The 60,948-nt window shown below is 43.6% G+C and overlaps 1 protein-coding gene across 2 annotated transcripts; it reads right to left on the bottom strand.

Moving 5' to 3' along the window:
- Positions 1 to 5,741: 5,741 nt before the first annotated feature.
- LOC129822823 (rab11 family-interacting protein 5-like) lies at positions 5,742 to 39,127 on the bottom strand. Of its 2 annotated transcripts, XM_055881259.1 has the most exons (6): positions 38,106 to 39,127; positions 21,101 to 21,642; positions 20,218 to 20,839; positions 16,619 to 19,282; positions 15,476 to 15,626; positions 5,742 to 7,421 (listed from the first exon to the last, which is right to left on the bottom strand). In XM_055881259.1, exons 1-6 carry the CDS (start codon positions 38,483 to 38,485, stop codon positions 7,161 to 7,163), a joined length of 4,620 nt encoding a protein of 1,539 aa, XP_055737234.1. In that variant the 5' UTR covers positions 38,486 to 39,127; the 3' UTR covers positions 5,742 to 7,160. The 2 variants fall into 2 exon arrangements, with proteins under 2 accessions (XP_055737234.1, XP_055737241.1); XM_055881266.1 differs by lacking the exon at positions 16,619 to 19,282 and having other exon boundaries at positions 38,106 to 39,118.
- Positions 39,128 to 60,948: the final 21,821 nt, after the last annotated feature.

Below are 60,948 nucleotides of genomic sequence, written 5' to 3'. Positions count from 1 at the left end.
ACATCACAGTATAGTTGAAAGATATGTGTTGCGTAGAAAAGTTGGTGGCCAGCAGAGATAGATGGGATGGGCTGAGGGTTGGTATGTGGAATTGGAGACGAGTGCGAGAGAATGATGGTCAAAGATAAAAGTTAAAAAAAATATATAATTTAAAGTAAAAATAAATCATAATCAAAAGTACATTTGAATGACACTAAGTGGCAGTGTTTTTACAACTAATGCAGGGTTGCCTGAGGCTGATGCCGTGCAGGTGTTTGTACACATGCATATACACACACACACTCATTCAAATAAACACATACAAGAACACATACAAGTGCCAGACATGCCAGACATGCACACAAACATTTACAGTTGGCATTGCTGTTATGGTTTTAGTTGTCCTTGATGTTCTTTGTTTTAAATGTATTATTATTATTTTTAAATTGCATTGTTGTTTGCTATTTTCTTCTGTCTTTTCCTTTTTTCTCTTTAGTTCACTCTCTTGGTGCGTTGGGGGGGGGGTTGGGTTGGGGAATGGAGCTCATTTTATTTTTTATTTTATTTTTTCTTCCTGAGGGACTGTGGGAGGGGTCTCGAATGGTTGAGGGACAGCTATTGGGGAACCGCGGGGGAATCTTGGAGGGTTCGGGTTGACGTTTGTTTGGCCTGGTGGTAGATTGGTCAACTGTGTGGACAACATCATCGATGCACTTACTGATGAAGCCAATGAATTATGGTCAGATTTGCCAAATGGAGGGAGAGCTTTGTATGCGTCTCTGTGTGTGGAGTAAAGGTGGCCAATAGGCGTGCCGCCTCTGGATGAGCGTTTTCATGTTTGCTTATGGCGGAATACAGCTCATTGAGTGCAGTCTTAGTGCCAGCATTGGTCTGTGTTGTGATGTAGACAGCTCCTAAAAATACAGATGAAAACTCTCTAGGTAGATCGTGTGGTCTACAGCTCATCATGAGATACTCTACCTCAGGCGAGCAAAACCTTGAGACTTCCTCAGATATCGTGCACCAACTCTTGTTTACATATATGCATAGTCCGCCACCCCTTGTCTTACCAGATGCCGCTGTTCTATCCTGCCGATACAGCGTATAACCAGCTGTATGTTGATAATTTATTTATATGTTTTTATTTAACCTTTCTTTAACTAGGCAATGTCATCGTTCAGCCACAACTCCATGAAGCATAAGATATTACAGTTTTTAATATTCCATTGGTAGTTTAATCTTCCTCGTAGGTCGTCCATTTTATTTTCCAATTATTGTACGATATCTAGCAGAATGGAAGGCATGGGGGTTTATTCGATTGCCTACAAATTCTCAGAAGGAAGCCCAACCTCCGTCCTCTTTTTCTCCATCGTCTCTTCGCGCATATGACAGGGGTTTGGGCCTGTTCCCGGGAAAGCAGTATGTCATTCACATCGGGATCGTCGGACTCGTTAAAGGGAAAAAAAAGCTTCTGCCAGTTCGTGGTGAGTAATCGCTGTTCTGATGTCCAGAAGTTATTTTTGGTCGTAAGAGATGGTAGCAGCAACATTATTTACAAAATAAGTAAAATAAATAAGTTAAGAACAACGCAAAAAAAAAACGAACATAAAAACACAATTGGTTAGGAGCACATAAAACGTCAGTCATCTTCTCCGGCGCCATCAGTCAAAGGATCTCCTGTCTCTTCTATAAATGTTATATCCTTGTATTGCTACTGCTGTATCATGAATTATCTAAGTGTGTCTCAGAAATGGCTAATATATGAATGTTATCTGATGTTAGCAAGTAATTGATTTCATGAACCTTATTTCTAAGGCTACATACACTGCTCAAAAAAATAAAGAAAACACTTAAACAACACAATATAACTCCAAGTCAATCACACTTCTGTGAAATCAAACTGTCCGCTTAGGAAGCAACACTGATTGACAATAAATTTCACATGCTGTTGTGCAAATGGAATAGACAAAAGGTGGAAATTATAGGCAATTAGTAAGACACCCCCAAAAAAGGAATGGTTCTGCAGGTGGTGACCACACACCACTTCTCAGTTCCTATGCTTCCTGGCTGATGTTTTGGTCACTTTTGAAAGCTGGCGGTGCTCTCACTCTAGTGGTAGCATGAGACGGAGTCTACAACCCACACAAGTGGCTCAGGTAGTGCAGTTCATCCAGGATGGCACATCAATGCGAGCCGTGGCAAAAAGGTTTGTTGTGTTTGTCAGCGTAGTGTCCAGAGCATGGAGGTGCTACCAGGAGACAGGCCAGTACATCAGGAGACGTGGAGGAGGCCGTAGGAGGGCAACAACCCAGCAGCAGGACCGCTACCTCCGCCTTTGTGCAAGGAGGTGCACTGCCAGAGCCCTGCAAAATGACCTCCAGCAGGCCACAAATGTGCATGTGTCAGCATATGGTCTCACAAGGGGTCTGAGGATCTCATCTCGGTACCTAATGGCAGTCAGGTTACCTCTGGCGAGCACATGGAGGGCTGTGCGGCCCCACAAAGAAATGCCACCCCACACCATGACTGACCCACCGCCAAACCGGTCATGCTGGAGGATGTTGCAGGCAGAAGAACGTTCTCCACGGCATCTCCAGACTCTGTCACATTTGCTCATGTGCTCAGTGTGAACCTGCTTTCATCTGTGAAGAGCACAGTGGCGAATTTGCCAATCTTGGTGTTCTCTGGCAAATGCCAAACGTCCTGCACGGTGTTGGGCTGTAAGCACAACCCCCACCTGTGGACGTCGGGCCCTCATACCACCCTCATGGAGTCTGTTTCTGACCGTTTGAGCAGACACATGCACATTTGTGGCCTGCTGGAGGTCATTTTGCAGGGCTCTGGCAGTGCACCTCCTTGCACAAAGGCGGAGGTAGCGGTCCTGCTGCTGGGTTGTTGCCCTCCTACGGCCTCCTCCACGTCTCCTGATGTACTGGCCTGTCTCCTGGTAGCGCCTCCATGCTCTGGACACTACGCTGACAGACACAGCAAACCTTTTTGCCACAGCTCGCATTGATGTGCCATCCTGGATGAGCTGCACTACCTGAGCCACTTGTGTGGGTTGTAGACTCCGTCTCATGCTACCACTAGAGTGAAAGCACCGCCAGCATTCAAAAGTGACCAAAACATCAGCCAGGAAGCATAGGAACTGAGAAGTGGTGTGTGGTCTCCACCTGCAGAACCATTCCTTTTTTGGGGGTGTCTTATTAATTGCCTATAATTTCCACCTTTTGTCTATTCCATTTGCACAACAGCATGTGAAATTTATTGTCAATCAGTGTTGCTTCCTAAGTGGACAGTTTGATTTCACAGAAGTGTGATTGACTTGGAGTTACATTGTGTTGTTTAAGTGTTCCCTTTATTTTTTTGAGCTGTGTATATTAATATGGGCTATTTTCAGCCCTTTCCTATGTACCTTATCAGAGTTGATCATAATATGGAAAAGAGCAAACAAAGCAAGAGAAAACATATACATTCAGCAGTGCATTAATCAGTTGGTGTGTGTGTGCGCTGGGCTGCGCGGTTGACACTCATTCACCCCTTCCAGGCTATATGGAGGGAGGGTGAACAATGAGCCTGTCATAGCAGATGTAAGCAATGTCCTCACACGCTCTGGCAGCTTTCATGGCTGGGATAAGTTCTTTCTTCTGGCTACAGCTTCAGGATAGATGTCCAGGATAGATGATTTACGTTCCTCTGAAGTTATTGGCTCTTACCAGAACAGCTGCCTGGTCCTTGAACCTCAGGAACTTGACCATTATCGGCCTGTGCCTGTCACCTGGGCCGGTGGTAGGTTTTCCAGTCTTGTGGGCGTGCTCCACCTCAATCTTCCTGTGGTCCATCTTTAGTTTCTCCGAGATCATTTTCCTCACTTTGTCCTCAGACTCTGTCCAGGCCTCGTGGAGACTCTGCAATTCTGTCCACAACCATGTTCCACCTTGATTGTCCCTCGAGATAATCTGATTTCTCTGTCATTGTTATCATGGATTCACATACAGAACTGAAGTCCTCTCTCAATGATTGCTACGCCAAGCAGCTCCTCAGACCCGGCCTTGGTCGGCAGGATCACTGGACAGATAGTAGAGGTCCCAGCAACTGATGCCAAGTTGCTAATTAGCGAACATGAGATTTGAATTCACAACCTTTGGGTTGATAGACGTTCATATTATACAAAACACCCATGCATCCACCCCCCTAAATAACCATCTGTCTTATGTAACCATACCAAACGTAACATTATACAAATTTTGTTGTTACGGATTTACTTTTACTATGTTATGTTGTCTATGAGACCATGCTGCAACTATAGGTAGCCTACACTGCGCTCATAAGGCCGTGCTGAGTGCGTTCCCTCCCAGTCCTCAGCTCAAAAAGCTTGTGATATTGTTTCAGTTTTTTAGGGACAAAAAATGTATCATGTTGTTTAGAATTATTGTTTTCATGTTAGTTCAAATCTATATTCTAGGCTGTACATTGCAGTGAATAGCCTATGCCATTTGAATAACCTCCCAAAAGCCTGCCTGATTGGGCAACCATTTGGGTCATTTATGGGGGTTTTCTCGACCGTTTAGCCCACAAGGTCCAGTCACATTATCAGGCCAGTAATATGGTGTATTTTGTCAGGATGTATAGGTATGGAAGTTGTATCCATAGTTTCCGCATTGGCTTCCGTGTTCTAAAAGTGTTAAATGTTGGTGGATATCACCGCCCACCGGGCAAAATGGCGTGAAAAGAGTGTCTCTGAAAATAAACCCATGAAGTAAGGAGATTTTGTATGGAGTTCAATGAGAATTTGCTCCACAAAAAAATATAATTGCTAATTTGTTACAGTATGTGAGGCTTATTTGATCGAATATAAGTTTCGTAATTGTTAGGTTGTTACAAATGATATAAGCTGATGCACATTGCATTTGGGGAATTTTGAAAATATCGGAGTTGTGCCTCTTGTCATAGAGAGAGAGGAGTCATCATGAATATAGCCCATTTTGACATGGAACTTGCCACTGAGGGCTTCAAACATTTTAAAGTAGTCAACTGGGTGGGGATTCCTATGAGTTGGGAGCAAACAGCCAATGAAGTAAAATAACATTTACTATGCGTACACTGATACTAAACTGATATTAGATAATGTGAACCTGTTTTATTCTTCAGAAATTCACATCTAAGTGGCTTCTTTTATACTCTGAGATGTACGGGTAACTGACAAAATAAAGGAAACGCAAACATAATGTGTCTTTAATAGGGTGTTGGGCCACCAAGAGCCAGAACAGCTTCAATGCACATTGGCATAGATTCTACAAGTATTTCCATTATTTTGGCAGTTACCTGTACATGTAATTACTGGGGGAAATGAATGATATTGTATCTCATGGAGCTTTTCCTGCCGAGTTTGGATGGAAGTGATGAAAACAAAAATGGAAGTCACAGGGCATGGGGTAAAACAGCGTGCAGATTCCTACTGTACGTTCATTCTGATAATGTGCTCAAACCAAAATGGAACAAGGGGAGTGGAAATCAATACTAAGCAGGCATAGCAGTGCCCTGCAGTGGAGAGAAAGTAATGTTGCCATTAGAAAGAAGACGTCTGCAATACTTAATTGTCAGCATAATATTATACTGTCAGCAATCAGCATTCCTTTCATTATATATGGGCTGTGAAAACAAGGGCAGCTTGGACTTTCACAATATTTAGACTACTAATGCATAAGGACTAGTAGAAGTATAATGTAAACAAGTTTGAGGATAAAAAAATTATGAATCACTTGATAAGCAATTTTCTTTATTTTACATGTTACAGTGCTTAGGTCATGAATAGCATTTAAATTATAGTACTGTATTGACGTACTGTACTAAATAATACCATAATACAGGCAATGCCATATAAAAAATGATTTGCCCCAAAAATATCTGTAATTGTATACATTCTCTTTGCAAATTAAACCAAAACGTGAAAACATACCTAACTTAGCATAAATCAATGCCTTTGAATTCATTGTAGTACCTACCTTTTCACATGAACATTTGTCACTTTATTCTTTGCACACACTTCATCAATGAATAGTAAATTATATCAAAGCCGAGGATATTTCAACTTGCATACATTCTCAAATTCATGTTGAAAGGTGTCATGCGTTGCATATGTTGCAAAATTAATTATTATTATTTTTCTTAAATAGGAGAAAAAATCATTAGCGCTTGTTAGTTTTGGCTTTTCATATAGCAGCTTTGAAAAGAAACCGTTGTTCTCTTACCAAATGTTTATCTATTTTCACATGGTTTTCCTATATATTCTTCACATATATATATATATACAATAATTTACAAAATATGACACTAGCTCAAGTTATTCTTCTCCATTTTAACAAATTTGAATTCAGCTGAATTTCCTTCAAAGCAGTCTGTTTAAGACATCTGTCTTCATGCATTTTCATTTTTATATATTTTTTATAATAATTTACACAATATGACACTAGCTGAAGCTCACATTTCTCCATGGAAACAAATTTAAGTTCAGTGGAATTCTCCTCGGGTCAGTCTGTTTTTGAGTCTTATGCCAAATAATGACAGTATTTACCATGATGAAGACAATTTGGGTCATTGTTATACTAATTCAAACACTTCAATGTTTTCAGAATTGTATGCAAAGTCATATCACGTAAGAACAATTTATACCACTGAATATTACATTTACTGTACACTTTATGAATAGGAAGACATTTTCTATATTCTTCATCAATGCACATTTATAAGAATTCTTGCAGTACATTTGATAAAAGCTGTCACTTTCCTTATCCTAAGTAGCGAGTGTAAAGCAATAGCAAGCATGCACATGGGTAATATTGTGTCTATATCAACAGGGCAGGGTATCAGCAGTGAAACCTGGATGGTTGTGAGATTTAGTATTTGCTTAGGGATGTGTTGGACTACACCTGACCCTGGAACATTGGTAACCAACCCTGGTCCGCAAGAACTACTTGGATGTGCAGGCTTTTGTTTCATGCCCTGCACTATAACACCTGATTGGCTAAACAACTGACCACCAAATGTAGTTAAATGCACTATTGTAGGGACTGAGCTGGAACAATAGTCTGCTCATCCTAGGAGCTCTCCAGGACCAGGGTTTGATGGTGACCATGGCCCTATATTATACTGATTATAAGTGCACACACTAGCACTAGTGGTCACTTGTGCCGGGAGCGCACTTGGAGGAGTGTGGGTGTCTGCTCCATGATCTGCACCAGCAGCTTGTCGATGTAGTCCTCTAGGTCGCGCACCTGTGCCTTGATCTTCTTCAGCTCCGCCTCGTGTTTCTCCAGCATCGACGCCTGCTGGTCAGAGGCCACCTGCTGCTTCTCCATATCCATCTCCTGCTGCAGCAGAAGGGAAATCAGCTCCATGTTTGTCAGCTGCTCGTACTGGGCAGAGCTGTCTGCTAACGATTCCTGAGAAGACAAACACAGGCCCTGTATGAATACTTTGAGAATACGTCTTTCATTCATATCTTGAAGTAATCACTGATCTGGACCTGTGACATAGAATGGGGAAACACAGATTAACAAGAAGAGGGACCCAATTAATAAAATATATTGCTGTCAGGTAATAGAACATGACCAAAACCTTTTCCATAGAATTTTGAACTGCCCAGTTATCCCAAAGTAGACAATAATGTTTCATTATGTGAATTCATGGACTTTTTATCCTTTACTATATTCAATGATTCATTTGTAATGTGTGGACACTGTTTCTATACTGAACAAATATAAACACAGCATGTAAAGTGTTGGTTCCATATTTAATGAGCTGAAATAAAATGTTCTATATGCACAAAAAGCTTATTTCACTCAAATGTTGTGCACAAATTTGTTTACACGATGTAAACGTTGTGAACAAAATGGCGGTGTTTTTTAAAATATATTATTTATTTATTTCACCAGGTAGGCCAGTTGAGAACAAGTTCTCATTTACAACTGCGACCTGGCCAAGATAAAGCAAAGCAGTGCGACAAAAACAACAACAGAGTTACACATGGGAAGAACAAACGTACAGTCAATAATGGGTTATGGTATATGGGCAGGCATAAACTACGGACAACGAACACAATTGCATTTTATCAATGGCAATTTGAATGCACAGAGATCGTGCCATACATCTGCAGCCATCACCTCATGTTTCAGCATGATAATGCGTGGCCCCATACCACAAGGATCTGTAAACAATTCCTGGAAGTTGAAAATGTACTTTTCCATGGCCTGCATACTCACCAGGCATGTCACCCATTGGGATGCTCTGGATCGACGTGTACGACAGCGTGTTTCAGTTCCCGTCAATATCCAGAAACTTCGCACAGCCATTGAAAAGGAGTGGGACAACATTCCACAGGCTGCAATCAACAGCCTGATCAAATCTATGTAAAGGAGATGTGTCGCATTGCATGAGGCAAATGGTGGTCACATCAGATACTAACTGTTTTTCTGATCCACGCCCCTACCTTGTTTTTTAAAGGTATCTGTGACCAACAGATGCATACAGTGGTTGCTCCACTAAAAGTTTAGCGATTATGCTGTGCGATTTAGACGTAATTTGTGGTTTAGTACGGTACCCGGCGTCACGACTTCATTACTCCAGACCAGCGCAAGGGGGAGTTTGAGCACTGATTATGCTTTTGGGTCCTACTGTGTCTCTAACTGATAATAAAAACATAAATAAATCATTCTAAATAACAAACTGGCTTTATTTACAAATTAGCAACAATGTCTCACACCGTGTTCATGAATGGCTTTTTTTCCTCGCTCATTTTATGTTATTTGAAAATTAAATCACCTCCAAAATATTATTTTTAAACAAAGCAATTTTTATTATTAATTTTACATAAAAGCCCCTTGGATATTCTCACAGATATATTATTAACCCTGTTATTAGCAGGACAATTGGTCATGGTTCCCGAGTGGCGCACAATGGGATTGCCTTGCAGTTCTCCAGCTGTATCCACTGAAAGTGCGCAAGGTTCAAGGCACGGGTGCACGGAATGGGCCACAGAGCCGTGCACAGAAGACGGACCTAGCCCATTGGGAAGGGAGGAGGAGGAAGGGGGGATGGGGAGTGGAACCCCACCCCGCCACACTGGGTAGCACAGAGCAAGACTTTAAGGGACATTGCACTAATAATGGCGCTGACTAGGGAAACATTCCCGCTGTTCTTAGTGCCAGTCTGCACGTTCAAACTAAAACAATAACTAATAATGGCATCTTTATGCTTTCATTAATAAAATAATGATAAAAACACTCTTTCAAAATGCCAACGTTTATTTAGTTATGGATCCATTCCATAACGAATATCCTCCAATCCAATCCTATATGTAATTATTGGCGGAGAGTCACGTCATATTTTTCGATATACTGGTGGCCTACCGTAGGCGACATGAGTCTCACTAGTGTTGAGTAATGTGCTGCTAAAAGTGGTGTAGGTGTTATTTATTTAAAGAGCATATTGAAGTTAGAAACAATAGGATTTAAAGCATTAGCCTACAACTATTTTAGCACCGTTTCGCGCTGCTCTGAGATAAGCATGGGGACTGGTCTTGATAAATCAATGAGATTTTAATTTTCATTGAATCTCCATTTGGGTATTGGTTAGACTACAATTATGGTGTAGAAATGTTATGTTCTTAGTGTAACCTTTATTTAACTAGGCAAGTCAGTTAAGAACAAATTCTTATTTACAAGGACACCCTACTCCTTCCTCCCCGTCGGGGAATTGAACCCCTTGGAAAAGAAACACCATAATATTAATCAAATTCATTTAGCAAAATTTCCTAATATCAGTCCCATATACTATGTTCTTACAAAAAAAGTAGTTTTATAGCTAATCTTATGCTATTTTACACATTTTGCTATGAGGCTGAGAGAAAATGTTGTCGTTTTAGAGCTAATTTCCTGCTATTACACATTTTGCCATAAGGCTGAGAGAAATTCTTTAAAGCAAATATCCTGTGATAAAAAATAAATATCATGTTAATTATGTATTTGTTAAAAGTCCCAGGATTGAGACCAGGAAAACAGATCATATGTTTCCTGTAAAACAGGAGAAATTATGAGACAAGAGAAAGTTGTCTGGTTTCAGGAAAAGCTCTCTCATTAGTGTCAAGGGTCAATTATTTGGTGTATTACAATTGCTTTGAAGAATAATATAAATTCACAGTTGTCATTATCACAATATATTTATAATATTAAAAAAAAAAATGCATTCAGTTGAAGTCGGAAGTTTACATACAACAGCCAAATACATTGAAACTCAGTTTTTTACAATTCCTGACATTTAATCCGAGTACAAATTCTCTGTTTTAGGTCAGTTAGGATCACCACTTTATTTTAAGAATGTGAAATATCAGAATAATAGTAGAGAGAATTATTTATTTCAGCTTTCATTTCTTTCATCACATTCCCAGTGGGTCAGAAGTTTACATTCACTCAATTAGTATTTGGTAGCATTAACTTTAAATTGTTTAACTTGGGTCAAACGTTTCGGGTAGCCTTCCACAAGCTTCCCACAATAAATTGGGTGAATTTTGGCCCATTCCTCTTGACAGAAATTGTGTAACTGAATCAGGTTTGTAGGCCTCCTTGCTCGAACACGCTTTTTCAGTTCTGCCCACACATTTTCTACGGGATTGAGGTCAGGACTTTGTGATGGCCACTCCAATACCTTGACTTTGTTGTCCTTAAGCCATTTTGCCACAACTTTGGAAGTATGCTTGGGGTCATTGTCCATTTAGAAGACCCATTTGTGACCAAGCTTTAACTTCCTGACTGATGTCTTGAGATGTTGCTTCAATATATCCACATAATTGTCCTACCTCATGATGCCATCTATTTTGTGAAGTGCACCAATCCCTCCTGCAGCAAAGCACCCCCACAACATGATGCTGCCACCACCGTGCTTCACGGTTGGGATGGTGTTCTTCGGCTTGCAAGCGTTCCCCTTTTTCCTCCAAACATAATGATGGTCATTATGGCCAAACAGTTCCATTTTTGTTTCATCAGATCAGAGGACATTTTTCCAAAAAGTATGATCTTTGTCCCCATGTGCAATTGCAAACCGTAGTCTGTTTTTTTATTGGTGATTTTGGAGCAGTGACTTCATCCTTGCTGAGCGGCCTTTCAAGTTATGTCGATATAGGACTCATTTTACTGTGGATATAGATATTTTTGTACCGGTTTCCTCCAGCATCTTCACAAGATCCTTTGCTGTTGTTCTGGGATTGATTTGCACTTTTCGCACAAAAGTACGTTCATCTCTAGGAGACAGAACACGTCTCCTTCCTGAGCGGTATGATGGCTGCGCAGTACCATGGTGTTTATACTTGCGTACTATTGTTTGTACAGATGAACGTGGTACCTTCAGCCATTTAGAAAATGCTCTCAAAGATGAACCAGACTTGTGGAGGGCTACAATTTTTTCCTGAAGTCTTGACTGATTTCTTTTCATTTTCTCATGATGTCAAGCAAAGAGGCACTGAGTTTGAAGGTACACCTCCAATTGACTCAAATGATGTCAATTAACCTAGCAGAAGCTTCTAAAGCCATGACATCATTTTCTGGAATTTTCCAAGCTGTTTAAAGGCACAGTCAACTTAGTGTATGTAAACTTCTAACCCACTGGAATTGTGATACAACTAATTATAAGTGAAATCATCTGTCTGGTAACAATTGTTGGAAAAATTACTTGAGTCATGCACAAAGTAGATGTCCTAACCAACTTGCCAAAACTATAGTTTGTTAACAAAAAATTTGTGGAGTGGTTGAAAAACGAGTTTTAATGACTCCAACCTAAGTGTATGTAAACTTCCTACTTCAACTGTACTTCATATCCTATGTTCAATTACATGAACAGTACATAAACTCAGCAAAAAAAGAAAAACCCTCTCACTGTCAACTGCATTTATTTTCAGCAAACTTAACATGTGTAAATATTTGTATGAACATGAGATTCAACAACTGAGACATAAACTGAACAAGTTCCACAGACATGTGACTAACATAAATTTGATAATGTGTCCCTGAACAAAGGGGCGGTCAAAATCAAAATTAACAATCAGTATCTGGTGTGGCCACCAGCTGCATTAAGTACTGCAGTGCATCCCCTCCTCATGGACTGCACCATATTTTCCAGTTCTTGCTGGGAGATGTTACCCCACTCTTCCACCAAGGCACCTGCAAGTTCCCGGATGCTATTCAATTAATTAGTATCTGTACCAAAATATAGGCTATTCACTTACAAATAGTGCAAAAGGTATGCTATCTAGCATGTAAAACCATTGAATTGTATGTTTGTCCAACACATCACAACAGATTAACAACTATAATCATAAATGTAAACGAATGCTACACAATCGACCACAATGACCCCCACTAGCCTAGCCACAGCTAACAGTAAAATACATGAACCGCTAAGCATATTGACTGGCGTTTTGCCTTTCAAAATAAAAAGTGATTCAAACGGATACAAATATTGGATTCATGCCATATCTGGACTGCATAATGCTAAACAAGGTCGGAATGTTATACAGTACATTCGGAAAGTATTCAGACCTCTTAACTTTTTTCACATTTTGTTACGTTACAGCCTTATTCTCAAATGGATGAAATAGTTTCCCCCCCCCCCTCCCCTCATCAGTCTACACACAATACCCCATAATGACAAAGTAAAAACAGGTTTGTAAAAAAATGAAATAACACATTTACATAAGTATTCACACCCTTTACTCAGTACTTTGTTGAAGCATCTTTGGCAGCGATTACAGCCTGAGTCTTATTTTGGGTATGATGCTAAAAGCTTGGCACACCTGTATTTGGAGAGTTTCTCCCATTCTTCTCTGCAGATCCTCTCAAGTTCTATCAGGTTGGATGGGGAGCGTCGCTGCACAGCTATTTTCAGGTCTCTACAGATATATTCAATCATGTTCAAGTCCGGCCTCTGACTTGGCCACTCAAGGACATTCAGAGACTTGTCCCGATGCCACTCCTGTGTTGTCTTGACTGTGTGCTTAGGGCCGTTGTCCTGTTGGAAGGTGAATCTTCGCGCCAGTCTGAGGTCCTGTGCGCTCTGGAGCAGGTTTTCTTCAAGGATCTCTTTGTACTTTGCTCCATTCATCTTTCCCTCAATCCTGACTAGTCTCCCAGTCCCTACCGCAGAAAAACATGCCCACAGCATGATGCGGCTACCCGCATTTAGGCCAAAGAGTTCTTGGTTTCTCATGGTCTGAGAGTCCTTTAGGTTCCTTATGGCAAACCAAGTGGGCTGGCCTTTTACTGAGGAGTGGCTTCCGTCTAGCCACTCTACCATGAAGGCCTGATTGGTGGAGTGCTGCAGAGATGGGAGAACCTTCCAGAAGGACAACCATCTCCACAGTGGAACATTGGTGCTCTGTCAGAGTGACCATCGGGTTCTTGGTCACCTCCCTGACCAAGGTCCTTCTCCCCAGATTGCTCAGCTCTAGGAAAACTCATGGTGGTTTCAAACTTCTTCCATTTAAGAATTATGGAGGCCTCTGTGTTCTTGGGGACCTTCAATGCTGCAGAAATATTTTGGTACCCTTTCCAGATCTGTCCCTCGACACAATCCTGTCTCGCTCTACGGACAATTCCTTCGACCTCATGGCTTGGTTTTTGCTCTGACATGCACTGTCAACTGTGGGACCTTATATAGACAGGTGTGTGCCTTTCCAAATCATGTCCAATCAATTTAATTTACCACAGGGGAGCGCAATCAAGTTGTAGAAACATCTCTAGGATGATCAATGGAAACAGGATGCACCAATTTTGAGTCTCATAGCAAAGAGTCTGTATACTTATGTAAATAAGGTATTTCTGTTTTTTATTTTTAAATATACCAAAAAATCTAAAAACCTGTTTTCACTTCGTCATTATGGGGTATTGTATGTAGATTGAGGATTATTTGTATTTATTTAATTCATTTTAGAATAAGGATGTAACGTAACGAAATGTGGAAAAAGTCAAGGAAAGGGTCTGAACTCCTTCTGAATGCACTGTATAAATTCCACAAAATACAATAATTTGTTAATTTGAAACAAAAAAATTGAAAATCGCTCTGTGGCTGTTTTAGTGTTGCTAATACAAGCCTTGTGCGGGTGTGTGCTACGCCAGATACCAAGACGTTGTGAGTTCAAATTGCAAGTGAGGTTGACTCCAAAGTAGAGGTCGACCGATTAATCGGAATGGCCGATTAATTAGGGACGATTTTCAAGTTGTCATAACAAAAGGTAATCGTCATTTTTGGACGCAGATTAGGACTGATTATATTGCAATCCATGAGGAGACTGCTTGGCATCATTAGGATATTTCCCAGCATGCTCTATTGCAGTTAGATTTTTTTAATTGTTTCTGTCAATATCTGTGTTTTTGCATGTACATTGATTGACAGTGGCGTACCACAGTTTCACTGGCCCCGTGGTCTCAGCAAGGTATACTGTAGGTGTGAGCAAGGTATAGCTAATCTCATACTTTTCTTTTTGCCATGAGGCTGAGAGAAAATGTTGCGGTTTTGAAGCGAATTTCCTCCAATTCTACACATATTACCATGGGGCAGAGAGGGAAATGTGCAGTTTTAAAGCTAATCTCATGCTATTCTACACATTTTCCCATGACGCTGAGAGAAAAGACCCCCATGGGCCCCCTGGCCTGCGGGGTATGTGGTACGCCAGTGTTGATAAATAACATACATTTTATAAACTTATCCAATCTGTTAGTTGGATTTATTGCACCCGTTACTGAAATGGTTGTTCCAGTTTAGATGGTTTAGGTACTTTCATTCATTCATTTTTCTAATCCTGCAAGTCATTCTGAATGCAGATTGTGGGAATCCACTCTGGCTGAATTCCAATAGGATTTAAACATCAGTTTGGAAGCCAACATAATGGAACTTGATGCTGATTTTGCTTTAGCTTATGCTGGTCACCAGTGTCCAAAACATAGCAAAGGCTGGTCATCATGAAAAACACAGTGAAGGCTAGTCACCAGCAATATAGAAAATGCCAATCACCATAAAAACACAATTTAGGCTGGTCTGCCAGCATAACCAGCCCAGACCATTCTGGTCAGACCAACTTGACAAGCTAGAGCATGCTGGTCTGCCAGAAGAACCAGCTAGACCATGCTGGTCTGCCAGAAGAACCAGCTAGACCATGCTGGTCTGCCAGAAGAACCAGCTAGACCATGCTGGTCAGACCAGATTGACTAGCATCATACCAGCACTGACCACCATAAGCCAGCATAGACCAGCTTGAAATGTATGCTGGTCTATGCTGTTTTTTTTTCCTATGCTATTTTCCCCACTAATTGGTATTTTGACCAATCAGATCCGCTCTGAAAAAGAGCTGATGTGAAAAGATCTAGATGTGATTGGTCAAAAGACCAGTCAGTGGAAAAAATATCAGAATTGGGCTGCCCGTCAAACACAGAGTTTGTGGCCTTTTTAATACCTCAATCTTCTTCTCAGTCTCAGCCACGGCCAGTGTCTGCTGGGCAGAGCGGCCTGGATGGATGGAAGACTTGAGCTTCTCCAGAACTGACCGGCCCTCTTTCTTCTCCCCCTGACTGGCTGTTGTGGTCAAGGGCTTCACTGGGTGGGGGCTGCAGAGGAAACATCACATACATCACATACATATACTTTTTCACATGAAAATCAGTACAGTACAATATGAGGCCCTGGCATCGTATGTGGGAATATTCATAACAATGCTCTCTGGCTTGGGTATAGAATTTTCAGTATATAAGGCAGACCTCAAATCAGTTCTCTACATGATAACAACATGTGTTTAGCATCAGGTTTCAGCAAGAGAGCGTAAAAAGAGCTCATGTTGTCTGATTTGTGTATATCACAGAGCAGGTATGCCGTATCAGTAATGACAGGCTCCAGAGTGAAGTTTCCCCCTAGGTACAGATCTAGGAACAGCTTCCCCTCCCCCAATCCTAACCTTAACCATTAGTGTGGGAAATCAGCGTATAGAGGCAACTTCACCCTACACCTAATGAGAGAGTGAAGGAAGGCACTTCCATTTTGCTTTAATTTACAGATGGTCAGAATGGCAGCACAGAGAGCTAAAGCAGTTGTTTAATCAAGGTTAGGCTGAGATTCTCATTATGATGACTTTGATTGTGGTTGCGGACTCCTTGATGTGATGGGACAGTCAGCAACACAAATGTATGACACATAAATGAACAACACAGAAGTGAGATGAGCAACACAAAAGATTAAGCAATTCACAAAACAATGCACTGTCGCAACCAATGGGTTTGCATGGGCAGGTGGTACTGGCAGGGGAGATATACTGATTAATTTAGAGAACCCCTCTTAATTAAGGAAGCTACTTGAATAGATTAAATCAAAGGGACCAATTCAATGTCTTTTGTTTGGAAAAATGAGAATACAGTCTAACAATATGTCGATTTCCAAGTTATGCCAGCAGGTGAGCTATGTCTAACTATTTCATCCCATTGTTGACTACAACCTGGCAACCCAATTTGGTAACTCAAACTGGCAACCCAACCTGGTATTTGTATTTTCTCAAGAGGAGTTTGAGTGGGTACACTCTGCAGCGCTTAAGTGTGAGGAGAAGTCTCACCTGCTCTCCTGTCGGGGCAGGTTGCTAGCTGGCTGTGTCTCCTCAGGCAAAAGTGTGTGCCGTGCATCGACCAAGGGCTGGGCAGAGGTGTAGGAGGAAGAGGAGGAGAAGGAGGAAGAGGTGTAGGGGGCCACAGCCAAGGTGGCACTGGCTCCGGTACTGGGCCTCACGGTCGGGGGGTGATGTATGGAGGAGGGGACAGGGGTGGGGGGCAGCTTAGCCTGGCTATTAGTTTCAGTTGCCAGGGAGGGGGTAGCAGAGGAGGGGATGGAAGCACAGGGGTTGGAAGCATGCACTGTGATGCCAGGCCTTAACCTGGCACTCATGGGGCTTCTCACGTTCGGGGCTACTTTGGCGTGGAGGTCTTCAAAGCTGATCGTCCCAGCATATTTGGACGAGGAATGTTCCGATAAGCAGTTTCCTTTTGGAATTGACTGAGTGGAACTATTTGTGTTTATTTTTTGCAAGGACACAAATAATGTAGCTACATTGAGCGCTGTCTCTCTATTCGGTGACAAAGGTGAGGAAAAAGGAGATTTGGTGGGTTGATATGAGAACGGTCCTTCAATGCTCTCTGAGATTATTTGTCCAGGAGACGGTGATCGGTGAAGAGGGCTCTCACCTAATCCTTTGCCAGGGCTATTTGCACCACTGTTGCCGTGGAGCTCTCGTATCATTCCCTTGAGACTTCTGTGAGAACTAGTGCCCCTTGGTGAAGACTCATTGACAGGATTGGTTTGTTTGGCCAGAGGCTGACTCACTTCCTGTTTATTGCGTACAACTTCCTGTTGCATTTCCATCTGGTGCGAAACTGGAAAAGATCTAACATGACATGAAGGGTCTAGTTTTGAACGGTCTATCTTTGATTTTGTCATGTTGCCATTTCTATCCATTGGAGATTGAGTGTCTTTTAATTCTACAGTCTCTCTTTCTATGTTAAGACTGTCAGGCGTAAAAATGCTAATGCTCTTCATATCGCTTGCAGAATCTCTGCGTGATGTATTCAATTCACAACCTCCATCTTGACAATTGTCTTGACAAAGCGAGGAGACTTCTGGTAAATTCACTTTTACAGCAGAGTTGACGTCTATTGTACTAGTCTTCTGAAAAATTAACATATCTTCTGCATATAGCATCATCTGCTCATGAGATAATGCTATGGGAGTATCTTGTGGAGTTTGGCATTTTTCCTCACCTAAACTTTTGAGGGTATGCACTGTCATCATGTCAGATGGAGATGGGGAAGCATCAGAAGCAGAGTCAATAAAACAAAAATCTGAGTTACTTTTGTTTTTATTAAGATCTTCTAAGGTTAGCGGAGGTGATTCATAATTGTTGTTTCTGGACTTGGGCTTATCTGTGTGAATTGAAAACAAGCCCGTTGTTGGGTCTGGTGTAGTTGAAGCAATGTCCAGCGTCTTAAGACCTGATTTAGAGTGTTTTGGGGAAGACTTATTCAGTAGATCGGCTACAGTCATTTCACTATTAAGAAGCATTACTGGCAGAGGTAAGTCTTTGAGTTCAGAATGTGAAGTGTTCTTTACAATAGCATATTTTCTTACAGTGGGACTGGCGTCCGTTGTATCCTCTGAGGCCAACGATATTATTGAATCTGTTGCATCTGGCCATAAATTCTGCTCAGTAAATCTAATTTTATCATCTTCATCTCGTAATGGTTCATAGTCAAACTTCTTGAACTCATCTTCAGACTTGAATGGAGATGGAGACTCTGGAGATATGTTGGCATAATGTTGTGAGTGTACGGTATGAAAGTCCAACAGGTCACTGCTGACAAGGTCTTTGCCTGGGCTTGGGTACAGGTGGGGACTTGGTGTGTGTCTCTTGTGCCCCCATTCTCTTGTGTGCTGTAGGGAAGCTGCGCCTGTTTGTGACAGGAGACAGGCCTCTTTCTGCACAGCCAGTTCCTGACCCCTGTGCAACCAGCTGTCAGAGGGTCTCTCGTTCACCAGCGTCCGTATTATGGGCCTCCGTGGCGGCAATGGTGGAGGCTCTTCTTCTTCACTCATCCTCATCTCCTCAATGGGTGGAATAGTGTAACTCTCATATGGAGGAGTGCTTCTTACTTGGGCTTGCCTTGAGGTTGCTATTGAAGGGTGATTGGTAGCAGAGCCCTTTGGTGAATTCAGCCTGCTGGAGGCAAAGGCGTCAAAGGACTCATCCCATTCTCCTCCCCCACTCTCTGATATGGAGCGAGACGTAAACGGATTGGGGGGGCTAGCCGTCGCTGCTGTCGGAAGTAAGGCAGGGAGGGACGTCTGCCTGGCTACAGGCCTGGGCCGGTCTCGCCATATGGCGGCCATTTCAATTTGCACGACGGGATCGTGGGTGGGACTGGGGACGCAAGGCAAAGCTGTGGAATGACAGAGGGGTGTGACAGGGGAGCAGGTAGCAAGAGGGGGGGACCTCTGGCCCTCTTCCTCAAAAAAGGGGTTACACTGCATACGCGGGAGGAAGGGGTTGAAGGGAGAGATGGGGTCAGGGGTCAGAGAGGGAGTGAAGGGGTTAGTTGGATGGGCACTGTCGGGCGAGGCATGGCCAGTGAAAGAAGCAGAGGGAGACGAGCACTGGAGGGGAATGGGGGAGCGAGGGGGGAGAGGAGGAGGGGTGTCTGATTCGCTTTCTACCTTAGGAGAAACTTCCAGCCTGTGGAGGGAAGGCACAAGCAGTCCTCTTTGTTAATTCTGTGCCAGCTGGCCCATTAAAAATATGGGTTCCATTTGTCTAACACAAAGAGAAAAAGGCAAACCAGCCAACTACTGTCTATTCGAGGACTATCTTGTGAATATGCCAAAAGTTTAAACAATAATGGGTTATGGAAAACAGCAACAAGAGTTTACTACAAAAAGCAAAACTGCATTTAGCAAATTACTGAAGCAAGGTGAAGAGCAAGATGTACTGAGTTTGGTAATTCAGGAATTACTGTCAGATTAGAGACAGTAATACTGCAGAATGATCTAATAGCAAGAACAGGTGATTAGTGTACTGAGCCAGTATTCATAAAGAGAGTAGGAGTGCTGATCTAGGACCAGTTTTGCCTTTTAGATCATAATGAATGAGGTTACATGTGGTGGGGGTCAGCACTGCTTTTCCGAGACATTATGAATACTGAACCAGATGATTAGTGCACATCTTGATCAATGTTCCACAACATACCAAACCTAAGTTCAGGTAGATCCTCTGGCATTAGTACTTGAGAACCCCAAGCAATTTTAAGAGTGAAATATACATATGCCAAAATGTCCTTTCCAACTCCAGTCACATAGACTCTTTGAGTCTTTGCTTTTCTTTTGATTGGAAGTACAGTACATTTTTATACAAATGGCCTAGATGTCAACTATTATGCTGTGTTGTGAAGACAGTATGAACATCAAATGATGGCCTATATGAGATTGCTGTAAAATGGTGGATGAACTTGCCACATTTCCGTTTTAAAGGAACAGGGGGCAGCATAGACACTGAAAACAAGGAAATCAAAACCTTCCAAGATGTAGATGTCTATTGTGTGCTTTCGATGGAAGGCAAAACTGTATGAAGCTCTGGAGAGTGGAGACACAGAGCTGAAATGACCCTCCACTCACCTTGGCTTGTTCTGGGAGTCACTGGAGCCAAACCAGCCTCGCAGTCTCCCCTCAGGGGGAGGAGAACCCTGGCTCAGCTCGGACTTGGCAGGTAGAGAATCACTCCTCCCTCCGGAGAATAACGTTTTTCTGAGCTTCTTCCCTTTGTCTGCTGAGTCCACCGTGGTAGTAGAAGACAGCATCGGGGCTGCTGCCTGCACCGGCCGACCCCCCACCCGAGCACTTTGAAACTGGGAGACTGGAGGTTCGGCCTCCTTCTCCTCATCCTTCTCGTCCTTCTTTACCTTGTCGAAGGACCAGCGCCGGCCCTCGCCTGCGGAACCCTTGTCCTCGCTCCGCTTTGTGAGGTTCTGCAGCGAACGAGAGAGAGGGGAGCACTTCTCGAGCAGGACCAGCTTGGATGGAAGGGTGCTTGAGCCCTTGGGACCCACCGGTTCAGATCCATAGACGTGGCTTCCATTGATGCACAGAGAGGATTGGGAGAGAGCCATACCTTGACCCTTGAGGGACTCCACAGCAGGACAGGGCCGGGGAATGGCAGTCGTGGTGATCCTACTCGCCTCGTCGCTGAAGGCTCGCTTGTGAGTCAGTATCTTTGGGGAAGACTGTGTGGTGGTAAGCACTGTTTGGAGGGGGAAAAAGTATAATAATAACCTCTATTCCAAACAATTCCTTAAAATGCATAAGCATGCCATGTCCTTGAGATATAGTAAATGCTTTTTCCTTGTCTGTTAAACATTTTGTCAGCATATCATCTAAATACAGTTTGTGAATTACTGTGCATATTACAGACATTTAGGGCAATTTCAAAAGAAAATGAAACCCTTGGACAAAAATAGAGCAAATCTTTTATCTAAAACACAGAGGAAATCTGCAGGCTTACCTTTTTTAGCTAGGTCTGTATCTCCATGGTGGGTGTCTTTGACCTTGCTGCTGTAGATGGGGGAGCTGGGGGGGTCCACCAGGAGGCCTAGACCCAGAGAAGGGGGGCAGTGGCTCTCACTGGTTGTGGATGACACGCTGCTTTCTGAGGCCAGCGACGAACACGACCTCGTGTCAGAGGACCTCCGCAGCTTTCCCTTACCCAGGAAAAAATCCTTCACCTTGCTCCGCTTCTCCTCGGCTACCTCTACCTCCCCGGGGTCCTCTCCCCCTCTCCCTCCGCCCCCCTCCCCGAATGGCTGCCCCAGGGAACTCGACAGGGCGGCGAAGCGTCCCGGCACAATAGCCGAGGAGGACTCCACGTCGCCCCTCTTCCTCCCTGTCACGCGGTCCTTGAGTTTGCCGAAGGTAGAGCGCGGCTTGTCCTTCATGGTAAGGTCGAACATGCTGGCCGTCATGTTGTTGCGCGTGAACTGGACCGTTACCTGTATCTCGCCACGCTCCTTCTCCTTCCGGCTGGCCTTGGAGTTGAGTTTGAGCCATCTGGAGCCACAGAGAGAGAAGACTGTCAGGGGTCAAACATCCCCAGCGCTCCACACATGCATACCTGTGACCAACATTATTTTACATAAAGGTCTATAAAAGAATGCATATGGCCTCCCATTTGTTTCATCTAGCGTAAACACCATTCAATGCATACTTTCACTGTTATGGGATACATTTAAACACAAAGTACAGACCGAAAGTGACATGATTTAACTGACCACATTGGAGACAAACAAAATAGAAAACACCACTGAAACAAAACATTCCCTGTTCTGCCTGGCAGCCAGTAGCATATTGCGTAATGTGGCAGTAGCCAATTCAAAGAGGGGAGGGTGTTACATTTTTTATTTGACCATCGTGTTTCTCCAAGTTTGATAACAAACTGTTTCTTTAGCATCCGGGAACTAATTCCACATTCCTGGGGTTCCTCCCACCCACCACTCCTGTTGTCTGTGACGTGCTGATGGGTCCACCTCGGAAATCCTTTCCTTTCACTAAGTCCTTCTGAGAGTACTTGAAACCATGTATTCTGGAGCCAAAACAACACTGCTACTCAATTGGAGTTTCACTGCATTCAGAGAGCTGGAAGAACAGTGGTCACACAATTAAAGCCAGATGTGTGGTGTTGCTTTTCTCTACTACTATACTCAGAGCTGTTGACTATGGACATTGTTTGCATACTACCGAAATTCCCCTTTGAATATCTCCACCTGTTACCTCTACTGTAACTTCTGCTACGTGTCTCAGAATGTGGCAGATGTTGGGAGCATGCAGAGCAGTCTTAAGGGCAGATGTTTCAGGTGCAAGAGATGTTTCAGGTACAAGTGCAAGAGAAATTATAAACATCGAAACCCTATAATAACATACTGGATATCGTATGAGACTGACAGTGGCTAAAATGCACATGGAAACCACGCCCTCTTCTCAGGTGTTTTGTGTCTCCTTATTCTGTTTTCCAGGACTGACAGCACAGACACTGTTGTATTTGCCTCCTTCGGCTCCTACCCTGTATTCAAGAGCATGTTGCATCACAACCGATGGCGGGCACGAGACAAAAACCTCAGTGTACAAAACATTGAGGACACCTGCTCTTTCCATGACATACACTGACCAGGCGAAAGCTATGATCCCTTATTGATGTCACTTGTTAAATCCACTTTAATCAGTGTAGATGAAGGGAAGGAGACTGGTTAAAGAAGGATTTTTAAGCCTTGAGACAATTGCAACGTGTATTGTGTATGTGTGCCATTCAGAGGGTGAATGGGCAAGACAAAAGATTTAAGTGCCTTTTGAAGGGGGTATGGTAGTAGGCTCGGTGCCAGGCGCACCGGTTTGTGTCAAGAACTGCAATGCTGCTGGGGTTTTCACGCTAAACAGTTTCCTGTGTGTATTCAAGATTGGTCCACCACCCATAGGACATCCAGCCAACTTGACACAACTGTGGGAATCATTGGATTCAACAAAGCATTCCTAGTTGACCACCAAACATTTCTGTAAAAAAACAACGATATAGCCTTATGTTCCTACTTTTTAAAAAGGTTATTTGTCTCGGTAGGTGCACCCGATGAGCGCCGGGTAGGCGAACTGTTGCCATTTTGAACCATTTCACGTCTGAAGGTACAAACTCTGCCTTCCCGACGGGCCCAGAGAGCGTATCAAGTGCACTATAGGCCTACCGCTGGCTCAGATAAGTGGAGGCTGCTGAGGGGAGGACGACTCATAATAATGGCTGGAACAGAGCAAATACAATGGCTTCGAAACCATGGAAACCATGTGTTTGATGTATTTGATACCATTCCACTAATTACACTCCAGCCATTACCAATTAAGGTGCCACCAACCTCCTGTGGCCTTTTGGTCCGTGTCAGTGGAAGAAAGGGAGAGCGGAGGGATGTTGAGGCAGACCCTCAGTTTGATGCTCTCTCCCTCCACTGAGACTGACCATCAGATGCAGTTTTTCCATCGGTTGTGAAGCCCAGTAAAATAAAAGTAAAAAGCTAATTATTTAAATGTATGCTCACTCAGCTGTGCCTCACAAGTAATACAACAATGCATCTATTACCGGTGTGATCACATAGCCTACCTCAAATGTTTAAATATAAATGGCCAGAACAACAATGCATTGGCAGGGCAATTCAAGCAAATCCAATATGCGGTGATAATGTATTGGGCCTATACCTCACTGCTACAGTACTGCTTTTAATAGGTTAATCTTGCATAGGCTTAATTTTTTGAAGTCATGTTAAAAAAAATCTGAGCGGTAGATCTCGGCTTGCAATTTGATTCAGAAATTAATCTTGAATCAGAAAAGGTTAGTGTCCACTGTTCTAGAGTTTTCCCTGTTAACACTATCAACATTTCCGTTTAATGTGGCAATTGTGATTGTGATCGAATCAAAGCAATATTGGCCACTTTCAATGCAGCATACCGAAACAAAACTAACTATGCAAGAGATTTTGTTCTAGGCAGAACGCATCGGAGTAGGATTCTATTGCACTGACAAGCCGGTACTCTACACAGACCGGTGCAGCATAAACAATCAGAGCTGCAGTAGGCCTATATGCAAATAGACCATTGCCATATATGGATCTGTGCCATTTACTTGGAACTGGACTGGGTTTACAGCATGAGTGTTTGTGAGTAGATGCGCTTGTTTTGAGATCAAAGCGAGAGCTGCATGTAGCCACGTGTGCATATTTTGTTCATATCCTTTGCTAGTTAGTACGTCATTAGCTCAGTTATAGAAAATGTGTAGTCAGCAATAGGGGAGTGATTTCTTCCTATAAGAGCACAAAAACGTGTACATTTCTGGACATCTTTGAAAAGTGAGTCAGCTAAAAAGCTTTTATTTGTCTTTAAGGCGCAGTGTTGTATTTTGAGACAGGCTTGAATAAGATAAGTAGCCAATAAGTAGAGGGTAGCATAATTTGTCTAATTCTCTGTAATAATGCATTTTTTTTGCAAAGTGGTTTCTTGCATCAAACAACACAACAACATTTTCAGTCACCTCCTTATCTAAACAGGTTAATGTCAAGCCCTGCATGTTTTTTCAAGTCTCGTGGAATGTAGGCCTACATTAAACACCACACATTGGCTGCTAATGTAGGCTGAATGATAGAAAAGCTATTTCCATGTTAAAATGTCAAAGGATGCTTTTTCTCCATAGGTTTTTGATGGTAGTCCACTCTGGTAGGCCTACATTATGATCAAATAGACACAGTAGCCTACTTGGCCACTGTTAAAACTGTAACTTAAAGCAGGTACAGCCTCAGTGTTCACAGTAAACGCACGCTGGAAGTTGCACCGAATTTTCACAATGTTCAAGTTTGCGCTCAGCAGACCTGAAATTTGCTCACTGCCGCAACATTTCTGTTTAAAGGTGCAATATCCAGAAAACACTTGCCATTTCCTGGTTGCTAAAATTCTAATAGTTTGCCTAATTTCAGTTTATGTGTCAAAACAAGCAATGCATAGTGTAGAGAATTATTGTACCATCTAAACCGCTGTGAAATACAGTAACAGTCAAAGGTTTGGACACACCTTCTCATTCAAGGGTTTGTCTTTATTTTTACTATTTTCTACATTGTACAATAATAGTGAAGACATAACTACGAAATACCACATATGAAATCATGTAGTAAACAAAAAAGTGTTAAACAAATCAAAATATATTTTAGATTTGAGATTCTTCAAAGAAGCCACCCTTTGCCTTGATGACAGCTTTGCACACTCTTGGCATTCTCTCAACCAGCTTCATGAGGTATTCACCTGGAATCCATTTCAATTAACAGATGTGCCTTGTTAAAAGTTAATTTGTGGAATTGCCTTCCTTCTTAATAATGTGTTTGAGCCAATCAGTTGTGTTGCGACAAGGTAGGGGTTGTCATGATGTGGCCCTTTCTGGGTGTAGATTGTGGCTTCCCCCTCTCTCTCACTCTCTCCTACACCCAGGTTCTGTTATCTCAGGCCATAAATTCCTGGCGGAGACTCTCTCCAACTGGTCATGCAGAGAGAGAGACCACACGGTGAACAAAGGATTTCACTTCGCCGAACTTCTAAATCCCCAAAATGGGAGAATTAAACAATATGTCCATTTTGGAGAATGTGTAAACAGTCGGTGGAGAAGCCAGCTACGACCTGGTCCATTTTGTTTCATGTTTGTGACCTCATGAAAGACAATACAGCCACATTACCATAACTCTGTTTATACAGGTGCCTCAGTTATGAGGTTTGCATCTAACTCTTGTATAAAATGAATGAGTAAAGATGAAACTATTTGTGAAATTATGTAATGTGAGGTTAACCTTTCATTTGAGAGAATTGTATTCCCTGTAAAGTTTAACTAGTCAGTGGCCATGCCCCCGTGAGCACAGACAGGATCAGGCGTCATGACACCACCCTTTTCTATTGTTACGAATAAAACCCACTTCTGAGGAAATTCACATCAGACCACGCAAACCCCGGTGTAAGCTGAGGTTGCAATGGTTGTTGAATTCCTAACCATACCACGTGCATTGGCTACATGGCTGGAAGTGGTTAAACTCTGAGACTATCGATCCCTACAGAATAAGAGCAAATCTTAGATAGTAATTACTAGACTGCAGCTAGAAATGATGTAAACCTAGGATGCGAGTACCGACAACCGCTGAAACATCTATTCTAAGAACAATGGACGCCTGACGTATCCATTACAACAGACACTATCAGGAGCCGCAGATAGAGCTACAACCATGAAAGTTCATTGTGACTTCTGGGGAAGTAACCAGAGACTCTCTGATGAATTGACTCTCCAGCAGACAGACCGACGAGTCCAACAGAGAAGACAACAACGACACATGGGCGTAAATATATTGTTTGCAATTATTCCCGAATGAGCGAGCGTTCATGTGCAAAGGAGTAGCATTTCAATTAATATAATTATCCAATGTGTGTAGTGATCCATTTTGTCTTTCCTGCTACTTTATCGGTCCACACACCCTTTTCTTTGTATAACAATCCGTCATATTGGTTTATTTATTGGTTTAGCCCACTAGGGGATTTTTCCCTATCGTTGTTAGTAACCAATATCTACTGTTTGTTTGTTATGCATTTCTGTGATTATTTAGTTTGTTAGTAAATAAATGATTAAGTCAATTGGTGTATGGATGATTCATAGTTTAGGCTGGGTTCGTGCAGATAACTAAGAATTCTACGACGTTTTAAATGAGACTGACGTAAGGTAAAGAATAATTAATTAATAGAAGACTAATTGATCAGATATTAAAATATCTGAAGTTATATTCGGGAAATTCAAACTTTGTAATCTGAAGATTTTCTAGTTAATTACATTTACATGATTAGTTTAATCATGTAATAATAATTACAGAGAATTGATTTGATAAAATAACAGTCTTCAACTTTAATGATACTAAAGACACTACAGGGTGGTATACAGAAGACAGCCCTATTTGGTAAAAGACCAAGTCCATATTATGGCAAGTACAGCTCAAATAAGCAAAAGAGAAACGACAGTCCATCATTACTTTAAGACATGAAGGTCAGTCAATCTGGAAAATGTCAAGAACTTTTAAAGTGTCTTCAAGTGCAGTCGCAAAAAACATCAAGCGCTATGATGAAACGGGCTCTCATGAGGACTGCCACAGGAAAGGAAGACCCAGAGTTACCTCTGCTGCAGAGGAAAAGTTCATTTGAGTTAACTGCACCTCAGATTGCTGCCCAAATAAATTCTTCACAGAGTTCAAGTAACAGACACATCTCAACATCAACTGTTCAGAGGAGACTGCAGGAATCAGGCCTTCATGGTTGAATTGCTGCAAAAAAAACACTACTAAAGAACACCAATAAGAAGAAGCAACTTAAGTGGGCCAAGAAACACGAGCAATGGACATTAGACCGGTGGAAATCTGTATTTTGGTCCACATTTAAGATTTTTGGTTCCAACCTCTGTGTCTTTGTGAGACGCAGAGTACGTGAACAGATGAGCGCCGCATGTGTGGTTCCCACCGTGAAGCATGGAGGAGAAGGTGTGATGGTGTGGGGGTGCTTTGCTGGTGACACTGTCAGTGATTTAATTAGAATTCAAGTTACACTTAACCAGCATGGTTACCCCAGCATTCTGCAACGATACGCCATCCCAAATTTGGACTCATGCAGAAATCACTCCGCCATTTCCTGGTTGCTAAAACCTAATTTAAGCTGAAATAAAAGACCCCAGACATGTTCTATATGCACAAAAAGCTTATTTCTCTCAAATTGTGTGCACAAATGTCTTTAGTGAGCATTTCTCATTTGCCAAGATAATCCATCCACCTGATAGGTGTGGCATATCAAGAAGCTGATTAAACGACATGCTCATTACACAAGTGCACCTTGTACTGGGGACAATAAAAGGCCACTCTAAAATGTGAAGTTTTGTCACACAACACAATGTCACCAATGTCTCAAGTTTTAAAGGAGAGTGAAATTGGAATGCTGACTGCAGAGCTGTTGCCAGATAATTGAATGCACATTTCTCTACCATAAGCTGCCTCCAACTTCCTTTTAGATAACTTGGCAGTGTGTCCAACCGGCCTCACAACCACGTGCATGGCATTGTGTGAGCAAGAGGTTTGCTGATGTCAACATTGTGAACCGAGTGCCCCATGGTGGTGGAGGGGTTATAGTTTGGGAAGGCATAAGCTGCGGACAACAAACACAAATGCATGTTATCGATGGCAATTTGAATGCATAGAGAGACCGTAATGAGATCCTGAGGTCCATTGTCGTGCCATTCATCCACAATCATCACTTCATATTTCAGCATGAAAATGCACAGCCCCATGTTGCAAGGATCTGTACACAAATCCTGGAAGCAGAAAATGTCCCAGTTCTTCCATGGCCTGCATACTCGCCAGACATGTCACCCATTGAGCAGGTTTGGAATGCTCTGGATCAATGTGTACGATAGTGTGTTCCAGTTCCCGCCAATATCCAGCAACTTCGCACAGCCATTGAAGAGGAGTGGGACAATATTCCACAGGCCACAATCAACAGCCTGATCAACTCTATGCGAAGGAGATGTCACGCTGCACACCAGATACTGACAGGTTTTCTGATACACGGCCCTAACTTTTTTAAAGGTATACAGATGCATATCTGTATTCCCAGTCATGTGAAATCCATAGTTTAGGGCCTAATTAATTAATTTCAATTGACTGATTTCCTTATATGAACTCAGTAAAATCTTAGAAATTGTTGCATGTTGCATTTATATTTTTGTTCATTGTAATTACCTCTTAAGCTACTTTGCAACTACTTAGCATGTTAGCTAACCTAACCTAACACCTAGCTAATGTTAGCCACCTAGCTACCTAACTATGTTAGGCACAAAAAATTGGAATTTGAAACATATCATACTTTTTGGAAATTCTTAATATATTGCAGTTTGTAACATATCGTACGAATTGCAATTCGTAACATATCATACAAAATGGATGGACATCCACAAATGAATACATACCATAAGAAATGTAACAAAACACACTAATTGGCGTTTCCCTGATTTAGATATTATGTTACGTCTACACCTGAGTTCAGGCTGATATGTGTACTGATCTGTTCTTGCTTACAGCCAACCTGTTTCTTCTGTGACAACCTGGTCTCAGAACATTTCATATTATTCTGTACATAAATCCACGACATCCCATTTAGTATAATATGTGATGTTCATATGGTATGTATTAATTTCTGGTTGTCCATCATCCAATTCATATGATATGTTACGAATTACAATTCGTATGATACGTTACGAATTTGTAAAACGTACAATATGTTACGAACTAGCTAAACGTGTGTTATGAATTCCAATTTATTGTGGCTAATGCTAATGTTAGCTAGATGGCTAACATTAACTAAGCTAGGGTTAAGTTTAGGAGTTAGGTTAAATGTTTGAGGTTGGAGTTAGGGTTACCTAAAGCATTTTAGGTTAGCTAAAATGCTATGTAGTTGCAAAGTAGCTAAAAAGTAGTAATTAGTTGCAAGTCATTAATTAGCTAAAATGTTAAAGTTGTCCGTGATGCGATTCAAACATGCAACCTTTGGGTGACTAGACGTTCGAGTTATACGCCCACCCATCCACTCCGACCAACCACCCTCCTTTTGTTTTTGCCTTAAGTAATCTGTTTTATGTAACCATACCAAACATAACATATCATACTAATTACAGTGTCCCGGATGTATTTTTAAATATGTTACGTTTCGTCTATGAAACCAGGCTCTCTGTGATGGCCGGATATGGTTTATGGCAGTACTGCACCACCATCGCTATTTATGCTGAATGGCAGATGACTGTGTAGGAGAAAGGGCAAGCCAACGAGGCCTGCATCTTGCAACAATAATCACTAATTTGTGATCTAAACTGGGTTATGGTACACAATAGTATTGTACAGTAGGCTATGTGCTATGATTATTGGAACTATGGGCAGGCAGCCTAGAAAAACCATGTCCTCGCTTGAGGCATAGGCCCAATGGTTCAGTTCTAGACAATCTTGTATCTATGCCAATTCTATGGTATTTTCAAATAAGGGGTTACCTACTGATCATAGCATGCTTGTACTAGAGACTCCATCTGACCTTAAATCCCGCAGCTTTATCTGAATTTCTATCTAAGTATGGTAAATCTGAACTATTAATTATGGGTGATTTTTTTATATTATTTGGAGAACGCCAGTGTCAGATTTGCTCTGAGCTAAACCCATCTCAGCTGATAACTGAGCCTACACGGCCAAATCCTAAAGATCCATCGAAATATACCCTGAGTGATCTTATTTTGACAATAATCCAGATAAATACACTATATATTGTCACGAACCGGCTCAAAGTTCGAACAATGGTGTGTGTGTAGTCAGTAGTGTAAGTGAGTGTTTGCATGCATAAATGTGACAATGAGTGGTGTAGAAAGGTGCCAATGCTAACAAACCGGCTACAACCAAAATCGATCAGTATGTGCATGGAGAGAGTCTCCTCATTGAATGGGAACGAGGTGTATTTATCCCGGGACACACCCGAGCCCAGGTGTGTCCCATTCCGCTGACGACCCTCCCAGCTCCACCCACTGACATCCTATTACGGAAAACAAGAGCAACGAGAGAATATGGCAGAGTCCCCCCCCCCCCTCTGCGTCCCAAATTGATGAGGGGGTTACGTGTTCACACTTCCACTTGCCCCAGCCAACCTCGGCCTCCCCAGACCTCAGCAACCTTTGCACACAGGAAGTAACCTTTAAGAGGAAAGAAGAAAACGAGACCAGAAGGGAACAGACAGGAGAAATAGAACAATACCAAACACAAAATAACAGTGGTCAGTCATGTAGACATTCAGGAACAGGGCGCACGAGAGAGCGCATCAGTCCCCCGGATGTGCCACACATCAAGATCTCATTATCCTCCGGTTAGGGCACATCATGGTCCTCATAAATGGGGAGAGGGTTATGGTCGGTGTATACAACAATAGGTACTACTCCCGAGCCGACATACACCTCGAAGTGTTGTAGCGCCCATATGAGTGCTAGCGCTTCTTTTTCAATGACCGAGTAATTCCAACCAACTGAACCAACTGATAATGGTTCAACTTTTTGGAAAAGAAACTAAAAGGCCTCTCAACACCAGACACATCTGCTTGCAGTAAAACTGCACCTGCCCCCACATGACTAGCATCCACCTGCAAGGTAAATGACAAATCCACACGAGGAGCAGCCAGCACCGGAGTTGAGGTAAGCAACCTCTTTGCATCTTCAAAAGTCTGTTGACAAGAAGAAGACCATACGTAAACAGCTTTAGCTTTCAGCATATCTGTCAAGGGAGTGTTCCTACAAAGTTCCTACAAAAACTACGGTAATAACCAATCATTCCCACGAAACGCATCTGTTCCTTTTTAGTAGTTGGTGGTGGAAAAGCATCAATAGCTACCACTTTAGCCCAAACAGGACGCACTTCACTCTGCCCAACCACCTTTCCAAGGTATGTAACGGTCGCCTGAGCAAACTCACATTTAGGCAGATTGATCGTAAGGCGACCCGCAGCTAGGCGGTCAAACAAGGGTTGAATACGGGACAGATGTTCCTCCCAAGTATCTGCATATATCACTACATCGTCCAGATGAACAGTGCACCCGGCCAGACCGGAGACAACCCTGTTCATAAGTCGCTGAAAAGTGACAGGTGCTTTACGCTGGCCGAAACTCATAACCAAATACAAGTACAGACCAGAGGGTGTAATAATGGCATAGATTTCACATGCCCTACTCATCAGTGGCACCTGCCAATAGCCCTTTAACTGGTCACATTTGCTCACAATCTTAGCTGCTCCGACTTGATCCACGCAGTCCTCCATCCGAGGAAGAGGAAATGAATCTGGCTTAGTGACACTGTTTACCTTACGGTAGTCCGTACAAAATCTGTTTGTCCCGTCCGGTTTACTGACCAAGATACAGGGAGAAGCCCAACTGGAGAAAGTCTCTGCCATATCACTCTCCAGCATGTACCTGACCTCAGCATCCAGACAACGCAGTTTCTCTGAAGAAACTCTATAGAATCGCTGACGAATGGGGTCAGCATCTCCAACATCAATATTTTGTTCTATTAAGTGTGTAGGTGTATCAGAAAACAAACCTGGAAATCTCCAAATCAGACCGACCATCTCTTCCCGCCAATCAACAGGTAGATGAGCGAGAAGGCTGTCTAAAATATCCAGTGTCTCTGAATTTTTTCAATCTACCCGGCAGTATGCAATCGTCGGGACCAGGAACATCTTCCTCCTCATGTACGGACCTAGCATGACAAGAACCCAGCAAAATAAAGGTATCGGCCAAAAGAACAGGTTTTACCGTCCTCTGTAGACTCCCACTGTTCAGCCTCAGAGGAACGTGCATAATAGGGTTTTAACAAATTTACATGGCACAGTTAGTGTTCTTTTCTCCGTTCTGGAGTGGCAACTAGATAGTTTTGCTCAGTGCACTGGCGTACAACCGTATATGGACCTTGAATCTTGGCTTGAAAAGGAGAACAAACAATTGGCAGCAGAGCAAGAACCTGATCACCTGGACTAAAGTGACGAGGCTCAGTTTGCCAATCAAATATGCCCTTCATCCTCTCCTGTGAAGATGATAGCTTCTCTTTAACCATTTCACCAGCAGCGTACCGGTTGTTGCCTGAAATCACACACATAAGATAACAGGGACTGAGGGGGCTCGGGAGACTACCAGTCATCCTGGAGAACAGATAGGGTGCGTGGACTTCTATGTCCAAACACAAGGTCATTTGGACTGAAACCCGTGCTCTCCTGTGAAACCTCCCTAGCGGCTAACAGTAACCAAGGCAACCCCTCCTCCCAATCCTTATCCATCTCAGTACAATAAGCTCTCAACAAAGATTTAAGTGTTTGATGGAAACGTTCCAGCGCTCCTTGACTTTGCAGTTGATAGACGCTAGACAAATTGTGTTTAATATGGAGCTGTCGGAGAACCTGATCAAACAGATTAGAGGTGAAATTAGATCCTTAATCACTCTGAATGACCTTAGGGATTCCAAACAGTGAGATAAACTGAGTCAGCTTTTAGCACAGATTTAGTCGTGATAGACCGGAGAGGATAGGCAGCAGGAAACCTAGTGGTCTGACACATCAGTGAATAGGTAACTACTACCTTTTTTAGAACGAGGCAGAGGACCAACACAGTCAATAATCAGTTACTCAAAAGGTTGGCTGAGTACAGGAATAGGAAACAGTGGTACCGGCTTAATAGCTTGATTAGGTTTACCAGTTAATAGACAGGTGTGACAAGTTGATGAACTCAGAAACATCCCTCTTTAACCTAGGCCAAAAGAAATGTCTTAATACATATGTGGTTGTAGGTTTCCCACACACCCATATGTCCAGCAACATTGTTGTGGGAAGTTGTCAACACCAACTCACGAAGCTTAACTGGTACAACCTGACTAATCGCCTCCCCCAGAAAACAACTACCATGAGACACCCACTTTCTCATCAGGACATCCTCTTGGAGAAAATAGCCATGGGCGACATCTCCCAACTGTTCCACAGGCACAATTTGGTCATGCAACTCTTCTAATGTGGGGTCAGCCACATTGATTAGATTAGATCGGAGCGGGGTACAGATAACGGGATAATAGGGAAAGTAGTGACAGATTTCTTTGTGGCATTCTCGTTAGCCGGCGCAGTGACCAGGTCGCCATGGCTCATAGAAAGCGTCACTGCACACGCAGAGAACACCTCTGGGAAACTCTGCACACTCTCATCGGGAATCCCTACAAATGACGGCTTAGCGGAAATCACTAGAGATGGAAACACGACAGGCCATACACGCTCACCAGCCAAGTTATTCCCAAGGATAACGTCGATACCCTCAAATAGGCAATGAAGGACGCACTCCCACAACAACCTCACCTTTCACCAGTCCACAATCCAACATCAGTTTATGCAATGGAACTGACAGTGTTCAAACCTATTCCCCTAATTAGATCACTATTCCCCGAATCAGTCTCAGCAAAGAAGGGTAACACAGACTCCAACACAAACGATTCAGAGGCACCTGTGTCTCTCAGGATCTTCACTGGCACTAGGTCCTTACTTCCTAACAGACACAAAACCCTCCGTAATGAAAGGTAAATAGTCTGCGTCAATATGGACTTTCACATGCCCCTGGCCATGAGACACTGTGTCAGGAGTGAACTGATGTGGAACAGGCGCAGCTAACGCCATAGGCTTAGATTTGACGTAAGCACTGAATTTACCCCTAGCCCTGAGAACCAGACATTCGTTTTTTCCAATGACCCGAACCTTGACAGTAGTGACACTCTTGACCAAAATCAACTTTACCACGGTTGTCAGGCTCAACCCTAGTTGAATCAAACTCTGTCCGTGAACCAAAGTATCTCGGTGAGTGAGGCCCAGATCTCTCCAAACGCCCCCATTCACTCCGAATGCGGGGCTGTACAAAAACACTTGTGTGAGTCAAAACATACTCGTCCGCAAAAACCGCAGCTTCAGCGACAGTCTTTACTTTTCGTTCGTTAATGTACGTGGCTATATGATCAGGGATTGTGTCCTTAAATTGCTCTAGCATAATCAGATCACACAGCCCTTGGAAAGTTATAACTGCAGAGGCGGAACACCAGCGATTAAACTGTGAAGATAACTCTCGCGCAAACTCAACATGAGTCTGTTCATTATCCCTTTTTAAAGTTCTAAATCATTGGCGGTAAGCCTTAGGGACCAATTCGTAAATCTGTAACACAGCCATTTTAAACTACACTAAGAGCTGAATATGCTTCCTGCACTTTACCAGTCAAAACACACTGCAACATTAAAGTGCGGTCAGAATCAGGCCAACTCCTAGCACCAGCAACACGCTCAAACAATGAACAGAATGTCTCAGGGTCCTGCTCATTAAATTTAGGCAACAACCGTAAGTTCCCAACAACATCAAATGTGTCCGGGGCACGACCAAAAGAGGAACGACCCCGAGGTAAATCTGGGTCACCTTCCCAGAGCAAACTCTCCCCTGAGAGCTTTCCTTCCCTAACCAGCTCTAGCCGCTCTTGTTGCAGCTTGACTTTAGCATGCTCCAAATCCTGTTTAATTTCCAACTCCTTTTCATACTTTACACGGTCATGCCCTAGCTGTGACAGAAGCAGTTATTTCTGCTGTTCAAAAAGAAGACTACTAGACTAACCGATGGAGCGGCCAATGTAACGTTATGGGGAGACGGCGAGTCCTCAGCAGAGGCTGCCCCAGTGGTAACTTCAAGAATAACACTCTCCATCAGATTGGCCTTCAATATTAGCCTAATATAATTTTTTTGACGTTTATCACTAATTTAAACCTTGTAGTGTTCAGCAATCAACAACAGCTGTTCTTTAGTACATAATTCTAACAGTTCCTCTGATGGAAAGCGAATGAACTCATCTACATTAGACGCCATAGTCAAAAGTAAATACAAAAAATAAAAATCTCTTGCTCTTCCCCTCTGCTGAACACACCAGACCACAAGAAAAATGACAATCATACTGGGCACCACAGAAGAGAGATGAGATATATATGGAGCTTCCCCAAAACCTATAGTAACTCAACCCTAGTCTTCGTGGAGATTTGTGGTGGGTCAAAAAAAACAAGCTGGAGATCTACCGCGGTCAACAAGCTCTGAGAACCCACTGTAGCCCGCTGGCAAGGAAATAAACCACTCAGCACGCTGGCAGATTCCCCCAAGCCACGGATGTGCCCCCGAGACAACTGCTCAGTCCACAGACACCACACAAAAATAGAACAAAATAACCATGCCCAACATATTCCAAAATGAAACACGTCGCTAAGCCTAAAAGGGGGAAAGGCTATAGCTCCGGGTAGTAAGTATCACTACCCTACCCAAATCTCCCACTGAGGTACAGAGCCAACTGTACTCGGACCGATGTCCCAACAGCGAGTAGATCAAGAGTCTATTATTATTATTTGACCCTGCTAGTCACCTATGAACATGTGAACATCTTGGCCATGTTCTGTTATAATCTCCACCCGGCACAGCCAGAAGAGGACTGGCCACCCCTCATAGCCTGGTTCCTCTCTAGGTTTCTTCTAGGCTGGGTTTCTGTACAGCACTTTGAGATATGAGCTGATGTAAGAAGGGCTTTATAAATACATTTGATTTGATTGGTCTGCACAGAGCCCTGACCTCAACCCCATTGAACACCTTGAATTGGAATGCCGACTGCGAGCCAGGCCTAATCACCCAACATCAGTGCCCGACCTCACTAATGCTCTTGTGGCTGAAGGGATGCAAGTCACGCAGGATTGTTCAAACATCTTGTGGAAAGCCTTCCCAGAAGAGTGGAGGCTGTTGTAGAGGTAAAGGGGGGACCAACTCCATGATTTTGGAATGAGATCTTTGACGAGCAGGTGTCCACATACTTTAGGTCATGTAGTGTATGTTTCTGGATTGTAGTGACCATTGCCCAGTTGTCTGTGTCAGAGATGTGAAAATGCATAAATCTGCCTTGTGTCATCACTAAGAGGAACTTTAAAAAATGTAGTGAACAAGCTTTTTTTCATGATCTTTATTTTAGTGACTTCAATATGATTGAAGATAGTCATGCCCCCTTCAAAACTCTGAAAGTTAAAGGTAGAACAAATGTCTGGTTCATTCCTGAATTATACAAGGTCACCAGTAACACAGGCTTAGGTCTGAATTGTCACTATTTTAGCCAACTGAGGAATCAATGTGTAAGACTGATCAAAAAGGCTAAATATGATTATTATGTAACCACTCTTTCTGATTGTAAGGGGTTTTGTGTATATTGTGTATATTTATGTTTGTCTGTGCAATATGTGTTGTGCTGTATTTGATTAGTTTTATATTGTTTCTCATATGGTATATTGGATTTCATATGGATGTTATGAAATGGTATATGCAGGGCTCCCTTGTAAAAGAGAAAATGATCACAATGGTGACTCCCTGATTAAATAAAGGTAAATAATAATAAATAAACATTTCAAAGATTTTACTGAGTTACAGTTCATATAAGGAAATCAGTCAATTGAAATAAATTCATTAGGCCCTAATCTTTGGATTTCACATGACTGGGCAGTGGTGCAGCCATGGGTGGGCCTTGTAGGGCATAGGCCCACTCACTTCACAGCCAGGTCCACCAACTGGGGAGCCAGGCCCAGCCAAACAGAATACATTTTTCCCCACAAAAGGGCTTCATAACAGACAGAAATCCCCCCAGTTGTGAGGCCGGTTGGACGTGCTGTCAAATTCTCTAAAACAACAGTGGAAACTGCTTATGGTAGAGAAAGGAACATTAAATTATCTGGCAACAGCTCTGGTAGACATGTCTGCAGTCAGCACGCCAATTGCATGCTCCCTCAAAACTTGACACATCTCTGTCATTGTGTTGTGTGACAAAACTGCACATTTTAAAGTGGCCTTTTATTGTCCCCAGCACAAGGTGCACCTGTGTAATGATCACACTGTTTAATCAGTTTCTTTATATGCCACACCTGTCAGGTGGATGCATTATCTTGGCAAATGAGAAATGCTCATTAATAGGAATTTAAACAAATTTGTGCACAAAATGATTTGAATGAAATATGTTTTATGAAAGATGGAACCAACATTTATATTTTTGTTCAGTGTAGTTCAACTATGCACCAGTAATCCAGGGGTGGCCCGGCCCACTGATCTTCACCGTAAATAAACGCCCAGTTCTTCTCATATTTTGTCGGAATTCCCCACCCTACCAACATACCATAGTTTGGCCTACAAATGTTACTGTCAATCACGTCAAATTAATGGCAATAAAATTATATAATTCGTGGGATATGATCATTTAGCCTAGGCTTGCATGTAGCCTAATCAGTGGAAATACCTTCCTCGTCACTAGCATATTAAATGAGTAAGTGAAAAGAACCTACTCATCTCTGGGACACATTCCATCTTGAAATATTTTATCCAGAGGGACGATTGCTTGACCAAGAAACACGTCAAGTCCGATAAGCACCCGGTGCATGACCGTGAGGACCAAGTCGCCGCTCCCTGAGGGAAATGCACTGCGACCCCCAGCCTCCAGTATACCGGGGAGAAGTTCGAAACAACATTCCTCATTCCACTCTGGCACAGTCGCCTTTTCGACCAAACCGGTGGTGTATTTCTCCTTCCCAACCTGAATGATAGTGTAAACATAACGGCTCCCGTGCTTGCCCTTCGTCCGCAAACCCCTTGCACGAAGGACAGTTACATTCACATGTGTAGGCACCCATCTCTGGTCATCGTTCAACTCTATAAGTGACATCATTTTAAATTCCGTTGCCTGGAGTGGGGAAGCGTGAATGCGTAAAAAGTCCTAAATAGACATCCTTTGCCACTGCTTTTTTGGAACCTGTCCCACCGGTTTGCGCATCTGATGACGATGCTATCCAATGTCTTCGCCTCGCCCTTGCGCCTAGATCACCCGTTACTTGGGCTACTATGTTTGATTGCTCAAACAGACGCAGGACCTCTGCAGAATTTCTCAAAAATGCTCCGGCACGTCACCGACGTCAGTTTGTGGAAATGCTGGATATGCAGCGCTTGAGGCACTCGCATGTCATTGTTCTGCTTTGGTCAGTCCTCATCGCATTACTATTTTACTATCTGAAAAGTCAATTGTGCTCCTGCGGCCCGCCCTCCCTAACAAAAGAGCCCCGCATACAGTACGAATACTGCAAAATGAAAGAGAAACACGCCCCTCCCTACCTACATGGTGGAATGAGATAGCTAAACTAGAACTATCAAAATCCTTATTGTGCCATTATTGTGACTGTGAGACTACTATTTTACAATCATCCATGCAATTACAATATGAGTTTTTCATTGTTGATATCGCAAAAGTTGGATAAAAAAGATCCCACCCAATCATGTTGTCCTAGTCTAGCGGGAAAGCAACTCTGGGCGACTGCGCAATGTAGGCTAGATATTATAACGTCCCATACAGAAATTGTTAAAAAACGGAAAACAAAGGCTTAACAATTGGGTTTTGACTGTTTTGCAGCATCAAGATGACACATGTGCAATCATGTAAATAAATATCTGGAGGATTAGAGTTTATAGTTTAAAGGTCTCCACAAGAGGGCAATGCCACCCTATTTCGACGTAACTCCTGGCCTCTACCATAAAATGTCCTTTACGCTTCGAACACACCGGCTGCGTGTTTGCATCACTGCTGCATAACATTTTGCGCAACTAGGCAACTATACTGATGCAGGTACCTTTTGCAAATGGTCGCATGCGGTTGGACACATGGAGGAGAGAATCATTTTCGCAGTATCCTCAAAACCGTGTCTTTTTGACACAACTGCTGACAGCTACAGGGACATAAACACAGAAAATGCTGCTTGGAGACAAGTGTCCACGATAGTAGGATTGCCAGGTCAGTTTAGTAGTGAGCTTGTGCTAGATGTGGCTAGTTAGCGTTAGCTAGCTAGCTAACCTAGCTTGCTAACCTAGCCAATGAGGTGTGTGTGAAAGAAATAGTCAAATAAATTATGCTAGTTACTACCCCTAATAACTTTACCAAATGTTCATGTTTGAAAGAGTGTGAATGCTAGATAAATAGTAATGGAAATGGTAGATACTACTGTACCCCTGATAATTTGGTCAAATTACCGTGTGTCGAATAAATAATATACTTGGCAAATAAATAAATAAAAAATGTAAAGAAATTATGCAATCAAACTGTTTTTATGTAATCCCAATTTTTTACTGAATGTGTGCAACAACAAAAAAATCTACATTCATATTTTGCTACTCTCTGTCAAGTCCACTCATACAATTTGATGCATACGTTCGATTTATCGAACGTATGCACCACACAGAACGCACTGCAACTGCCTCTGCAACGCAATGCTGCAAGGCAAATGCAGCGTTCCATTGGAAATGAATGTACTTCTGGTGTATCGAAACGCAATGACGCAGTCGGTGTGTTCGAAGCGTTAGGTTCCACCTCTGAAGGATGATGCAGGCTGCTAATACATATTCACGAATTGGGGATGTGAACATTATGGGTGATTTCCATGTGTAGTGGAGAAATAACTGCTGTCAGTAGCTGTCAGTATAGCTAGCTAGCATGCTAACCTTATTTAGCTAACTAATGTTATAGCCACAGATGGATAAGGGAAACTTGTATCTTTGACATTGCCATCCATCTATTGTTATCTCCAAAGTTTTGGAATCTGCCATAGAAATAGACATAGATATAAAGCTCAGAGCATTTCGTATTATTCTGTATATAAATCCGAGACTCTCCATTTAGTATGACATTTTAAGCTTCTTATGGTAAGTATTAATTTGTGGATGTCCATCAGCCATTTCTTATGATATGTTTTGAATTACAATTTGTTGTGGCTAACGTTAGCTAAGTGGCTAATGTTAATGTTAGCTAGTTGGCTAACATTAGCTTGGATAGGGGTTAGGAATTAGTTAGCTAACATGCTAAGTAGCTAAAAAGTAGTAAGTAGTTGAGACATTAATATTCAGTGAAAATGCTAAAGCCCACCTAGCAAAATGTTGTTGAAAAGACGAATATGCCCCACGTCCAATCTACTTTCAGATTCACAAATCCCTCCATGTGTTACAGACACAATATCAAATATTTGTCTATGAACAATTATACTAAGCAAGCTGGTCCTGGGGCTCTGTTCACAAACACAAACAGACCCCACAAAGCCCCAGGACAGCAACACAATTAGACCTAACCAAATCATGAGAAAACAAAAAGATAATTACTTGACACTTTGTTAAGAATGAACAAAACAGAGCAAACTAGAATGCTATTAGGCCCTAAATAGAGAGTACACAGTGGCAGAATACCTGACCACTCAGACTGACCCAAACTTAACAATCATACATTACCCCAATATTTACACAGCATTTATTTACAAAATTCAAGTGCTAATTGTCATTATTCCACTACTGAAGCATGACTCCAATCAACTACTCATATTTTAAATATCCAGCGTGACAAAATATACATTTATTATTATGCCATGCCTCAACATTAAATGAATTATTGCAAATACATACAGTATTAACAAAGGGGTTTCCATTCGGTTTTGATATTTAATTTACAGAATTCTTCAACAAGATGGGACTACATTTCTTTATTGAACCTTTATTTAACTAGGCAAGTCAGTTAAGAACAAATTCTTATTTACAATGACGGCCTACCGGGGAACAGTGGGTTAACTGCCTTGCTCAGGGGCAGAACAACAGATTTTTACTTCGTCAGCTCAGGGATTCGATCCAGCAACCTTTCGGATACTGGCCCAATGCTCTACCTGCCGCCCCGGGTAGCTTACATGGACAATTCCCACAACAAAACGCTCAGTTGTTTTCATAAGATTTTTTTTCATTTCTCAAATGAATACAACCCGGAGGTGGACAGTTCAGAAAATAGTGTGAACAGCTCTGATCGTGTGACACAAAACAAACGAACATGGTCCAAGCACACCAGGACAGTCGTGAAGAGGTCATGACAAAACCTATTCCCCCCTAGGAGACTGAAAATATTTGGCATGGGTCCTCAGATCCTCAAAAGGTTCCACAGTTGGGGATGTTCCTGAGTGTAGCTCCTGTAGCTCTGCATCACTCAGTAGTCCCACACTCTGCTGCTGCTCCAGAGGGGGTTGGCCCAGGCGTGGCACATCGCTCGCAGCACATGGACACACACACAGTCACACACACAATCAACAACATTGTCATAAATACACATATATCATCACAACACTAAATATGTTGTTGTACACTCACCTGTATAAGTAGTGGTCTCTCCCTGTCCCGAGCCAGTTACCCCAGAAGAATCCTCAAAACACCAGTCTGGGAATGAAGTTAAACACTTCAGCTATAACAGAGGCTTTTTCAATTCCAACAATGACAGATTGAATAGACACATAGTACAGAATGAATGACTGACTGCCCAGTTCAACATCAGTTCACAGTCTCACCTCATTCTTGTATTGGAGCAGCAGCAGTTTATGGGCGACGACAAACCTCAAGCTATCTCCACTTCCCTTACCTGTTGACAGCCTTCACCAACCCAGGGAGCACTCTCCAGCCAGAACTCCGGGACATTCTCCAGCAGCTTCTAGCACACCATGTCTGAGTGCGTGCAGGAGGAGAAGTGAGGGGCCAGCACATTAACCCTACACACAATTATGTAACTCTTCTGATGAATGGAAAGTGTTGCAGTTGACAATGATCAATGCAGGATGAAAACATGTTGAATGCTGCCTTGCTTACCACTGAACACAAGGCTTCCCCAGTGTATGGGCCACAAAAGTCACGGAGCAATCTTTTCCATCAGGTAACAACATAGTGCATTTTCAGTGAGTGACTCACAATAACATACACGTTTTATGTAGACAGTTAAAGGGAAAACAGCCATACATAGGCTATTAATCAGAATGTACTATATTGATATAAATAATTTGTATCTTCTGCATGGACATATAAAACTCAGAGCCTAACACGTTCTCTAGCAAGCGCATTCTAAGGATGTTAATTAAAGCTAATTAAATGCTTAGTCCAATGGTTTTTCATCCCAAATCTGTTGGTGACCACGCGGGTCTATAATGCGAACATTACTCAGGTCCACTCTTACAAATGCTCTAGGATACAGCAACGCCTTTATTTCCTGTGTAGGTTCCAGATTTTTGGAGTCAAACAGAAGGTCATGCGGAAGAGCGCACGGTGTCTCCTGTATGTGTGCATAGCCCGGTGCGGTACATCCCAGCTCCTCGTTTCGGCCGGGCTAGAGTGGGCTTTGAGCCAGGTGCCATGAAGCCGGCTCAACGCATCTGGTCTCCAGTGCGTCTCCTCGGGCCGGTGTACATGGCACCAGCCTTACGCATGGTGTCCCCGGTTCGCCAGCACAGCCCAGTGCGGGTTATTCCACCTCCCCGCACTGGCCTGGCTACGGGGAGCATTCAACCAGGTAAGGTTGGGCAGGCTCGGTGCTCAAGAGCTCCAGTACGCCTTCACGGTCCGGTCTATCCGGTGCCACCTCCTCGCCCCAGCCCATTACCACCAGTGCCAACACCACGCACCAGGCTTCCAGTGCGTCTCCAGAGCCCTGTTCCTCCTCCACGCACTCGCCCTGTGGTGCGTGTCTCCAGCCCGGTACCACCAGTTCCGGCAGCACGCACCAAGCCTCCTGTGCGTCTCCAGAGTCCTGTACGTCCTGTTGCTGCTCCCCGCACTAGCCTTGAGGTGCGTGTCCTTAGCCCGGTACCACCAGTTCCAACACCATGCACCAGGCTTACTGTGCGCCTCAGCAGGCCAGAATCTGCTGTCTGCCCAGCGCCGCCTGCGCTGCCCGTCTGCCCAGCGCCATCTGAGCTGCCGCCTGCGCTGCCCGTCTGCCCAGCGCCGCCTGCGCTGCCCGTCTGCCCAGCGCTGTCTGAGCTGCCCGTCTGCCCAGCGCCGTCTGAGCTGCCCGTCTGCCCAGCGCCATCTGAGCTGCCCGTCTGTCCTGAGCCTTCAAAGCCGCCCATCTCTCCTGAGCCTTCAAAGCCGCCCGTCTGTATTGAGCCTGGCCTTAGTTATCTTTGTTTTCTTTATTATTTTAGCTAGGTCAGGGTGTGACATGGGGGATGTATGTGTTTTGTATTGTCTAGGTTTTTTTGTATGTTTATGGGGCAGTGTGTAGTCTAGGGTTATGTATGTCTATGGTTGCCTAGATTGGTTCTCAATTAAAGACAGCTGTCTATCGTTGTCTCTGATTGGGAACCATATTTAGGCAGCCATATTCATTAGGTAGTTCGTGGGTGATTTTTTATGTGTAGTGTTTAGTGTCAGCACTATTTGTTTGTATAGCTTCACGTTCGTCGGTTTGTTGTTTTGTTTAGTGTGTAAAGTGTTGTTCGTTTTCATTTCGTCTTCTAATAAAAAGAAGATGTATTGCTATCACGCTGCGCCTTGGTCCTCCTCTCTTTCACAATACGACGATCGTGACAGCACTACCCTTTGTAGCGCCTTGCGGTCGGAGGCCGAGCAGTTGACATACCAGGCAGTGATGCAACCAGTCATGATGGTGCAGCTGTAGAATCTTTTGAGGATCTGAGGACCCATGCCAAATCTTTTTAGTCTCCTGAGGGGGAATAGGTTTTGTCGTGCCCTCTTCACGACTGTCTTGGTGTGCTTGGACCATGTTAGTTTGTTGGTGATGTGGACCCCGAGGAACTTGAAACTCTCAGCCTGCTCCACTACAGCCCCGTCGATGAGAATGGGGGCATGCTCGGTCCTCCTTTTCCTGTAGTCATCTTCTTTGTCTTGATCACGTTGTGGGAGACGTTGTTGTCCTGGCACCATCAGGCCAGGTCTCTGACCTCCTCCCTATAGGCTGTCTCATCGTTGTCAAAATCAATTCAAATCCAATTTTATTGGTCATACATATCGTTAGCAGATGTTAATGCGAGTGTAGCTAAATGCTTGTGCTTCTAGTTCCGACAGTGCAGTAATAACCAACGAGTAATCTAACAATTCCCCAACAACTACCTAACACACACAAATCCAAAAGTGTGAATGAGAATATGTACATGTAAATATAAGGATGAGCGATGGCCAAGCGGCATAGGCAAGGTGCAATAGATGGTATAAAATACAGTATATACATATCATATGAGTAATATAAGATTTGTAAACGTTATTAAAGTGGCATTTTTTAAAGTGGCATTGTTTAAAGTGACTAATGATCCATTTATTAAAGTGGCCAGTGATTGAGTCTCAATGTAAGCAGCAGCCTCTCTGAGTTAGGGATTGCTGTTTAGCAGTTTGATGGCCTTGAGCTAGAAGCTGTTTTTCAGTCTCTCGGTACCAGTTGTGATGCACCTGTACTGGCCTCCCTTCTGGATGGTGGCGATGTGAACAGGCAGTGGCTCGGGTGGTTGTTTCCCCTGATTATCTTTTTGGCCTTCCTGTGACATTGGGTGCTCTAGGTGTCATGGAGGGCAGGTAGTTTTCCCCCGGTGATGCATTGTGCAGACCGCACCACCCTCTGGAGAGCCTTGCGGTTGAGGGCGGTGCAGTTTCCGTACCAGGCTGTGATACAGCCCGACACGATGATCTCAATTGTGCATCTGTAAAAGTTGTCAAGGTTTTTGGTGACAAGCCAAATTTCTTCAGCCTCCTGAGGTTGAAGAGGCGCTGTTGTGCCTTCTTCCCCACACTGTCTGTGTAGGTGGACCATTTCAGTTTGTCTGTGATGTGTACGCTGAGGAACTTACAACTTTCTACCTTCTCCACTGCTGTCCCTTCGATGTGGATAGGAGGGTGCTCTCTGCAGTTTCCTGAAGTCCACGATCATCTCCTTTGTTTTGTTGACATTGAGTGAGAGGTTGCTTTCCTGACACCACACTCTGAGTGCCCTCACCTCCTCCCTGTCGGTGATCAGGCCTACCACTGTTGTGTCATCGGCAAACTTAATGATGGTGTTGGAGTCATGCCTGGCCATGAAGTCATGAGTGAACAGGGAGTACAGGAGGGGACTGAGCATGCACCCCTGAGGGGCCTCTGTGTTGAGGATCAGCGTGGCGGATGTGTTGTTACCTACCCTTACCACCTGGGGGCGGCCCGTCAGGAAGTCCAGGATCCAGTTATAGAGGGAGGTGTTTAGTCCCAGGGTCCTTAGCTTAGTGTTGAGCTTTGAGGGCATTATGGTGTTGAACGCTGAGCTGTAGACAGTGAATAGCATTCTCACATAGGTGTTCCTTTTGTCCAGGTGTGAAAGGGCAGTGTGGAGTTCAATAGAGATTGCATCATCTGTGGATCTGTTGGGGCAGTATACAAATTGGAGTGGGTCTAGGGTTTCTGGGATAATGGTGTTGTGAGCCATGACCAGCCTTTCAAAGCACTTCATGGCTACAGATGTGAGTGCTACGGGTCGGTAGTCATTTAGGCAAGTTACCTTAGTGTTCTTGGGCACAGGGACTATGGTGGTCTGCTTGAAACATGTTGGTATTACAGACTCAGTCAGGAACAGGTTGAAAATGTCAGTGAAGACACTTGCTAGTTGGTCAGCACATGCTCGGAGTACACGTCCTGGGAATCCGTCTGGCCCTGCAGCCTTCTGAATGTTGACCTGTTTAAAGGTCTTTACTCACATGAGCTACGGAGAGCATGATCACACAGTCGTCTGGAACAGCTGATGCTCTCATGCATGTTTAAATGTTACTTGCCTCAAAGCGAACATAGAAGTAATTTAGCTCGTCTGGTAGGCTCGTGTCACTGGTCAGCTCGTGGCTGTGCTTCCCTTTTGTAGTCTGTAATAGTATGCAAGCCCTGCCACATCCAATGAGTGTCGGAGTCAGTATAGTACGATTCAATCTTAGTCCTGTATTAACTGTCACGTCCTGACCTTAGAGAGCCTTTTTATGTCTCTATTTTGGTTTGGTCAGGGTGTGATTTGGGGTGGGCATTCTATGTTCTGATTTCTATGTTTTTGTATTTCTATGTGTTGGCCAGGTATGGTTCTCAATCAGGGACAGCGGTCTATCGTTGTCTCTGATTGGGAATCATACTTAGGCAGCCTTTTCCTCTGTTGTTATTGTGGGAAGTTGTCTTTGTTAGGGGCACTATAGCCCTTGTAAGCTTCACGGTCGTTTTTGTTATTTCTTGTTTTGTTGGCGACATTTTACTAATAAAAGAAAATGTACGCTAACCGCGCTGCACCTTGGTCTTCCTTGAACGACGGCCGTGACATTAACGCTTTGCCTGTTTGATGGTTCATCTGAGAGCATAGCGGGATTTCTTATAAGCTTCCGGGTTAGAGTCCTGGTCCTTGAAAGCGGCAGCTCTACCCTTTACCTCAGTGAGGAGTTTTATTTAATTTAATTTCACCTTTATTTAACCAGGTAGGCTGGCTGAGAACAAGTTCTTATTTGCAACTGCGACCTGGCCAAGATAAAGCAAAGCAGTTCGACACATACAACAACAAAGAGTTACACATGGAATAAACAAACATACAATCAAAAGTACAGTAGGAAAATCTATATACAGCATGTGCAAATGAGGTAGGATAAGAGAGGTAAGGCAATAAATAGGCCATGGTGGCCTTACAATATAGCAATTAAACACTGGAATGGTAGGATGTGCAGAAAAATAATGTGCAAGTTGAGATACTGGGGTGCAAAGGAGCAAGAAAAAAAAAATACAGTATGGGGATGAGGTAGATTGGATGGGCTATTTACAGATGAGCTATGTACAGGTGCAGTGATCTGTGAGCTGCTCTGACAGCTGGTGCTTAAAGCTAGTGAAGAAGGTAAGAGTATCCAGCTTCAGAGATTTTTTCAGTTCGTTCCAGTCATTGGCAGCAGAGAACTGGAAGGAGAGACGGCCAAAGGAAGAAATGGCTTTGGGGGTGACCAGTGAGATATACCTGCTGGAGCGCGTGCTACGAGTGGGTGCTGCTATGGTGACCAGTGAGCTGAGATAAGGTGGGGCTTTACCCAGCAGAGACTTGTAGATGACCTGGAGCCAGTGGGTTTGGCGATGAGTATGAAGCGAAGGCCAGCCAACGAGAGCATACAGGTCGCAGTGGTGGGTAGTATATGGGGCTTTGGTGACAAAACGGATGGCACTGTGATAGACTGCATCCAATTTGTTGAGTAGAGTGTTGGAGGCTATTTTGTAAATGACATTGCCGAAGTCGAGGATCGGTAGGATGGTCAGTTTTACGAGGGTATGTTTAGCAGCATGAGTGAAGGATGCTTTGTTGCGAAATAGGAAGCCAATTCTAGATTTCATTTTGGATTGGAGATGTTTAATGTGAGTCTGGAAGGAGAGTTTACAGTCTAACCAGACACCTAGGTATTTGTAGTTGTCCACATATTCTAAGTCAGAACCGTCCAGAGTAGTGATGCTGGATGGGCAGGTAGGTGCGGGCAGCGATCGGTTGAAGAGCATGCATTTAGTTTTACTTGCATTTAAGAGCAGTTGGAGGCCACGGAAGGAGAGTTGTATGGCATTGAAGCTCATCTGGAGGTTAGTTAACACAGTGTCCAAAGAAGGGCCAGAGGTATACAGAATGGTGTCGTCTGCGTAGAGGTGTATCAAAGAATCACCAGAAGCGAGAGCAACATCATTGATGTATACAGAGAAGAGAGTCGGCCCGAGAATTTAACCCTGTTGGCACCCCCATAGAGCCTGCCAGAGGTCAGGACAACAGGCCCTCCGATTTGACATACTGAACTCTATTAGAGAAGTAGTTGGTGAACCAAGCGAGGCAATCATTTGAGAAACCAAGGCTGTTGAGTCTGCCAATAAGAATGTTGTGATTGACAGTCAAAAGCCTTAGCCAGGTCGATGAATACGGCTGCACAGTAATGTCTCTTATCGATGATGATATCGTTTAGGACCTTGAGTGTGGCTGAGGTGCACCCATGACCAGCTCTGAAACCAGATTGCATTGCGGAGAAGGTACGGTGAGATTTGAAATGGTCGGTAATCTGTTTGTTAACTTGGCTTTCAAAGACCTTAGAAAGGCAGGGTAGAATAGATATGGGTCTGTAGCAGTTTGGATCTAGAGTGTCTCCTGCTTTGAAGAGGGGGATGACCACGGCAGCTTTCCAATCTATGGGAATCTCAGATGATACGAAAGAGAGGTTGAACAGGCTCGTGATAGGGTTTCCAACAATTCCGGCAGATCATTTTAGAAAGAAAGGGTCCAGATTGTCTAGCCTGGCTGATTTGTAGGGTCCAGATTTTGCAGCTCTTTCAGAACATCAGCTATCTGGATTTGGGTGAAGGAGAAGTGTCACGTTCGTTTAAAGATGGATTGGACCAAAGTGCAGCGTTGTAGGCGTACATCATAAATGTATTAAATGAACACCAAAAACAAGAAAGAATAAACGACACGTAAAGTTTTGTAGCGCTAACACAGCAACTAACCAAAAACAAGATCCCACAAACTAAAGGTGCCTAAGTATGATCCCCAATCAGAGACAACGATAGACAGCTGCCTCTGATTGGAAACCATACCTGGCCAACAAAGAAATAGAGAAACTAGAATGCTCACCCAAATAAAAAGGCTGTCTAAGGCTCTCTAAGGGCGTGACAGGGAGGTTTTTATGCGAGTTGCTGTGGGGAGCGCAGGGCTGTTGACCGGGGTAGGGGTAGCCAGGTGGAAAGCATGGCCAGCCGTAGAAAAATGTTTATAGAAATTCTCAATTATTGTGGATTTATCGGTAGTGACTGTGTTTCCTAGCCTCAGTGCAGTGGGCAGCTGGGAGGAGGTGCTCTTATTCTCCATGGACTTTACAGTGTCTCAGAACATTTTTGAGTTTGTACTACAGGATGCAAATTTCTGTTTGAAAAAGCTAGCCTTAACTTTCCTAACTGCTTGTGTATATTGTTTCCTAGCTTCCCTGAAAAGTTGCATATCACAAGGGCTATTCGATGCTAATGCAGAACGCCACAGGATGTTTTTGTGCTGGTCAAGGGCAGACAGGTCTGGAGTGAACCAAGGGCTATATCTATTCCTTATTTAAGATGGTGTGGAAGGCACTTTTAAAGAATAACCAGGCATCCTCTACTGAGGGGATGAGGTCAATGTCATTCCAGGATACACCAGCCAGGTCGATTAGAAAGGCCTGTTTGCTGAAGTGTTTTGGGGAGCGTTTGACAGTGATGAGGGGTGGCTGTTTGACCGCAGACCCATTACGGGCAATGAGGCAGTGATCGCTGAGATCTTGGTTGAAAACAGCAGAGGTGTATTTGGAGGGCAAGTTAGTTAGGATGATATCTATGAGGGTGGCCGTGTTTACGGATTTGGGGTTGTACCTGGTAGGTTCATAGATCATTTGTGTGAGATTGAGGGCATCAAGCTTAGATTGTAGGATGGCCGGGGTGTTAAACATGTCCCAGTTTAGGTCACCTAGCAGCACGAGCTCAGAAGATAGATGGGGGGCAATCAATTCACATATGGTGTCCAGGGCACAGCTGGGGGCAGAGGGTGGTCTATAGCAAGCGGCAACGGTGAGAGACTTGTTTCTGGAAAGGTGAATTTTTAGAAGTAGAAGCTCGAATTGTTTTGGTACAGACCTGGATAGTAAAATAGAACTCTGCTGGCTATCTCTGCAGTAGATTGCAACACCGCCCCCTTTGGCAGTTCTATCTTGGCGGAAAATGTTATAGTTAGGGATGGAAATTTTAGGGGTGTTGGTGGTTTTCCTAAGCCAGGATTCAGACACGGCTAAGACATCTGGGTTGGCAGAATGTGCTAAAGCAGTGAATAAAGCAGACTTAGGGAGTAGGCTTCTAATGTTAACCTCTCTAGTGTACGTGAGACGTTAGCATCCCACCTCCTCAACAGCCAGTGAAACTGCAGGGTGCCAAATTCAAATACAGAAATACTCATTATAAAAATTCAGAAAACAAAACATATTTTACATAGGTTTAAAATTAACTTCTTGTGAATTCAACCATGGTGTCAGATTTTAAAAATGCTTTACGGTGAAAGCATACCTTACGATTATTTGAGAACATCGCCCAGCAGACAAATCATTACAAACAGTAACCAGCCAAGTAGAAGAGTTACACAAGTCAGAAATAGAGATAAAATGAATCCCTTACCTTTGATGATCTTCATATGGGTGCACTCAGAAGACGTTAATTTACTCAATAAATGTTCCTTTTGTTCGATAAAGTCTCTTTTTATATCCAAAAACCTCAGTTTTGTTTGCGCGTTTTCTTCAGTAATCCACAGGCTCAAACGCAGTCAAACAGGCAAACAAAAAATTGTAATTGTATCCGTAAAGTTCATAGAAACATGTCGAACGATGTTTATATTCAATCCTCAGGTTGTTATTAGCCGAAATAATCAATAATATTTCAACCAGACAATAACGTCGTCAATATAAAAGGTAAACAAGAAAGGCACTCTCTCTGGTCGCGCGCATGAAAAATCTCTGTGACACGGCAGGTCCACTCATTCAGACTGCTCTGAAAAAATGTCTAAAGACATTTGAGTCTTAAGTCAATGGATACTGTAATGGCATTGAATAGAAAACTACAAAACCAACAACAAAAATACTTCCTGAATGGATTTTTCTCAGGTTTTCGCCTGCCAAATCAGTTCTGTTATATTCACAGACACTATTTTAACAGTTTTGGAAACTTTAGAGTGTTTCTATCCAAATCTACCAGTTATATGCATATCATATCTTCTGTGCCCAAGTAGCAGGCAGTTTAATTTGGGCATGCTATTCATCCAAAATTCCGAATGCTGCCCCCTACCCTAGAGAAGTTAACATGCATGAAACCAAGGATTTTACGGTTACAACATGGTTGGTTAAGGCATATTGAGCAGGGCTAGAGACTCTACAGTGAAATAAGACAGTAATCACTAACCAGGACAGTAATGGACAAGGCATATTGATATTAGAGAGAGGCGTGCGTAGCCAAGTGATCATATGGGTCCAGTGGGTGGTTGGGCTGGCTGGGGACACAGCGATTCAGACAGTTAACAGGCCGGGGATAGCAAGCTAGCAGTTAGCAGGCCGGGGATAGCAAGCTAGCATAAGGGCCTTAGATGGACGTCGCGATGGAGGAAAGTCTGTTTTTGCCTCCTCGTGCGGTGACGTCGATAGACCAGTCGTAGAATTAGTAGGGTTCCAAGTAGCAGAGGGGTCCAAGTCCAATTGGCAAAATGGGTATAGTGGTCCAAGAAACTGGCCGATGGATCAGCTAACAGTCCAATATGCTCTAGATAGCTAGCAGGCCGCGGTTAGCAGAATGGGCCTTCAGGGGACATAGCAGGCAGATTATGTCGGTATTCCAGTCGTGAAGGATCGGCGGGTTTCCGTGCCCCGTATCGGCAGTAGAAGGGGTGTGGATATTGTAGCCGAGGAGTGGGCTTTAGGAGTAGCCCAGGAGCCCTAGCCGGGAGATGGGTCTAGCATGGGCTAGCTCCAGGCTAGTCGGTGCTAGCTCCTGGATGGAAACGTTAGCCAGGAGTAGTCAACCCGGGTTGCGGTTAGCTAGCTGCGATGATCCAGATGAAAAGGTTCAGAGTTTGCGGTAGGAATCCGGGGATATGGAGAGAAAAATAGGTCCGGTATGCTCTGGTTTGAAATGCGTTGTACGAACTGGCGAGAGCTTTTTGAGCTAAAGGTTAGCTGATGACCGCTAGCAGTGGTTAGCTGACTGATAGCTGATAGCTAGTTAGCTAGCTAGCTTCAGTTGAGGTATTCCAGTTCGGAGGTAAATAGAAATACTTCAGAAATAAAAAACTGATCCACACCACATTGGGTGAGGCAGGTTGCAGGAGAGTATTTTGAAGTTGAGGTTTAGGAAAAATATTAAAAAGAATGTGAAGAAAAAGATATAAAAATATATATACATGGGACGAGACAAGACAAAGACGTCTGACTGCTACGCCATCTTCGATTGAACATGTTGCCTGTAATCCATAGCTTCAGGTCGGGGTATGTATGTACAGTCACTGTGGGGACGATGTCATCGATGCACTTATTGATGAAGCCAGTGATTGATGTGGTATACTCAATGCCATCAAAAGAATCCCGGAACATATTCCAGACTGTGCTAGCAAAACACTCCTGTAGCTTAGGATCTGCTTCATCTGACCACTTTTTTATTGACCGAGTCACTGGTGCTTCCTGCTTTAGTTTTTGCTTGTAAGCAGGAATCAGGAGAAAATAATTATGGTCAGATTTACCAAATGGAGGGCGAGCGAGAGCTTTGTACGTGTCTCTGTGTGTGAAGTAAAGGTGGTCTGGAGTTTTGCACATTTAACATGCTGGTAGAAATGAGGTAAAATGGATTTAACTTTCCCTGCATTAAAGTCCACCACCACTAGGAGCTCCGCCTTTGGATGAGCGTTTTCCTGTTTGCTTATGCCCGTATACAGCCCATTGAGTGCAATCTTAGTGCCAGCATTGGTTTGTTGTGGTAAATAGACAGCTCGAGAATATAGATGAAAACTCTCTTGGTAAATAGTGTGGTCTACAGCTTATCAAGAGTTACTCTACCTCAGGCGAGCAAAACCTTGAGACTTATTTAGATTTCGTGCACCAGCTGTTGTTTACAAATATACATAGACCGCCACCCCTTGTCTTACCAGAAGCTGCTGTTCTATCCTGCCGAAGAGCGTAAATCCCGCCAGTTGTATGTTATTCATGTCATTGTTCATCATTCATGTCGTTGTTCAGCCACGACTCGGTGAAACATAAGATATTAGTTTTTAATGTCCCGTTGGTAGGATATACGTGCACGCGTATCTATATTATTATCCAATGATTGTACGTTGGCTAATAAGACCGATGGTAAGATTACCCACTCGCCGTCGGATCCTTACAAGGCACCAGACCTACGTCCCCGATATCTTTGTCTCTTTCTCCTGCGAATGACAGGGATGAGGGCCTTGTAGGGTGTCTGGAGTAAATCCTTTGCGTCCTTCTCGTTAAAGAAAAATCTTCTTTCAGTACGGGGTGAGTAATCGCTGTCCTGATATCTAGAAGCTATTTTCAGTCATAAGAGACTTGTGGCTGAAACAGTATGTACAAAATAAGTTACAAATAACGTGAAATAACACACACAATAGCACAATTGGTTAGGGGACCGTAAAACAGCAGCTATCTCCTCCGGCACCATTATCAAAGCAGGGGGTGTAAAGCCATAATACGATAATGTCAAAAGCCACACGTAAGTCTAACAAAACAGCTCTCGTTTTATCATCAATTTCTCTCATCTGTCATTTGTGTAAGTGCTGTGCTTGTTGAATGTCCTTCGCTATAAATGTGCTGAAAGTCTGTTGTCAATTTGTTTACAGTAAAATTGCATTGTATCTAGTCAAACACATTTTTTTCCAAAAGTTGGTTGGTAACAGGCTGATTGGTCAGCTATTTGAGCCAGTAAAGGGAGCTTTACTATTCTTGGGTAGCGGAATTCCTTTTGCTTCCCTCCAGGCCTGATGGTGCACACTTTCTATGGGGCTTTGATTGAAGATATGGCAAATATGAGTGGAATTATCATCTGCTATTATCCTCCGAAAATGTCCATCCAAGTTGTCAGACACTGGTGGCTTGTAATTGTTGATAGACAACAGTCATTTTTTATTGCTTCCACACTCACTTTATGTAATTCAAAATTACAATGCTTGTCTTTTATAATTGAATACGTTATACTTGTGTAGTGTCAGAGTTTGTTGCTGGGATCTCATGCCAAGGTTTGCTAATCTTGCCAATGAAAAAAGAATTGAAGTAATTGGCAATACCAGTGGGTTTTGTGATGAATGAGCCATCTGATTCAATAAATGGTGGAGCTGAGTTTGCCTTGTTGCCCAAAGTTTCATTTAAGGTGTTCCAAAGCTATTTACTATCATTCTTTATATCATACAGTGCCTTGCAAAAGTATTCATCCCCCTTGGCGTTTTTACTATTTTGTTGCATTACAACCTGTAATTGAAATAGATTTTTATTTGGATTTCATGTAATGGACATACATAAAATAGTCCAAATTGGTGAAGTGAAATGAAAAAAATAACTTGTTTCATAAAATCCTAAAAAATAGAAAACGGAAAAGTGGTGCATGCATATGTAATCACCCCCTTTGCTATGAAGCCCCTAAATAAGATATGGTACAACCAATTACCTTCAGAAGTCACATAATTAGTTAAATAAAGTCCACCTGTGTGCAATCTAAGTGTCACACGATCTGTCACATGATCTCAGTATATATACACCTGTTCTGAAAGGCCCCAGAGTCTGCAACACCACAAAGCAAGGGGCACCATGAAGACCAAGGAGCTCTCCAAACAAGTCAGGGACAAAGTTGTGTAGAAGTACAGATCAGGGTTGGGTTATAAAAAAATATCAGAAACTTTGAACATCCCAAGGAGCACCATTAAATCCATTATTAAAAATGGAAAGAATATGGCACCACAACAAACCTGCCAAGAAACAACGGAACGACGGAACGACTTGATTAGTGTAGTGTTAGCTAGTTACACAGTTGTCTCTGCTGTCCTTGTATCTAAGATAACTGTGGAGTCTAGAGTAATTTTCGGTTAGCTAGCCAGCTATTTTCGTCCGCCGCGCTGCCGTTCCCCTACCTAGTCAATACTGCTGGTCAACACTGCTAACACTGCTAACACTGCTAGCTAGCCAACTTCTACCGAATAGCAGCACTGTAGAAACTATTACATTACAACGGAACGATTTGATTAGTGTAGTGTTAGCTGGCTAGTGTTAGCTAGCTACATAGTTGTCTTTGCTGTCCTTGTATCTAGGACAATTGTGTAGTTAGACTAATTATCTGGCCAGTTACCGAGGTTACCTAGCCAGCTATCGAGGCTACCTGGCCAGCTACACTTCAAACAAAGTCAACAATGCAGCCACTGCTAGCCAGCCTACTTCAGCAGTACTGTATCATTTTAATCATTTTAGTCATTAAGATTTTTTCAACGTAAGCTTAACTTTCTGAACATTCGAGACGTGTAGTCCACTTGTCATTCCAATCTCCTTTGCATTAGCGTAGCCTCTTCTTTAGCCTGTCAACTATGTGTCTGTCTATCCCTGTTCTCTCCTCTCTGCACAGACCATACAAACGCTTCACACCGCGTGGCCGCGGCCACCCTAACCTGGTGGTCCCTGCCCGCACGACCCACGTGGAGTTCCAGGTCTCCGGTAGCCTCTGGAACTGCCGATCTGCGGCCAACAAGGCAGAGTTCATCTCAGCCTATGCTTCCCTCCAGTCCCTCGACTTCTTGGCACTGACGGAAACATGGCTCACCACAGATAACACTGCTACTCCTACTGCTCTCTCTTCGTCTGCCCACGTGTTCTCGCACACCCCGAGAGCTTCTGGTCAGCGGGGTGGTGGCACCGGGATCCTCATCTCTCCCAAGTGGTCATTCTCTCTTTCTCCCCTTACCCATCTGTCTATCGCCTCCTTTGAATTCCATGCTGTCACAGTTACCAGCCCTTTCAAGCTTAACATCCTTATCATTTATCGCCCTCCAGGTTCCCTCGGAGAGTTCATCAATGAGCTTGATGCCTTGATAAGCTCCTTTCCTGAGGACGGCTCACCTCTCACAGTTCTGGGTGACTTTAACCTCCCCACGTCTACCTTTGACTCATTCCTCTCTGCCTCCTTCTTTCCACTCCTCTCCTCTTTTGACCTCACCCTCTCACCTTCCCCCCCTACTCACAAGGCAGGCAATACGCTTGACCTCATCTTTACTAGATGCTGTTCTTCCACTAACCTCATTGCAACTCCCCTCCAAGTCTCTGACCACTACCTTGTATCCTTTTCCCTCTCGCTCTCATCCAACACTTCCCACACTGCCCCTACTCGGATGGTATCGCGCCGTCCCAACCTTCGCTCTCTCTCCCCCGCTACTCTCTCCTCTTCCATCCTATCATCTCTTCCCTCTGCTCAAACCTTCTCCAACCTATCTCCTGATTCTGCCTCCTCAACCCTCCTCTCCTCCCTTTCTGCATCCTTTGACTCTCTATGTCCCCTATCCTCCAGGCCGGCTCGGTCCTCCCCTCCCGCTCCGTGGCTTGACGACTCATTGCGAGCTCACAGAACAGGGCTCCGGGCAGCCGAGCGGAAATGGAGGAAAACTCGCCTCCCTGCGGACCTGGCATCCTTTCACTCCCTCCTCTCTACATTTTCCTCTTTTGTCTCTGCTGCTAAAGCCACTTTCTACCACTCTAAATTCCAAGCATCTGCCTCTAACCCTAGGAAGCTCTTTGCCACCTTCTCCTCCCTCCTGAATCCTCCTCCCCCTCCCCCCCCTCCTCCCTCTCTGCAGACGACTTCGTCAACCATTTCGAAAAGAAGGTCGACGACATCCGATCCTCGTTTGCTAAGTCAAACGACACCGCTGGTTCTGCTCACACTGCCCTACCCTGTGCTCTGACCTCTTTCTCCCCTCTCTCTCCAGATGAAATCTCGCGTCTTGTGACGGCCGGCCGCCCAACAACCTGCCCGCTTGACCCTATCCCCTCCTCTCTTCTCCAGACCATTTCCGGAGACCTTCTCCCTTACCTCACCTCGCTCATCAACTCATCCTTGACCGCTGGCTACGTCCCTTCTGTCTTCAAGAGAGCGAGAGTTGCACCCCTTCTGAAAAAACCTACACTCGATCCCTCCGATGTCAACAACTACAGACCAGTATCCCTTCTTTCTTTTCTCTCCAAAACTCTTGAACGTGCCGTCCTTGGCCAGCTCTCCTGCTATCTCTCTCAGAATGACCTTCTTGATCCAAATCAGTCAGGTTTCAAGACTAGTCATTCAACTGAGACTGCTCTTCTCTGTATCACGGAGGCGCTCCGCACTGCTAAAGCTAACTCTCTCTCCTCTGCTCTCATCCTTCTAGACCTATCGGCTGCCTTCGATACTGTGAACCATCAGATCCTCCTCTCCACCCTCTCCGAGTTGGGCATCTCCGGCGCGGCCCACGCTTGGATTGCGTCCTATCTGACAGGTCGCTCCTACCAGGTGGCGTGGCGAGAATCTGTCTCCTCACCACGCGCTCTCACCACTGGTGTCCCCCAGGGCTCTGTTCTAGGCCCTCTCCTATTCTCGCTATACACCAAGTCACTTGGCTTTGTCATAACCTCACATGGTCTCTCCTATCATTGCTATGCAGACGACACACAATTAATCTTCTCCTTTCCCCCTTCTGATGACCAGGTGGCGAATCGCATCTCTGCATGTCTGGCAGACATATCAGTGTGGATGACGGATCACCACCTCAAGCTGAACCTCGGCAAGACGGAGCTGCTCTTCCTCCCGGGGAAGGACTGCCCGTTCCATGATCTCGCCATCACGGTTGACAACTCCATTGTGTCCTCCTCCCAGAGCGCTAAGAACCTTGGCGTGATCCTGGACAACACCCTGTCGTTCTCAACTAACATCAAGGCGGTGGCCCGTTCCTGTAGGTTCATGCTCTACAACATCCGCAGAGTACGACCCTGCCTCACACAGGAAGCGGCGCAGGTCCTAATCCAGGCACTTGTCATCTCCCGTCTGGATTACTGCAACTCGCTGTTAGCTGGGCTCCCTGCCTGTGCCATTAAACCCCTACAACTCATCCAGAACGCCGCAGCCCGTCTGGTGTTCAACCTTCCCAAGTTCTCTCACGTCACCCCGCTCCTCCGCTCTCTCCACTGGCTTCCAGTTGAAGCTCGCATCCGCTACAAGACCATGGTGCTTGCCTACGGAGCTGTGAGGGGAACGGCACCTCAGTACCTTCAGGCTCTGATCAGGCCCTACACCCAAACAAGGGCACTGCGTTCATCCACCTCTTGCCTGCTCGCCTCCCTACCACTGAGGAAGTACAGTTCCCGCTCAGCCCAGTCAAAACTGTTCGCTGCTCTGGCACCCCAATGGTGGAACAAACTCCCTCACGACGCCAGGACAGCGGAGTCAATCACCACCTTCCGGAGACACCTGAAACCCCACCTCTTTAAGGAATACCTAGGATAGGATAAAGCAATCCTTCTGACCCCCCCCCCCCCTTAAAAGATTTAGATGCACTATTGTAAAGTGGCTGTTCCACTGGATGTCACAAGGTGAATGCACCTATTTGTAAGTCGCTCTGGATAAGAGCGTCTGCTAAATGACTTAAATGTAAATGTAAAGGGCTGCCCACCAAAACTCACAGATCAGGCAAGGAGGGCATTAATCAGAGGCATCAAAGAGACCAAAGATAACGCTGAAGGAGCTGCAAAATTCAACAGCGGAGTGGTCCATAGGACCACTTTAAGCCATACACTCCACAGAGCTGGGCTTTACGGAAGAGTGGCCAAAAAAAAAACATTGCTTAACTTCTTGAGAATACAGGGGGTGCTGTTTCGCATTAGCATAATTGCCTCTACAGACTAAACTGCCTCTTATTCAATTATTGCTGTTACTATATGCATATAACCATATAGCATTGGATAGAAAACAAGCTATGGTTTCTAAAACCGTTCCAATTGAGTCTCTGAGTCAAACACAGGTCATTTCACAGCACTTTCCCTGAGCCAGAAAAAGATTGCAAGATGTGTATGCTCGCTTCAAAGCTCTGCCTATATATGGTCACGCGACCTATGACCCGAATGACACTTCCTTCTTCTTCCTCTGGGTGTCTGGAAGACGTCAGAGGAGAAATTTTTTGTTTATCTTGTACTGACGTGAAATAAGACCTATTTCTTTAGCGTGACCGACAACTTCCGGTTTCTGAGATGCGCGTTTTCAGAGGTGGCATTGTCTTTTGTTATGCTGACGTTACGGATGAAAACTATCTCCGTGTCGAAGTTTGTTTGATACATGTGACCATATCACCGTAATGTATGTTTTTTCAATATAGTTTAATCAGATTATTAGAATTTTTTCGGGAGTTTTGCCGTGTTCCGTTCTTTGAGTTTTTTAACTTTGGACATGGACCGTGCCAGTCGACCAGTACCCAGGCTAAATGAAGAGGGGAAGTTGCCATTGTGAATGGATTGAACGACTCATCAGGACTAAGGACACCTTGATCAACATTCTGATGAAAGACCAGCAATAGTAAGACCCAATTTACGATGTTATTTCATATATCTGTCGTGCATGTGAACTGGTCGCGCGCGTCCAGCTGGTTTTGGCTGGCCTGGTTATGCTAATTAGCTAGTTATGCTAATTTCGCTATAAAACATTTAAAAAATCTGAAATATTGTTTGGATTCACCAGATGTTGGGCTTTCAATGTCTGTACGCTGTGTATTTTTTCTGAAATGTTTTAAGACAAGTAATTAGTTATATAACGTTGGTCTCTGTAATTGTTCTAGCTGCATCAGCACTATATCAGATTGCAGCTGCAATGTAGAACTGTGATTTATACCTGAAAAATGCACATTTAAAAAAAAAAAACTATGCTATACCATAAATATGTTATCAGACTGTCATCTTAAGAATTTTTTTGTTGGTTAGTGGCTATCAATATCTTAGTTTAGCCGAATTGGTGATAGCACCTGATGGAGTAAGAAACTGTTGGAGTAAGAAAATGGTGTCATTTTGCTAACGTGTTTAGCTAATAGATTTACATATTGTGTCTTCCCTGTAAAACATTTAAAAAATCTGAAATGGTGGTTTTATTCACAAGATCTGTGTCTTTCATTGGGTGTCTTGGACTTGTGATTTAATGATATTTAGATGCTACTATTTAATTGTGACGCTATGCTAGCGATGCTAATCAGTGTGGGGGGTGTGGGGGGTGCTCCCGGATCCGGGTTAGGTACTCTGTAGAGGTTAAACCTTTTCTCAATAGGGGTGCTGTTGGCACTTTGTAATAATTTCGTTCCCAAATTAAACTGCCTCGTACTCAATTCTTACTCGTACAATATGCATATTATTATTACTATTGGATAGAAAACACTCTCTAGTTTTTAAAACCGTTTGAATTATATCTGTGAGTAAAACAGAACTGGAGTTAGAGCAATTTTCCTATGAGGATGTGAGAATGCTGAAATCTGCAGGCTGTTCTGAGGTCCCTTTATTAATTTGCCTGTCTTCTATTGGTTGAGATGCACTGCATACGCCTTCCCCTGGATGTCAGCGAATAGTGAGAATTGAAATGGTGTTGCTAGGCAGATCTGAGAGCTTATAATGGGCTGGCAACGTGGGGTCCGTCCTTTCTTCTCTTCGCCATGACGCAAAAAGGACCTCTGGATGTCGTTCTAGAAAGCTCCCGTTATAGCCCTTAGATATATCCGGCTCTGTTTTTATTCGATATAGGTGT

This window comes from Salvelinus fontinalis, chromosome 2 (assembly GCF_029448725.1).
Source record: "Salvelinus fontinalis isolate EN_2023a chromosome 2, ASM2944872v1, whole genome shotgun sequence".
NCBI lineage: Eukaryota > Metazoa > Chordata > Actinopteri > Salmoniformes > Salmonidae > Salvelinus > Salvelinus fontinalis.
This window is presented reverse-complemented; position numbering and strand designations above follow the sequence as displayed.

What these genes read in the sequence shown, in the direction of transcription:
- LOC129822823 (XM_055881259.1), bottom strand. Translation starts at nt 38,485, where the DNA reads ATGATGTCACTTATAGAGTTGAACGATGACCAGAGATGGGTGCCTACA. An exon ending in CTGCCCCGACAGGAGAGCAG is followed by an intron (nt 15,627 to 16,618) that starts GTGAGACTTCTC and finishes TTTCCTCTGCAG; the next exon opens with CCCCCACCCAGTGAAGCCCT. An exon ending in AGACTGAGAAGAAGATTGAG is followed by an intron (nt 7,422 to 15,475) that starts GTATTAAAAAGG and finishes TTGTCTTCTCAG; the next exon opens with GAATCGTTAGCAGACAGCTC.